General features: G+C 37.3%; 2 protein-coding genes, 2 long non-coding RNA genes and 1 pseudogene across 36 annotated transcripts in view; all 5 read right to left on the bottom strand.

The window, feature by feature from the left end:
* Positions 1-18,099: 18,099 nt before the first annotated feature.
* On the bottom strand, positions 18,100-19,162 carry LOC116404492 (uncharacterized mitochondrial protein AtMg00810-like). The gene is made up of 2 exons (XM_031887006.1): positions 19,124-19,162; positions 18,100-18,990 (listed from the first exon to the last, which is right to left on the bottom strand). Exons 1-2 carry the CDS (start codon positions 19,160-19,162, stop codon positions 18,100-18,102), a joined length of 930 nt encoding a protein of 309 aa, XP_031742866.1.
* Positions 19,163-34,086: 14,924 nt separating this feature from the next.
* On the bottom strand, positions 34,087-38,880 carry LOC116404763. Of its 30 annotated transcripts, XM_031888155.1 has the most exons (9): positions 38,601-38,879; positions 38,051-38,088; positions 37,038-37,146; positions 36,867-36,951; positions 35,514-35,601; positions 35,139-35,222; positions 35,009-35,066; positions 34,314-34,461; positions 34,087-34,230 (listed from the first exon to the last, which is right to left on the bottom strand). In XM_031888155.1, exons 3-8 carry the CDS (start codon positions 37,095-37,097, stop codon positions 34,345-34,347), a joined length of 492 nt encoding a protein of 163 aa, XP_031744015.1. In that variant the 5' UTR covers positions 37,098-37,146; positions 38,051-38,088; positions 38,601-38,879; the 3' UTR covers positions 34,087-34,230; positions 34,314-34,344. The 30 variants fall into 30 exon arrangements, 16 of the variants coding, with proteins under 16 accessions (XP_031744015.1, XP_031744012.1, XP_031744011.1 ...); XR_004217824.1 differs by having other exon boundaries at positions 34,314-34,399; positions 37,038-38,088; positions 38,601-38,876; XM_031888152.1 differs by lacking the exon at positions 36,867-36,951 and adding an exon at positions 35,755-35,839 and having other exon boundaries at positions 37,038-38,088; positions 38,601-38,880.
* A 1,920-nt stretch (positions 38,881-40,800) lies between these two features.
* Positions 40,801-41,773, bottom strand: LOC116404762 (annotated as a pseudogene).
* A 4,637-nt stretch (positions 41,774-46,410) lies between these two features.
* LOC116404692 lies at positions 46,411-48,486 on the bottom strand. The gene is made up of 2 exons (XR_004217700.1): positions 47,664-48,486; positions 46,411-46,802 (listed from the first exon to the last, which is right to left on the bottom strand). It is a non-coding gene; the product is annotated as an uncharacterized LOC116404692 (long non-coding RNA).
* A 19,645-nt stretch (positions 48,487-68,131) lies between these two features.
* LOC105436297 overlaps positions 68,132-72,089 on the bottom strand; it is a 4,304-nt gene continuing 346 nt past the window's right edge. The window contains exons 1-6 of one of the 4 annotated variants that reach the window (XR_004217705.1): positions 72,053-72,089; positions 71,163-71,233; positions 70,921-71,020; positions 70,666-70,719; positions 69,361-70,024; positions 68,132-68,448 (exon numbers count right to left, since the gene is read on the bottom strand). The exon at positions 72,053-72,089 is cut by the window's right edge and continues 343 nt beyond it. This is a non-coding gene — a long non-coding RNA (uncharacterized LOC105436297). Of the gene's footprint in view, positions 68,449-69,113; positions 70,025-70,665; positions 70,720-70,920; positions 71,021-71,162; positions 71,234-72,052 lie in introns of those variants that run through there. The other 3 variants (XR_970177.2, XR_970176.2, XR_970178.2) reach the window with 3 other exon arrangements.

Here is a 72,089-nt window from a genome sequence, read left to right as displayed (position 1 = left end):
TCCGACACCGTTCTAAGTCCGGTCGTCTCTTTTTGGGCACGTTGGCTCTTTCTTCTGCGTTTTCCGACGGAACAAAAAAAGTCAGTCTAGGGCATCGCCATTCGACTTTTCTGGGCCAGAAACTTTAGCATCACTCAAAATATCGTTCTAAGTCTGGTCATCTCTTTCTAGGCATGTTGGCCCTTTCTTCGGCGTTTTGGGACGGAAGCAAAAAACTGAGTCTGGGGCATCACTGTTTTGCTTTTCTAGGAAAGATACTTCAACATCACTCAAAATTGGACCACCCAAGACCCAACTTAGAACGGGGTGCAAAAAAATTTCATGGACGCGTGTACTTCACTTGCATCTCTCAAATGATTCTAACTTCTCTCGCTCGGCTAGTGTAGGAAGCAAGTGGCTGGTGAGTCCTAAGGTCGGCAAGTGGTCTATATTCGGAGGTAATTCGTTTAGTTTCAGTAGATTGAGAGTGGAAATTGATTTCAATCAGTTTCCATTTGAATTTACGATTGGTTTGAGCTATCCCATGGATGAATTTCGTGTTTAGAAATTAGATCTATTGATTATCAGATCTGCGTTTCAAGATCATGTTTAAAATTGAAAGACCCCCATTCGTATTACGTTCGAGTGAAATTTCATCCGATGGAGAGTTGTATTTGATTCCTTTTGTCGCATGGTTCTCCTTGGTTTGGAAATCACCTTCGTTTTGAGTGATTCCCAGATCGTTGACCAAAAATATCATCACGGGTGAGAAGTTGACGTTCAAAGCATGATATGATGAAGAAATTATCCAATGACGCTGAGGAGGTGAAGAAACGTGCGATGTCAGGTCTCCAACGCGTGCACGATTTGGCGGCGAACGACCGGAGGGCGGCGGCTGCAAAAGTTGACCTAATTTATGTGAAGAAGAAACGATCTGACATGGGTGGACTCGTATCGGTTTATGTGAACCGGGAAACTAATGAGAACTGAAAGATTTTTCTTATGGGCAATGAACCATGTGGAGATGGGCCCGTGATGGATGTTGGACCAAAGGAGTGTGGGTCGTATGTTATGAATGAGGACTTGATGAAGCCCATTGATGAAAGGGCTGAAACCAAATGTCGTAGATGCAGTTGTAGGGCTGACTGTTCATGGGTTGCGAGTAGATAGGTCATCGGTGAATGATGGGTCGCCCATTTCATATGAATTTGGGCTTTCACGGAAGGAGTTCTTACCTACTGGTGGATCAAAGATTCATCCGACTGGGCCAAATGCAGCTGCCAAAAAAATGGGCATGGGATGAAGGCTTTTAAAAGGGATTCAAAGATTGGGTCGGCTGATGGGCAGTTGATTGATGGGCCAGCCATAAGAGGGCCGTTTGGAGTTAATTCAAATGGTGGCCTGGTTGTTCCAAATCATGGGCATAATGTGCATAATTCAAAGAAATTAAGAGGTGAAGCCAAAAAAGGAGTAAATTCATGGGCTTCCTTATTTGGTTCAACAAGTGGTTCTTCTATGACCTATACACCTCCGACTACCATGGGAGAGAAAATTGTGGTGACCCCGTTTGAAGAAGTTATTAGTCAAGGAGTTAGAGTGTGGGAGAAATCCCTCATCGGGCAATTAATTGATGCCAAACTGCCGTATCCAGTCATCTATCATCTTATCGAGAAGAGTTGGGGTAGAATTGAAATGCCCACTATCACTCTGATGGAGAATAGGCTTATCTGCTTTCCATTCAAAGGTCCGAATTTGATAGAGTGGATCTTATCCCGTGGCCCATGGTACCTTGGAGGAAAACTTATGCTTCTCCAAAAATGGATTCCAGGTATTGTTCCTGAAACCTTTGTCTTTGATTCAGTACCTGTTTGGATCAAGTTAGGGAGGATCCCTTTGGAGTTATGGACGAATGTTGGTTTGGTTGTTGTAGCGATTGCGATAAGAAAACCTCTATCTTTTGATCTTGCTACCAAAGAAAGACGTCGTCTTTCTTATGCCCGTATTTGTGTGGAATTGTATGTGGACAATACTATGCCTACCGAAATAACTGTAAGTCTTAAAGGAGAGGAATTCATAGTAAACGTCACTTACGAGTGGAAACCAAGAAAATGTAACTTTTGTCGATCATTTGGACACTCAAATGCCACCTGGCTTAGAAAATAGGAAATGAAGTTAGTAAAAAGGAAGCTGTAAGTAAGGTGGATCCTGTTAAAGAGGGAGTTCCTATTAAAGAGGTGGTTCCGGCTTGTAAGGAGTATGGTGATGTTGTGTTGGAATCCTTCCAACACTTGGAAGAAGTGTGTGAAAACCGTGAGAAATTTACCCTAGTTGACAAGAAAAATAGGGGGATGATCTCTGTTTGGGACAAAGGGAAAAGAGCAAAAGTGATTATGACTAACTGCTTTGATAGCCTCATGGAGGTGGATAAAGGGGATAAATGGGCTTTATCTATAGTGGATGGCTCCCCTCCACCCCTACGAGTAGATGACTCGGCTATGGTCCTGTTGAGTACTACACGTGATGGAATTCCTCTGGGAGATGCAGCTCCCATCCGACCTTATGGTAGTTGGTGTTCATGGAATGTGCGGGGTCTTAATAGCCTTGTAAAGTGTAGAGTGGTGAAGGATTTTTTAGCCGTGTCTACGGTGGGTTTCGGTTGCAATCTGGAGACTAGAGTTTGAAAGGAGAATTTTGACTCGATCTCTGGTAGGTTTGGTGATTCGTGGGGGTTCACTAGTAACTACCGCAAAAGTGGAGTTGGTCGGATGTGGGTTATGTGGAAACGTAATAGATTCGTGTTCATGACTTACGAGGTTGCCGATCAGTTTATTTCTGGTTTGGTAACAGATTTAATCTTATGGGAGAGTGTAGAGGTTTTGTGTGTGTATGCCTATAATATTAATATCGAGAGACGTATTTTATGGCGGTGTATGTTTGAGATTTCTATTGGATGGAGAGGGTCGGGTATGGTCTTGGGGGATTTTAATACCATCAGACTCCATTCTGAAGCCTTTGGGGGAGCTCCTAAGTCGGGGGATATGGAGGATTTTGACATGGTTATTCAAGAGGCGGACCTTATTCAACCCTTGATTCAGGGGAGCTGGTTTACCTGGACTAGTAAGATCCATGGGTCTGGTTTGATGAGGAGACTTGATTGTATCCTAGTGAATGATGAGGGTCTCAGTACTTGGTCTAACATGAGGGTTAACGTCCTTCCTTGGGGTATTTCTAATCATTCTCCCATCCTTGTTTATCCTAGCAATCATCGAACTCAACGGGTGGTCTCTTTTTGTTTCTTTAACCATTGGGTTGAAGAATCTTCCTCTATGGATGTTGTTTCCTCTGTTTGGACCAAAGATACTAGAGTTTCTGCAATTGTGAATATTGTGAAGAACTTAAGAAATCTCAAGTCGATTCTTTGTAGCCATTTTGGTAAGCATATCCAGACCATCAGTGAGGATGTTCATCTTGCCAAGGATACCATGGACCGAGCTCAGAGAGAGGTGGAGATTAACCCTCTGTAGGAGGAGTTGAGTAATCACGCGAGCTTTGCCACGATGAACTTTTGGAGAGCGATTAGAGTGGAGGAAGCTGCTATGCGACAAAAGTCACGAATCAGGAGGTTGAAGCTAGGTGACCAAAATACTGCCTTTTTTCATTGGTTTGTTCGATCTAGGCAGATCAGTAATGCTTTGCGATCAGTTATTGATCCGGATGGTAATCGGTTGACAAACCATGATCAGGTGACTCATGTGGTAGTAAATTATTTCAAAAATAGTCTGGGTTCTCAGAATATTGGCTACAGAGAGCTTTCTACTAGTATTGAGGACATTGTTCAGTTTAGTTGGACCGAGGAGTGCTGCCAGGCCCTTCAGACGCCAATTGGCAGGGAGGAGGTGGGACGTGTTCTGTTTTCCATGGATAGTGGAAAGGCTCCTGGCCCTGATGGGTATTCGTTTGGCTTCTTCAAAGGAGCTTGGACGGTGGTTGGAGAGGATTTCTATGATGTCGTCTTACACTTCTTTGAGACCAATTACTTCCCTCAAGGGGTGAACACAACTGCTATTACACTTATTCCTAAAAGGAATGGTGCTGATTGGTTGGAGGACTTTAGGCCTATCTCTTGTTGTAACGTTATTTACAAGTGCATTTCAAGAATATTGGCTGATAGGCTCCGTGTGTGGCTTCCTTCCTTTATAAGTGGAAACCAGTCAGATTTCATCCCTCGGAGGAGCATTATTGACAATATACTTCTTTGTCAGGAGCTTGTAGGGGGTTACCATATGAACACAGGTAAACCTCGATACACTATGAAGGTTGACCTCCAAAAAGCATATGATTCTGTTAATTGGAATTTCCTCTTTGGCCTAATGATTGCTATTGGCATGCCTTTAAGATTTGTGAGTTGGGTTCGAGCTTGTGTCACCTCTCCGACGTTCTCCATTATAATTAATGAATAGTTGGAAGGTTTTTTTCCATGGGAGGAAAGGACTTAGACAAGGTGATCCTTTATCCCCGTTCTTATTTGTGATGGTCATGGAGGTGCTATCTCGCATGTTGAACAGCCCGCCTCAGGATTTTCAATTCCACCAGTTTTGTGAGAAGGTCAGGTTAACTCATCTTACTTTTGCGGATGATCTGATGATCTTTTGTTTTATTGATAATTATTCTATGAGTTTCATAAAGAGACTATTTAGAGGTTTGGTGAGCTATCGGAGCTGTTTGCTAATATTGATAAAAGCTCTATTTTTCTTGTGGGGGATAATACTGTGGAAGCTTCTCAGCTTGCTGCGAACATGGGTTTTACCATTGGTCACCTCCCTATTCGTTATCTTGGTCTTCCTCTTCTCTCAAGAAGGTTACAGAGCTCTGATTGTGGTCCCCTTATTCAGCTAATTACCGGTCATATTCGGTCTTGGTCTGCTAGAGTGTTATCTTTTGCAGGTAGACTTCAGCTTGTTCGCTCAGTCCTAAGGAGTCTTCAAGTTTATAGGGCTAGTGTGTACGTGCTTCCGATGAAATTCCATAGAGACATTGATAAGATTTTGAGGTCTTATCTGTGGAGAAGTAAGGAGGAGGGTAGAGGTGAAGTTAAAGTTGCCTGGGATGAGGTTTGTCTTCCTTTTGATGAGGGAGGTCTTGATATTCGCGATGGATCGTCTTGGAATATAGTGAGCACGTTGAAGATCTTATGGTTGCTGCTAGTTAAATCTAGTAGTTTGTGGGTTGCTTGGGTGGAAGCTTATATCCTTAAAGGGAGATCGTTGTGGGAGATCGATGCTGGGGTGGGACGATCTTGGTGTTTTAGGGCCACCTTGCGTAAGTGAAATATCCTTAAAGATCATGTTGAGATGGAGGTGGGCAATGGCAAGAGGTGTAGAGTGTGGTTGGATCCACAGATTCAGGGTGGTTCAATTATCCAACAGTTATGGAGAGGGTGATCTATGATGCGGGTAGTCTGCAGGATGCGAGGCTTGTGGAGTTCATGGGTCTGGATGGTGAATGGAGGTGGCCGCTTGTTTCTTTGGATTTGATGAACATTTGGGATAGGATTTAGGGAGCGAGGTCGAGTCCGAGTGTTGAGGATAGGTGGGTCTGGGTGCCGGGTAGTAATGATAGTTTTTCGATTGCTAGTGTGTGGGGACTATTCGTCCTCATAGTAGTAGGGTTGGCTGGTCGGGTTTACTGTGGGATGAGCGAAATATTCCTAAGCACTCCTTTTGTGCTTGGTTGGCTATCAGCGATAGGTTGGGTACTAGGGATAGGTTAAGTCGGTGGGATAGGTCGATTTCTTTATCTTGTATTGTTTGTGGGGGGAACTTTGAGTCTCATGATCATTTGTTTTTTTCTTGTCCTTTTGGGTGGGAAATTTGGTCTAGAATCCTTTTGATTATGTCATCTTCCCATAGGATCGGGTATTGGGGGTTTGAGTTATCTTGGATTTGTCATCAAGGGATTGGGAAGGGAGTGAGGAAACAATTGTGGCGTCTTCTCTGGTGTGCTACAATTGATTTCATTTGGCAAGAGCGTGATCATCGTCTTCAAAGAGGTGCAGTTTGTGAGCCTATGGTTATTTTCCAGCTCATTCAGTCGTATATTAGAGCTCGTGCTGCTTCTTGGTTCGATGGAGTTCATTGTGTGATTTAGTGTGCTTTTATTTTGCTTGTCCTCGACCTATGGGGTTTTTTCTTTATTGTCTTTGTTGTCTTTCTCTTTGGTTTGGATTCTTCTTGTCTTTTATATTGTTTGTAACGCAAGTTATTCTCTTGTTGGCTTTTTCTTGTACTTGTCCTCGGGCTATAGGGTTGATTTCTTTCCGGTGGGTTGTTTTTCTATCCTTGTTTTGTGAGTGTTGTTATGCTCTTGTGCCTTGACCTCAGGCTGTGAGGTCCACGTTGTTGTTGTATAAAATTATCATTACCTTTTCAAAAAAAACACCAAACCACCGAGTAGTTAGATGTGAACTTTCAAGGAATCCGACACCGTTCTATGTTCGGTCGTCTCTTTCTAGGCCATTGGCCCTTTCTCCGGAGTTTTGGGACGGAACCAAAAAACAGAGTCTGGGGCATCACCGTTCGACTTTTGTGGGCAAGAAACTTCTATATTACTCAAAATTGGACCACCCAGTAGTTGGATATGAACTTTCAAGGCCTCCGAGCCCGTTCTAAGTCTTGTCGTCTCTTTTTAGGCACATTGGCCCTTTCTTCGGTGTTTTGGGATGGAACCAAAAAATCGAGTATGGGGCATCAACGTTTGGCTTTTGTGGGCAAGAAACTTCAATATCACTCAAAATCGGACCACCCAATAGTTGGATGTGAACTTTCGAGGTCTCCAAGCCCGTTCTAAGTCCGATCGTTTCTTTCTAGGCCATTGGCCCTTTCTTCGGCGTTTAGGGACTGAACCAAAAAATTGAGTCTGGAGCATCACCGTTCGGCTTTTGTGGGCAAGAAACTTCAATATGACTCAAAATCGGACCATCTTGTAGTTAGATGTGAACTTTCGAGGCCTCCAACACCGTTCTAAGTCTGGTCGTCTCTTTCTAGGCCATTGGCCCTTTCATCGGCGTTTTGGGACGAAACCAAAAAACTGAGTCTTGGGCAATACCGTTCGGCTTTTGTGAGCAAGAAACTTCAATATCACTCAAAATTGGAGTACCCACTAGTCAGATGTGAAGTTTTGAGGCCTTCGACACCGTTCTAAGTCCTGTCGTATCTTTCTAGGCCATTGGCCCTTTCTTTGGCATTTTGGGACGGAACTAAAAAATCGAGTCTGGGCATCACCGTTCGTCTTTTGTGGGCAAGAAACTTCAATATCACTCAAAATTGGACTACCCTATAGTTAGATGTGAACTTCTGAGGTGTCTGACACCGTCTTAAGTGTGGTCGTCTCTTTCTAGCTCATTGGGCTTTTCTTTGGCGTTTTAGGAATGAATCAAAAAATTGAGTATGGGGCATCACTGTTTGACTTTTTTTAAAAAGGTAATGATAATATTATACAACAACAAGGTGGACCTCACAGCCTGAGGTCAAGGCACAAGAGCGTAACAATGCTCACAAAACAAGCAACTGGACAAAACAACCAAAAGGATCCAAAAAACCCACCCGAAAGAAAGCAACCCCACAGCTCGGGGACAAGTTCAAAAAACCAACAAAGAAAACAACTAGCGTTACAAACAATATAAAAGACAAGAAGAATTTTCACTTCTTTGAGACCAATTACTTCCCTCAAGGGGTGAATACGACTGCTATTACACTTATTCCTAAAAGGAATGGTGCTGATCGGTTGGAGGATTTTAGGCCTATATCCTGCTGTAACGTTATGTACAAGTGCATTTCAAGAATATTGGCAGATAAGCTTCGTGTGTGGCTTCCTTCTTTTGTGAGTGGAAACCAGTCAGCTTTCATCTATCAGAGGAGTATTATTGACAATATTCTTCTTTGTTAGGAGCTTGTAGGGGGCTACCATTTGCACAGAGGTAAACCTCGGTGCACTATGAAGGTTGACCTCCAAAAAGCTTATGATTCTGTTAATTGGGATTTCCTCTTTGGCCTGCTGATTGCCATAGGTACGCCTTTAAGATTTGTGAGTTGGGTCCGAGCGTGTGTGACCTCACCGATGTTCTCCATTATGATTAATGGATCGTTGGAAGGTTTTTTCCATGAGAGGAAAGGACTTAGACAAGGTGATCCTTTATCCCCGTTCTTATTTGTGATGGTCATGGAGGTGCTATCTCGCATGTTGAACAACCCGCCTCAGAATTTTCAATTCCACCAGTTTTGTGAAAAGGTCAGAACTCTAAATGTTGATAGGGTCTCCTTGATTAGTTTTCATGTTGACTTTCCCATTCGGGAGCATAATCTCTGAGATTCGAAAATGGAGGGTTACACTTACAAAATTACTAAGTTGTTAGTATATTATCGACTGAAATAGCGATAACTAAGTGCTATAGGAATATGAGATATTCAGGAGTTAGCATCTGGTCAAGGTTGTCTTTGTTCAAAGGAGGAATAATTGACTGCCCTTCGGTAGGGGTTATTCTAAACCTTTGGAATATCGTTACAAAACTATAATGATGGGTACATTATCAGTATTTGCTAAATGATTGGCTTCTATAGTGATTATAGTTTCTAAAATGAATATGTCTATTTTTCAACATGAATAGCTCCATAGTTCAACTTTTAGCTTCCGAAAAACTTAATGGCGATAATTATGCGACATGAAAATCAAATCTTAACACAATACTAGTGGTTGACGATTTAAGACTTGTCTTAGCAAAGGAATGTCCTCAAAACCCTGCCTCTAATTCTAACCGAACTGGTCGGGAAGCGTATGATCGATAGGTAAAAGTAAATGAAAAGGCTCGTGTATATATTCTTGTCAGCATGCCTGATGTTTTGGCAAAGAAACATGAATTCTCAACTACAACTAAATAGATTATGGATTCATTAAAGGAATTGTTTAGGCAACCAAAATGGTACTTAAGACACGAGGCAGTCAAATACATTTACACTAAGCGTATGAATGAAGGGACCTCTGTTAGAGAACATGTCATGGACATGATGATCCATTTCAATATCGCCGAAGTAAATTGTGGTCCCATCGAAGAGGTTAATCAAGCTAGCTTTATCTTAGAGTCTCTTCCAAAGAGCATCATTCCATTTCAAACGAATGTGTCTTTAAATAAGATAGAGTTCACTCTGACTACTCTTCTAAATGAGCTCCAACGATTCCAAAACCTTACCATGGGTAAAGGAAAGGAAGTGGAAGCAAATGTTGCTACCACAGAGGAAAAGTTAGTAGGAGGATCGTCCTCTAAAACTAGAGTTGGACCTTCACAAATGAAGAAAAAGGGAAAGGGGAAGACTCCCAAGAAAAACAAGGAAAAGAAAGCTGCAAAAAAAGGTAAGTGTTACCATTGTGGCCAGAACGGATATTGGTTAAGAAATTGTCCGAAATACCTTACTGAGAAGAAAGCAGAGAAAGCAGCACAAGGTAAATATGATTTACTAGTTGTTGAAACATGCTTAGTCGAATATGATTCTTCAACCTGGATACTAGATTCAGGAGCCACTAATCATATTTGTTTTTCATTTCAGGAAACTAGTTCTTGGAAGAGGCTTGCAGAACACGAGATTAGTCTCATGGTTGAAACGGGAGAGGTAGTCTCAGTTGAAACAGTGGGAGACTTGAAGTTGTTTTTGTTGATAGATATATCATACTAATTTTGTACGCTTCTCAAACAGTTGAGAAATTAAGTATCTATCTCTTGTATTTTGGAAAAAATGTATTGAATATATTTTGAAATTATGAAGTGTTCACCTTTTCTAGATAATATATTCAATTTTGTTCTACTTATGAACAACTTATATAAATTAAGACTAACTAAAGCCAAATTTGTCTTTAATACCTAATTGTTTAGTATAAAAGACAATTGGTTTATTTTAACGACTATTTTATGGTATTAAGATTTGATAACATAATTTGCAATGTGATTGGGAGATTAGTTAAGAGTGGACTTCTAAATAAGTTAGAAGATAACTCTCTCAATGCGAATCTTGTCTTAAAGGAAAAATGACCAAAAGATCTTTTATTGGAAAAGGTCTAAGAACACAAGTACCCTTCGAGCTAGCACGTTCAAACCTATGTGGACCAATGAATGTCAAAGCACGGGGAGGACATGAATATTTCATTAGTTTACTTTATGCTTATTCAAGATTTGGTCAAGTCTACCTAATACATCACAAATTTGATTCTCTTGAAAAGTTCAGAGAATATAAGACTAAATTGAGAATCAATTAGGTAAAATTATAAAGACACTTCAATTAGATCGAGGTGAAGAGTCTGTGAACTTAAGATTTTGAGACTATTTGATAGAGCACAAAATCTAGTCACAATTCTCTGCATCTAGTACGCTTAAGCAGAACGATGTATCGGAAAGAAGAAACTGAGCCTTGTTAGCCATAGTTCGCCCTATGATGTGCTTCTCTCTATGATCCTTAAGGAACAAGAAATTTGTATTGACAAATCTCACATTCTTGAGGAAAACCTCATCAGTAATCATCAAACCACGTAGTAAAATAGTATTAAATAGGATTTCTAAAGAGGTTAACAAATATACCTAGTTCATCAACTAAAGTAGTTGATAAAAACTTGAAAATCTGGTCAATCACATCCTTCTCAAGAGTTGACAGAGCCTCAATGTAGTGGGAGGGTTGTTTATTAGCCTGAACATTACTTGGATTTATAGTAAATCAAATCATCATAGTTGATGATGGTTTAGAGGATTCATTGACTTGCAAAAAGGGAGCAATGCATGATGTAGATTATTTATCTGACCTCAAGAAATGGCTACTAAGCAATTTCAAAATTTGGAAATGCGCAGTGTGTTCTCAAAATCCAAATTTTTTGGATCTACAAGAACAGAACACTAGTCATGTCTCAAGTATCTTATAAAGACAAAATTATGTCTAGATATAAGATGCAGAATTCCAAAAAAGGTTTGTTGCCGAACAAACATGAAATTCATTTCTCTGTTTATAGGAAGAATTTCCTAAGACACCTCAAGAAGTTGAGGATATGATAAATATTCCCTATGCTTCCTTTATTAGGAGTTTTGATGAACCCAATGTTATGTACTAGACCTAACATTTGCTACTCAATAGGGATGGTCAGTAGGTATCAGTCCAATTATGGACGTGATCATTGGACAATGCCGTTAAGAATATTCTAAAACAGTTTAGAAAACAAAAGACTACGTGCTTATGTATAGTGCTAAGGATCTAATCCTCACTGGATACATTGATTCTAATTTCTAAAAGATGCTAGAAAGACTACATCAAAATCAAAATTCACTCTAAGTGAAAGAGTAGTCGTGTGAAGAAGCGTAAAGAAAAATGTACTACCTTATCTAGGTGATTGTACATCGTAGTAACGTTGTAGTAACCCCAATACTTGTTGAGCATATTATGACTACTTTGTTTACAAAGTCCTTTACGGCTAAAGTGTATGAAGGTCCCCTAAAAGAGTTTTAGGTCGATGAAGTTTGTAAACTAGGACAAGTGGAAGACTTATTGGGCTTGTGCCCTAGTTTAAAATATTCATATGTTTATTGTACTCATATGTATATTTGTCTCTCATGATTAAATTCAACATTGTTTGATCTCACTAGAAGTTTTAGTTCAAGTGGGAGTTTGTTGGAATTTATGTCCTAAAACTCGTAGTTTGTAATCATATTCTATTTAGTAAGTCGTTACTAATATTATAATCTTAAAACCAATAAATTAAGGTCCCAAGGCTATTGTAATGTAAACTTGAACTTTATGTAGAGACATAAACGTGAATCAAGTTCGAGTAAATAGCCTAAATAGTCTATAGTATACGAATACGGTTGGGTGCTTATTCGGGAGATACTATTGATGCGACCTACTCTGTAGTTAGTATAAACGAAGTGATCCTAAATCGTTCATGTAGAAACATGGAAGTGGGGACATCCTATATAAAGAGTTTACATAAGACTGGAACCATGAGATAGTCGCTTTTACGTTATAACACCGTTAACTTTGTAAAACTGACTATTTCGTTTATAGATATCCAATGTAACTTAATCTTAATCATGAGCTAACTATGAACTTCTGTTCACACGAAATTATCCATAGATTTGCATAGGTGAGGGTAGCTCAATGGCGCTGACCCAATAAGCCTTCCATTTCAAGGGTAATATCGAGTGGATAGCTAGGGACATAGGGTGCAAGACAAAATTCACTGCTACCCACTCTAGGGTTAGTAGATAGGTTGTTCCCTTAAGGACTAAATTCGGGTCTTAACCAAGAGGCCCCACCCTCTCATTGGCCCGAGAGGGATTCAATTTAAAGGTTGGACCTTAAACCAATTGTTCAATAGTGGATCAGTGGGACTTAAGGAGAAAAGATATAATCTCAGGGATAAAACGGTACTTTGACCCAGTCGAGATTATGAACAACTTGTGAAGGATTAACTTACTTATCATGGTCATATCACATGGACACAAATATATCTATAGCGAAGGGAGTGCAACTATGAGACTCTAGTGGAATGACCCGTTAGTTAACAAAGGTTGATTAACTCGGTCTAAAAGAGTTTAGCCAGTTAATCTCAGATCGTTGGAACCCATGATCTATAAGTCCATTAGGTTCCCCCGCTAGCTCATAAGGAATCAACTTAGAACATAATGATGAAATAATTTGAATTGTTCAAAATAAGTAAAGCGAGAGAAACCGATAAATATATATTTGATATAGTCATCAAATATAACTTACGTAGACCTTTGTAGGCAAAAAACTTTACTATTAATCAGAATGAGGCCACCAAGCAGTTAGATGCAAACTTTAAAGAATTTTGAGTTTGTTCTAAATTGGATAGTTTCTTTCGAGGCCGTGACATTGGCCCTTGTTTCGACGTTTTGGGATGGAACTAAAAAATTATGTCTTAGGCATCACCGTCAAGTTTTTGTGGGCAAAAAATTTAATATTACTTAGAATGACACCACCCAGTAGTTAGATGCGAACTCTCGAGAAGCTTGACATTGTTCTAAGTTGGGTAGTTTCTTTTGTGGTTGTGGCGTTGGCCTTTTTTATAATGTTTTTGGATGGAACTACAAAACTGAGTATGGGGCATTATCGTCCAACTTTTGTTGGCAAAAAACTTTAATATTACTCATAATGAGACCACTGAGTAGTTAGACGCAAACTTTTGAGACTTTTGACATTGTTCTAGGTGGGGTAGTTCTTTCGGGGTCGTGGCATTGACCCTTTCTACGATGTTTTGGGATGAAACAAAAAAACTGAGTCTAGGGCATCACCGTCCTACTTTTGTTGGCAAAAAACTTTAATATTACTCCGAATGAGACCACCCAGCAGTTAAATGCGAACTCTCGATACTTTTGACATTGTTCTAAGTTGGGTAGTTTCTTTCGAGGCTGTGACATTGGCCATTTTTTTGACATTTTAAGATGGAACTAAAAAATAGAGTCTAGGACATCACTGTCTGGCTTTTGTGGACAAAAGCTTTAATAGTACTCAGAATGAGACCACCCATCAGTTACTTGCGAACTCTCGAGACTTTTGAGATTGTTCTAAGTTGGGTAGTTTCTTTCAAGGCCGTGGCATTGGTTCTTTTTTCAACGTTTTGGAACGAAACTAAAAATCTGAGTCTGGGCATCACCGTCCCTTTTATGGGCAAAAACTTTTAATATTACTCAGAATCAGACCACATGGCAGTTAGATGAAAACTCTTGTGACCTTTGACATTATTCTAAGTTGGGTAGTCTTTTTCGAGGCCGTGACATTGGCCCTTTTTTTGACATTTTGGGACAGAACTAAAAAACTGAGTTAGGGTATCATCGTTCGGCTTTTGTGGGCAAAAAACTTTAATATTACTCAGATTGCAACCACCCAGCTGTTAGACGTGAATTTTCAAGACCTTCGACATTGTTCTAAGTTGGGTAGTCTCTTTCGAGGCCGTGGCATTTGCCCTTTTTTCAACGTTTTGGGTTCGAACTAAAAAACTGAGTATGGGACATCACCGTCCGACTTTTGTGGGCAAAAAACTTTAATATTACTCAGAATGAGACTGCCCAACAGTTAGACTTGAAATTTTGAGATTTTCGAAATTGTTCTGAGTTGGGTAGTCTCTTTCGAGGCCGTGGCGTTGGCCCTTTTTTCAATGTTTTGGGACGAAATTAAAAAAGTGAGTCTAGGCATCACCTTCCAGTTTTTGTGGGCAAAAAACTTTAATATTAGTCAGAATAAGACCATCCAGTAGTTAGATTTAAACTTTCGAGAGATTCAACATTGTTATACGTTGGGTAGTTTATTTCGAGGTCGTGGCAATGGTTTTATTTTTTACGTTTTTGGACAGAACTAAAAAATTGAGTCTGGGCATCACCGTCCAGTTTTTGTGGGCAAAAAACTTTCATATTACTCAAAATGAGACCACCCAGTGGTTAGATGCGAGCTTTCGAGACCTTTGACACCATTCTAAGTTGGGTCGTTTCTTTCTAGGCCATAGCATTGGCCCCTTTTTCGACGTTTTGAGACGAAACCAAAAAACTGAGTCTGGGGCATCACCGTTCGGCTTTTGGAGGCAAAAAACTTTCATATTACTCAAAATAAGACCACCCAGTGGTTAGATACGAGCTTTCGAGACTTTTGACATTGTTTTAGGTTGGTTAGTCTTTTTTGAGGCCGTGGCATTGGCCCTTTTTTCGACGTTTTAAAACGGAACTAAAAAATGAGTTTGGGGCATCACCATCCGGCTTTTGTGTGCAAAAATATTTAATACTACTCAGAATGACACCACCCAGTAGTTAGATGCGAACTCTCAAGACCTTTGACATTGTTCTAAGTTGGGTAGTTTCTTTCGTGGTTGTGGCGTTGGCCATTTTTTCAATGTTTTTGGACGGAACTACAAAACTGAGTCTGGGGCATCACCTTCTGGTTTTTGTGGGCAAAAAACTTTAATATTACATAAATGAGACCACCCAGCAGTTAGACGTGAACTTTCGAGGCCTTCAACTTTGTTCTAAGTTGGGTAGTCTCTTTCGAGGATGTGGCATTAGCCCTTTTTTTTACCTTTGGGACGAAACTAAAAAACTGAGTCTATGTCATCACCGTCCGACTTTTATGGGCAAAAAACTTTAATATCACTCAGAATAAGACCACCAAGGAGTTAGACGTGAACTTTTGAGACCTTCAACATTGTTCTGAGTTGGGTTGTCTCTTTCGAGGCCGTGACATTGGCCATTTTTTGACGTTTTGGGACGAAACTGAAAAATTGAGTTTGGGGCAGCACCGTCCGACTTTTGTAGGCAAAAGTCACTAATATTACTCAGAATGAGACCACCCAGCAGTTAGATGTGAATTTTTGAGACCTTCGACTTTGTTTTAAGTTGGGTAGTCTCTTTCGAGACCGTGACATTGACCCTTTTTTCAACGTTTTGGGACGGAACTAAAAAACTGAGTCAAGGGCATCACTTTCCGGCTTTTGTAGGCAAAAAACTTTAATATTACTTAGAATGAGATCACCCAATAGTTAGATGTGAACTTTCTAGACCTTTGACATTGTTATAAGTTGAGTAGCCTTTTTCGAGGCCGTGACATTGATCCTTTTTTCAACATTTTGGGACAAAATTAAAAAACTAAGTCTAGGCATCATCGTCCAGCTTTTGTGGACAAAAAACTTTAATATTACTGAGAATGAGACCACCTAACAGTTAGATGTAAACTTTCGAGACCTTTGACATTGTTATAAGTTTGGTAGTTTCTTTCTTGGCCGTGACATTAGCCATTTTTCAACGTTTTGGGACGAAACTAAAAAACTGAGTCTTAGGCATCATCGTTCGGCTTTTGTGGACAAAAAACTTTAATACTCAACACATTCCACTTGATCTAATTAACCGATTTGTCTTTCAATTCTTTTATGAGCTTTTTCTTATGCATATTGCTTATGTTTTTCTTATAACTCTTGATTGTGTCACGTTTTATGTTTTGCATTTGCAAGCCTTTCTTTTCTTTCTTTCGTATGCAATGTGGTAACTAGGCTTTACTAGAACTGGTGGACTAACATTTTTGTGGTTCTACACTTAGTTTCTAAGTTTGACTACTCCCTTCGAAATGACAACAAGGCTCGTTTTTTCCCTACCGTGGATCGAGGAGGATTCCACCTATTTTGAAAACCCTCAATCAAACTTGATGTTGAGTTTGACTGCTCCCTTCGAAGTGACAACAAACCTTATTTTTCCCCTACTGTGGATCTGGGAGGATTCCTCCAATTTTCAAAGCCCTCAATCAAACTTGATGTTTTGTTTAGAACACTAAGAGTAGGTGGTCTAGTTTTGCTTAGGTCAAAAGTGAAGTTTTCCTCCCAAAAGCTCTGATAGCTAGGGAATTCAACACATTCTACTTGACTAAATTAACTGACTTGACTCTCAATTTTTTTATGAACTTTTCTTATGCATATTGCATATGTTTTTCTTTTTCGTTTTTATAGCTCTTCATTGTCTCACTTTTATATGTTTTCATTTGTAGGCCTCTCTTTTCTTTCTTTGGATTGCAATGTGGTAACTAGGCCTTGCTAGAACAAGTAGACTAACCTTTCTATGGTTCTACGCTCATTTTCTAAGTTTGAATGCTTTCTTTGGAATCACGACAAGCTTTGTTAATGCCCACCCTTTTCTAAAGAGACCTAGTTCATTGTGGCTACACAAGAGGATCCTACCTCATGTTTGACAAGACAAAAGTGTTAAAACTATCTCAACTTCTAAAGAGTAACTTCTATCCTTTCTTAAATAAAACCATAATGCAATGCAACTTTGTCAGTAAAACTGTTTGATTGAAACAAATGTGTTTACAACCAAATTACCAGAAACCTACAAAAGCTTTCTAAATTTTATAAATGCCCCTATCATGTCAGGATTTGGTTTAACAAGAGGATCAATAAATAAAAGACAGCAGATATTAGTTCAATATGATCAAGAGAGGAAAGAGTTCTTACCCATCCATCTGCTATTGGCAAGTGGTGTAAGTAATAAACTGCACATAAACAATTTAATTCATTGAGAGAAAGGTCAATTTCTCCATAACTTCTTGGTGAAACCCAAAAACCCCATTTCAACCAAGCTGCATGAATGTTGCATAATTCAAAAAATTGAAAATCAAACTCTCTCTATGATGCTTTAATATCATACTGCGGGAGAAATGAAACGTACGTAGTTTTAAATAATGAAATCGTAATCTAACAAAGACCTTAGTTATTAAGAAAACTTATGATGTCAGATGATAAAGCCACCAAATAACAAGGCAAATAATATTACAAAATTGCCTACTGTAAAGGAAGCACCATTGCTTTGGAAGATTGAAGCTAAGCTATCATTCTAAACAGGGACAATGCTGATAAATGCACCCCAAACAGAATAATAAATTAGAACTTATAACCAAAAATTAAAAAAGAAAAAAGAAAAGAAGTTCTAAGCGTTTAATCCAAATTATGGCATTTTGAGAATGGTTACAAAACTAAAGAGTTCATGAAAACTAACCTGATAGGTTGAGGGGTGAAGCCAATGACGTAGTAAGTAAGAGAAGTCCAAACTAAGGATTCGACGAGGGAAAGAGGAATCTTGATCAAGCTGTAATAGCATAGCATAGGCCCAAGCCGGGTAGAAATAGAATTGTTTTTGTTTATAGAAAACTTCAACTCTTTGAATAGCCATAACCAATTCTGGAAACCCATCAACAAGAAGTAAAACGAGAGCAAAAAAAAGGGCTACCATGAAGTAATTGTCATCTTCAACATCAATTTCCATTCTAGTTAATCAAAACAAGAATCAACCATGTGAAAGGTATTTTCTATTGATGAAAAATCTGTCTTTTACAATAATATCAAATGATGTATAAATAGCTAATCCAACATAATTAAGGAATGTCATATAATTAGCCTAATGTAATGTAATTAGCCTAATTTACAGTATTTACATTAATACCCTCCCTCAAACTCAAGGTGGTAGAGTGGCGACCAACTTGAGTTTGGTAAGCAATTGACAGAATCGATTAGATGGTAAGGCTTTGGTGAAGAATATCCGCGGGTTGTTCAATAGTAGAAACAGAACGTAAGAGGAGGGTGTTGCTTTAAGAGGTGGTGACGAACAAAGTGACAGTCATTTTCAATGTGTTTTGTACGTTCATGAAACACATCATTGTGAGCAATCTGAATGGCACTACGATTGTCACAATGGAGGAGGGTAGGACCCTGTTGAGGGACACCCATATCGGCAAGGAGCCACCGAAGCCATATAAGTTCAGCTGTAGCATCAGCCAGAGCACGATATTCAGATTCCGTACTGGAACGAGATATAACACTTTGTTTCTTACTACGCCATGAGATGAGAGAATCACCTAAGTAAAAACAGTATCCTGTAGTGGATCGTCGATCAGTAGGATCCCCCGCCCAATCAGCATCAGAATATCCCGACAACACAAGGGAAGACTGAGATGAGAATTGAAGACCATGTCCCAAGGTGCCTTTGACATAGCGAAGTATGCGTAGAACAGCAGTGAAATGAATTGTTCGAGGAGCAGCCATAAATTGACTGACAATATGAACAGCATATGCAATATCTGGGCGAGTTACTGTTAGGTATATAAGACTGCCAACAAGTTGCCGATACAAGCTTGCATCGTCAAGAGGAACACCATCAAACGGAGTTAGATGGACATGAGGATCTAACGGTGTTGAAGATGTGGTGGAGTCTGTAATTCCTGAGCGCGCTATTAGATCAGATGCATATTTCGCTTGAGATAACAGATAACCATCTGAACGGTGAGAGACTTCAAGACCGAGAAAGTAATTGAGAGATCCAAGGTCTTTCATCTCAAAATGTTGACCAAGATATTGTTGTAGGTCGGATATGGCCTGTTGATCATTACCAGTAATAATCATATCATCAACATAAAGAAGGAGAAGAACAATACCATGAGTTGTCTGTCGTGTAAAAAGGGCATTGTCGTGAGAGCTGGAGGTAAATCCAAGTTGAGTAATGGTGGAGCTAAACGTGGCAAACCAAGCTCGTGGAGCCTGTTTTAGACCGTATAGAGCGCGACGAAAGGAGACACACCTTGTTGGGAGGAGGAGAAGTTCCCTGAGGTGGCTTCATATACACTTCTTCAGATAGGTTTCCGTTAAGAAAATGCATTTTTGACATCCATCTGAAGAAGAGGCCACTGTTTGGCAGCAGCAACAGCTAACAAGCTGCGAACAGATGTCATCCGGGCAACAGGGGCAAATGTTTCTTCATAGTCAATCCCATATTCTTGTGAGTATCCTTTTGCAACAAGCCGAGCTTTATAACGTTCAATAGTTCCATCAGAGTGAGTTTTGATTTTGTAAATCCATTTGCAACCAATGGGTCTTTTACCGGGAGGTAAATCAACATAGTCCCAAGTGTGCGTCTTTTCAAGAGCCTGTAATTCTTCATCCATTGCTTTCTGCCATACTGGGTTAGTACTGGCCTCTTGATAAGAGGTGGGTTCAACAAGGGAAACAATGGTAGAAAAACAATGGTAATCAGTGAGATGAGTGGGAGGTTCTCTTACCCTAGAGCGACGAAGAGGAGTAGCAGGTGGCGATTCAGGAACATCATCGGAGACAGACGGTGGATCCAGATTTGCAGTAGCAGGTGAAGATTGTGCAAGCTCAGTATCCAAGGTGGGTTCAGAGAGAGGAAAAAGGTCAACAGATGTGTTTGTAAAGAAAGATTGAGGACTAGAGAAAGAGGTGTGGAAGGAGGACAAACGAGAGAACATAGTGTGTTCCCAAAAAGTGACATGCCGAGATATCCGGAGTCGGTTGGAAAGAGGGTCCCAACAACGAAATCCTTTGTGTTCGGTGCCATAGCCAAGGAAACAACAGAGACGGGCACGTGGTTCAAGTTTATTGTGTTCATGAGGATGTAACAGAACGAAGCAGGCACTACCAAAAACTTTGAGTTTAGAATAGTCGGGAGAAATACCATATAGTTTTTCGAACGGAGAGGTATTTTGAAGGACAGAGGAAGGGAGACGATTGATTGTATATACTGATGTAAGGGCAGCTTCACCCCAGAATTTTTCTGGACAAGAGGCAGAAAGAAGGAGGGCACGTACTGAGTCAAGAATGTGACGATGTTTGCGCTCAGCACGTCCATTTTGTTGAGAGGTATGAGGGCAAGAGCGCTGAACAATAGTGCCCTGTTGGGAAAGAAAAGAAAGAAGGATGGAATCTTTATATTCCAAAGCATTATCAGTGCGAAGAATTTTGATGGGAGAGGAAAATTGAGTGCGAATCATGTTAGCAAACTCAATATATGTGCGAGATAATTCAGAACGATGTTTTAGAAAGTAAATCCATGTAAATCGAGAGTAGTCATCAATGAATAAAACATAGTAGCGATAACCATGAACAGTAGTAATTGGGGCAGGACCCCAAATATCAGAATGCACTAAATCAAAAGGTTTATCACAATTAGAGATGGATTGAGAAAAAGATAAGGCAGGTTGTTTAGCAAGTTTGCAATTCAAACAATTAAAAGGAACAAATTTAGTAAGATTAGTCAAATTGTTAACAGAAATTAAATGACGAAGTTTTTCAGAGGAAGCATGACCAAGACGAAGATGCCACTGATATGTGTCAGAATCAGTGACCGAAGCAGAGATGGAAGAAGGAGATGAAACCCGAAGTGATGTGAGCTCAAACAATCTTCCCACTTTGCGACCCGTTCCAATCGTCTGTCCCGTCTGCGGATCCTGAACCTGACAACCATTGGGAGAAAATGAAACATTTAAGCCAAGATCACATAATTGACCAACAGACACTAGATTAAAGGTCAGGTTAGGAACACAGTAAGTATGGGGAAGATGTAAACTGGGAGTATCAATGGTACCAGTATGAGAGATGTTCATACAATTACCATCAGCAGCATAAATAGGAGGTAAAGATTTTGTAGGGCTAGAAGTAGACATAAGAGAAGAGTCAGAGGTCATATGATTACAACAGGCAGAATCAAGAAGCCATCGATTACCTGATGAAACAGCAAGGGCAGAGGATGATGAAATTAGTTGATTCAATAAGCTCTGAAGATCACTTATCTGAATGAGGGATGAATCATCCGAGGTCGCAGCAACAACAGATGAGGAACCATGTTTGGTAAAAATTTTCTCTTTTGTGGAAGTGCCAGGAGGTCGGGGTGGTCTGGTAGGGCAGTTATCCAGAATGTGGCCATGTTTATGGCAGTACCTGCACTCTATTTTAGGACAGTTAATAAATTTGTGACCAGAGAGCTTACAATTCTTACAAAACATATTTGAGGCTCTGTTGGGAGTGTATGTGCTGGCAAGGACAACATCAGATTGTTTAGTAGAATTGATGCCAAAACGCTTTTCTTCAAACAAAATTTCTTGAATAGCTGCATCTAAAGAGGGTAAGGGATTCCGGTGTAGTAAAGCAGCTCTAACAGATTCATATTCTGGGCGTAATCCCATAAGAACTTTAATAAGGCGAAGATGTTCTTTGCTGATGCTCGCTTGGTCAAGCTGAGTCCAAATGGGTTGAAGAACTGCCAAATATTCATTGACATACTGACCAATATCTTGATTGAGATTTACAAGTGTATTGTGCAGTTGATAATAATGAGCTAAACCAATAGACTTGAAGCGTGTAGACAAAAAATCCCATAAGTTTTTAGCATCATCAAAGGCATCAAACTGTGCATGTATAGCGGGAATAGAGGTGTTACCAAGCCAGGTGATAATTTGATGATTTTTACTGTCCCAATCTTCGAGGCGTTCAATGAATTTATTATCCCCTTCCTTGTCCTTGTCTTGTGCAGTTGGTTTGGTTATGTCGCCAGTTACAATGCGCCATAGTTTTCTTCCAATAAGAAAACTTTTCATTTGATTTGCCCATGTGATATAATTTGTACCATCAAGAATTGTACCTATGGGTCTAAAAATATGGTCCCTCTCCATTTGGATTCGCTGTTAACAATGAGAATTTCCGGCTGAATTTGTCTAAAATTTTCTATTGATTCGTGATTGGATTCGTCAGATTCTGGATTTTGCAATTGGGATTGTTGATTGGTTTGTAAGGCTGGGAGTCGTGATAGGTGAGCGTCTTCTTGTCTAGGTCGCGGCTGAGTTGCGACGGCGAGGACACGACTGGATTCGCGACGGTCAGGATTTGTCTTCGCGGCGGTCAGGATTTGTCTTCGCGGCTGGGTTGCAACAATGGACAGAGGGTCACGGCTTACGGACAGAGGGGTTACGGCTGTGAGCGGAGACAAACGAATGAGGACAGTCGGCTAGAAGGTTCGTCGGATCTGGTGGGCCGTGGCGTCTTGGATTCACGACTGGAAGAGGAGTCGCGTGCGGCTTGGGAAGACAGAGGAGTCGCGTGCGGCTTGGGAAGACAGAGGAGTTGCGTGCGGCTCGGAACGGCAGAGATTGTTGCAACTCGGCAACGACTGGTGCTTCAGATCGGAGAGGACGACGCGACGATTTGAACGCCGCGACGCCGAGGCTGCGACTGGACGGAGTGGCGCGACACCTAGGTTGTGACGGAGCGATTGTTGCTGCTGAACTTTTCGGCTAGCAGTGGAAGAAAAACGCTAGCACGGGACGGAGATCTACTTTTCGGCTAGCAGTGCTTCTTGGAGTTAACGCAGACGCGGCGGTTCTCGGGAGGCGGCGGCGGCGGCGGCGGCGACGGCAGTGATTAAAGTAGATCTAGGGTTGGCTCTGATACCATGTGAAAGGTATTTTCTATTGATGAAAAATCTGTCTTTTACAATAATATCAAATGATGTATAAATAGCTAATCCAACATAATTAAGGAATGTCATATAATTAGCCTAATGTAATGTAATTAGCCTAATTTACAGTATTTACATTAATAAACCAGCTGATTTCATTGGAGAGAACATCAACTTCAAGATTTGCATCGTCGGTTTAAATACATTTCCTTCATTTGATGTGTTTAAATGGGTAAAACAACTAGAACATTCACACGATAATCAAAACAAATTACTTCCAGTGTCTAACCATAAGGAAATCTAACGACGACATTCCAACCCAAACATTAGCGTAATATAAACTGAAAACCCCCAAATGGAAGGGAACAAGATAGAACAATTTAATCAAAGATAATCGACAAAGAGAAAAGAATACTATGTACCTTTTTCTTCGAGATCGAAACCGTGCGGAGTCTTCCACGGAGCCTTCCACTACGTACCTTTCATCAAAATCAAAAGGTTGAACATTAAGGTCTTCGCCCTTTAGGCAGTTCGTCCAGCACAGCAGTCGCAGCTCTTTCTCTTTCAAGAAGTTTGAGACTGAGATTCTGAACGAGTAGGATGAAATAGAAGGGGAGAGGTAGTGGGTTGCCGCTGGTTGTCATCAGTTGTCGTTGGTTGCCGTAGGAGTGGGTTGAGAACTTGGGATTTGTCGTCGTTTAAAGAGAGGGTTAGGGATTTTGTGTTTATTTTTATCGTGGAAGAGGAAGAGAAATTGGGGGTTATAAAAAAATTATATATTTTATTATTATTATTATTTTATAGAACTTTGACGTTTTTAAAACGTCAAGAAAAACATCTCACTTGACGTTTAAAAGATGTCAAGAAATTAAAAAACTTACCTCTATTATGTCTTTTCATAAAAATCTTGACGTTTTAAAAACGTTAAGAATTTAATAGATATTACTTGACATTTTTAAAACGTCAAGAAAAAATAAATATTACTTGACGTTTAAAAAACGTCAAGAAAGTTAAAGATTTGACCATCTCCGTCTTTTCATAAAAATTCTTGACGTTTTTTCTCTGAAATGTAACGCCCCAAACTCGAACGTATTTTATTTTAAGAAATTTTTCGATTCGTTCAAGACTTATTTTTAAAAAAAAATATGTTGAAGGGGGAGAAAGAAGATTTGAAAATGTAATAATATAACTATATATATTTATTTATTTTATAATTTTTATTATTAAATTAAATAAAAGAAAAGAAAAGAAAATTTTTCTTCTTCTTCCTCCCGCGCGTATTTTCTTCTTCTCCTTCCTGTACCCCGCACGCCGCACGCCTCCCTCTCTTCTCCTTCCGTTCGCAGCCCAACAACCACCAGCGTCACCACGTCCCAGATCGCGCGCTTCTACTCCCTTCCCCAGCCGTTGGCGCGTTTCGCCTCCCTTAGCGGACGCCGACCGCCTAAACCCTCTACACTCCGACCGCGTCTGTCTTCACATCCGTGAAGCCGTCGACGCATACATCTCGTGAAGTCATACACGGATCCAAGCCGATCTCTTCCTAAATTGCGTGTCCCCTATCAAGTCGACGTTCTTCTGCTCGTTGTAAGACGGAGTTACGATTTGAAGTCGATTTTCTTTTCCGGTTGAGTCGCATTCAGTGTTGCTCTATTTACAGCCGTTTGATTCGTTTCTTGATTGTCATTTTTGCCTTGCCGTGAACCATTGGGCTCATATTTCGGTAAGAACAAGTTATGGGTTTTGTTGTTTTCTTGGCTTTTGTTGAATGCTACCATTGGATTTAATTGTTGGCGAAATGCTTAATTCTTGAAGGTATATCTTGATTCAGTGAGCGAATCCTTGATTTTCCAAAAAGTTGAGGTGGAATTGATTTTCCACTTCTTGGGTAAGTTGTGGAATTTACATATGGGGTAATTTGAATGGTTGAAACTATTTAGAAAGATGTTGATTTTATGTTTGATTATTAGTAGGATTTGATTTATTGGATTTAGTTAGATTGAAGAACTTGCATAAAAGTGAGGTAAGGGATTTTCTACTGGACTCAATAACAAAAATTAAGATGTATTGACTAATTAAGATGTATTGACTGTATGGACCGTAATATTATATGTGAACTGAGTAGGGATGACAGTTACGATGTATGTTTGGATATTGACTTAAAGTTTAATGTTTACTGCGTTTGACTGGGTGAAATTTATCCATACAATCAACCACAAAAAAAAAAAGAAAAAGAAAAAAAAGGTATTGTATTATAATGTGACTTGATCATGACTCGCTACTAAGCAATAACAAGGAAAAAATCTAATTGTAGACCACAAACTCTCAAATTATGCATTCACGTGCATCTTCTTACTCAACTTATTTCCATTTTATTTTCTTTTAACTCAATATCCGGCTGAATAGATTCAATACACAAAATTTTTAGTCGAACATATACCTCTTGGTGACCTCATGATTTTTCTTCTTGTCGGTAAAACTATAAATCTTTGAATTTTAAAAGTGTTTAATAGGTCCTTAACCTTTTAATCTTGTGTTTAGTATGTCTATAAATTTTTTAAGTACATATTAAAAATTCATTAAAACCCTATTTCGATAATGTATATATATATATATAGAAAGCGTTTCCCAAAACTTACAATTTAATTATAATGTCTTAAAAACTCACTATTACAGTTATCATTATTAATTATTATAACATGACTTGAGATAAGAAAAGAAACTTTGCAATAGATCAATAAACGTTTACAAACATCTATTAGCATCTATGGCTAAATTAGTATATGTGTATCTAAGTCTTTTGTAATCTAGCACAAATGAAAAATATGGTTTTGTTATATTTAAAAAAAAAAATCCTTCAAATTAATGCATCCAATACTTTTAATAAATAAATGATTAATTAAAAAAAAAAACTCAATATGTTGAACAAAAATCAAATTTTAGATCAATTAAAATGGATTAATGCACAAAATTGACTCTTAAAAAACTCTACCGACGCTTATAAATCGATTGACTTGGGAAAATGAAACATACCTTAGACTGTAAATAACAATAATATTTATTTGAGTTTAAGGTGCAATATGATAAATTAAAAGTTTATGAAAAATCAATATAACTTATCAAGCCAAAATTGATGATATTAAAACGAGCTTAATTCTATTAATACCTAATGTATAATAACAACTAAAAATTTTGTAGCTAAAATCTCTTCATCTCTTATTGGTTGTCAAAATGCTTACTTATTGCAGTACCTTCAAGTGCCATTTCTCTTCTAATAGCCCCAGCAAGAACTTTCTCAACTGCTTGCAGAAGAACAAAAATTATTAGCAACATGTACACTAAGCAGCTGGAAAAACATAGAATTTCAACTTGTATACTTTAGGAACTTGTATCCTTTATTTCTCAGCAGAGGCTGTAGTGTACCATCCGCAGGTATTAATTGAAGATTTGATATGCCATCCTCCTCTCTAACCTCCATCTAATTTCTAATTTTGCAACTAGTGCACATATTATGGTTTTCACAGCAGCCTCGTCATTGCAAAATGTTTGCACGCCAACATCAATTTTGTTAATTGGCACATTAGCCTTCTCTACATGTTTATATGAAAATATGAATGAGGGCCTTCTTAATTTAGTCATATTCACAAATCACAACTCAAAAAGTGCAAACATTATATGAAAAATTGCTAAATAATAAAAACAAAAAGTGTACCATGAGCTGTCGTATCACTTCATGCAAGTGATTCACGTCATGTTGCGTAACTTCAATAACAACAATTTTGTTCTTTATAGCTTTGGGCATGGTGGGCAAACCACAAAGGTGCTAAAGCTTTCATTCTTGCCGCTGCAGAAACAATCGAAATAAATTTTCATTTCAAGAAAAAAACAATCTTCGAGGTAAGTGGAGCCCAATGTTATATTAACCTTGTGATGGAGAAATGGCACAAACCATCGCTAATTTTGCATTTCCCTCGAGAGATTCTTGCAATAAAAAAAAAGTGAGCTTAGAGTCTGTACGGGATGTGCCTTTGTTTTCCGGTTTGAGAAATCTCGGCAAGAATATTAATAAGATTCCTGTACGAAAATCGTTTTCTCAATAAGATAGGAAAACAAAACTCTCTTCAAGGAACCTCCTAAGTGGACATGTAAACTCGTGTATGTAAAAACATTTTTCTTTATCTATCTAAAACTTGTATGCACTATCTAAAATTTCTGAAAGCCATGTTGTTTCTAACATTTACTTTAGCAATAAAACATGCACTCATATCAACAAGCATTCTAATAAATAATCAAGAAAAAACTAAAACCAAAACCCCAAAATTAAGACAAAAATGAACCAAAACCTAGGGTGGAAACGGGCTATTCAACTTAGCCGACGAGTGTTTGAAATCGAGAACCACAGAGTTAGGATCTGACGATAGAGCTTTTTCTTTGAAAGACAACTTGAGTTTTCGAGGGGCTCTTTCGCCCTTGATTCTGGCACTATTAGAGCTAGGAGAAAATAATGACTGTGGATTGGCGAGATGGGTATCTTGTAAGATAGGGTTTCTGAAGTGTTGATTATTAGCTTTTGTTTCTCAAATTTATATTTATTGGAGAATTGACAAAAATAGGCCAAAAATGGGGTAGATAAAGACTTTTAGGATTGATTGTAAAAAAGTTGACATATAGGACAAATTGGAGGTGAAATGACGAAAATACCCTCATTTAATTTCAATTCACATTTGCTCTTCTCTTCTTTTCCAACCTCTCTTTCTCTCTTCAATGTCATTCACCTGAAGGAAAAAAACAGAATTTCGAAGGCAGCCTTCTTCTCCTCTCCTCATAGATTACGTAAAGGGAAAAAAAAAATCCTTCTGTTGCAGTCTCATAGATTATGTAAAGAAAAAAGAAAAACTCATTTGTTGCATTTCTCCTTCTCATAGATTATGTAAAGGAAAAAGAAAAAAGAAAAACCCATTTGCAATTCTTCTCCTCTCTCAAAAGTTTGTCAACTTTCGGCTTTACTCCGGTGTCGTTCATCATCTACTCCGACAAACATCTCACACATTGTGGTTTGTTTTAATTTTTTTTAAATCCGAATTTGAATTGTGTTGTGTTATATGTATATATATTTGCATCTTAAATGTATAAATCAAATATTATTTTTTATTGTTTCAAGTTGATTTATGGTTAATTTAAGGTTGTTTTAGAGATGTTTCAAAGGATGTTAGCAATTTATTATTATTATTATTTTATCTCGCAAACATCTGGTAGAAATCTCGCAAACATCTCGCAAACATCTCGCAGACATCTCGCAGGTTCTTAAATTGAAATGTTTAATCTGAAATGAATTGATTTAGGGTGACTTTTAACTGTTGTTTTTTGTATCTCGCAATATCCTAAACATTTTGTAGCTGTCAATATCGTAAACATGTAGGGTGTGACTATGCACATTTTATTTAGTATTTACCTACTGTTTTTTAATAAACTTTGTTTATGTGATATGTCAAATTCTAACTTCAAATCATTTTTTGCAGCAATTGAAAAGTATAAGGTGGTTTAAGGATGTCACATGTTCCCATGTTAGTGCGTTACGGTGGTACGTGGGATGAGAGGCGAAGAAAATACGAAGGAGGCATGTTAAAAGGCATCGTTGTCAGTAAAGAAATAACACATAAAGATTTACAGGCAGAATTATATGACCTTGCAGAAGTTGACCCTTCAAAGTTCGACGTAATGATAAGATGCACATATGAGATAAAAGTGGAACACGAAGCTCCTCCATTTGAGTTAAGCAATGGCCGTGATTTGAAGTTTTATCTTCTTAGTGAAAATCCATTAGAGGTCCCTTTATACGTCTCATTTGAGCCTAAAAGTAATCAAAGCAAAAAAGTGTTAAGCAAAGATTACAATTCAGTATCTGGCAGCAACCAAGCTCATAACTTAAACCCTCATCCTCCAATTGTAATGGATACATTAAATGAGAATGAAGTTCATGTTCGTGAAGTTGAAGTTGGCTTGTGTGATAACGTGATAGGGACCACTTCGGCTATATGGGAATCATATGAGTCATATGATTCGAAAGATGAGACTTTTACATGGGAGCCAGTAGAGATGAATAGTGAATCATTTGACATCCCAACAACATAAAGATGGTCCTACAAAAGATTGCAAAGGAAAATCTAAAGTTCGTTACAGCTCTTCTAGCCAAAAGTTGAAGACAGACAGGAATGATTGGTCCGAAGAAAGCTCTACAAGTGAGGAGTTTGATGTAGGACAAATATTTTTTTCCAAAAAAGATTTGTCAATGAGATTAAGTGTCTTGGCGATGAAAAAAAAATTTCAGTTTGTAGTAAAAAAGTCTACAAAAGAGGTTCTCTTTGTTAGATGCATTGACAACAAGTGTGGTTGGAGACTGCGAGCGATGGGATTGAAGGAGTCAAATATATTTAAGATTAAAAAGTATGTCAAAGTTCATTCGTGTTCTCTTGACGTTTTGAATCGTGACCATAGGCACGCAAAATCTTGGGTTGTTGGAGAATTAATAAAGTCAAAGTTCAAGGGAGTCGGTCGTCTATACAAACCACATGATATCATAGAAGACATGAGGCAAGACTATGACATAAATATGAGTTATGAAAAAGCATGGCGCGCTAGAGAAAATGCATATGAACGAGTGCGCGGGTGTCCTGAAGAGTCATATAATCTATTGCTTAGATATGGTGAAGCTCTCAAACTTGCAAATGTAGGTACAATATTTCACATGGAACTTGAAGATGATCGTTTCTTCAAATATCTTTTTATGGTTGTTGGTCCATGTGTTCGAGGATTCTTAAACTGCATTAGACCGGTTATAGTCATGGATGGAACATTCCTTAAGAACAAATATCGGGGTCAGTTGATAGTTGTTATTTGCTTGGATGGTAACAATCAAATTTATCCTCTTGCCTTTGGAGTGGTGGACAGAGAAACAGATGCTTCAATACAGTGGTTCTTAGAGAAATTGAAAGGTGCAACAGGAGAGGTGCCTAATCTAGGCTTCGTGACAGATCAAAAAACATGTTTTTCTAAGTGTATTGCATTGGTTTTTCCCTCCGCATTCCATGGACTTTGTGTCTAACACTTGACTCAAAATTTGAATGATAAATACAAGAATGACACTATAGCTACTTTGTTTTACAATGCATCTAGAACATATCGTGAATCAACGTTCTCAGAAGCGTGGAGAAGTATTCTTGCATTTCCTAATGATTCAGGAAAATATTTAAACGATGTTGGAATAACACGTTGGTCTCGTGTTTCACTGTCCAGGAAGACGATATAATATGATGACAACAAATATAGCAGAGTCCATGAATTCTATACTGAAAGAACCTAGAGATTTGCCTATTGCTTCATTCCTTGAACATGTTCGAGCTTTGCTACAACGTTGGTTTTGGGAGCATCGAGAAGAAGGCATTAAAGTGACGTCTACATTGACTGAATGGGCAGAGTTAGTTCTACAAAAGAAACAAGAACGAGCTTTGACAATGAAAGTCAACCCAATTGATTGTTACCAATTCCATGTTAAGGATTTAGATAAAGAGGAGGTCGTAAATCTTCATACTCAAGAGTGCACTTGTAAGGAGTTTCAAGCTGAGCAACTACCATGCGCACATGCCATTGCTGTAGCACGAGATCGCAATATAAATGTTTATAGCTTATGTGCTAACTATTACACTAATGAATGTTTGTTGGCAGCATATTCGGAGGTCGTCTACCTAGTTGGGAATCAGTCGGAATGGAAGACAACTGAAGAATATGTACATATGACTGTCTTACCTCCGAAAGTAGTGAAAAGAGTTGGTCGACCGAAGAAAAATAGGATTCCAAGTGTCGGTGAAGCACCAAAATTGCATAAATGTGGTCGATGTAAAGAAACAGGCCACAATAGATTAACGTGTACCAATCCAATTTCATACATTCAGAAGTCGAGCATACAAGATTAGTACCCGTCTTGGTACGTAGTAATAGTTTTATACTTGCTTGGTTTGTGCTTGAGTTGTTTGCATGATCACGATGTAAAAAAGGTTCATTGTTTTAATGCAGGTGGAAGATGCTTATAAAATTGTGTCCTGTGTTGTTCGCAGGATCACTAAAGTCATCTCACTGACAATTCTAAGTTGAAGAATTTTCTTCTGCAACTTCAAGACTTTCCTTCTCTTTTTATTTATCCTATTGTGAACTGTTTATAGACTATTTACTCATTGTATTTTTTTTTTACAATGTTTGTGTGTGTAACAACCATTTTATATGGTATTTGGTTTTTAACAGAAATGCTCTCCTTTGGCATCTGTTCTATAAATTTCTGTTGACTGCAAACTTGTGCAGAATATGAATTTCTAAGTGTATATTTTGTTCTATGCCCTTATTTGATCTGAATCTGTTCTATAAATTGTACAACTGTGTCACAAGTTTCTGTACAGCCGTGCTCTTGAGTTTAAGGAATATTTTTCACTTTAATCTCATCTTTCTGTAAAGTTTGAATAAGGTAGAACTTCATAGCTAAAGCAGGTGGTCGTTTTTAACAGAAATGCTCTCTTTTGGCATTTCAAGCTTTTTGAGAAAGACTTGAAATCCTATTATGACCTAACACTAAACTCAATAAATGCTCTCCGTTTGCTACTGCAGTAGTAATGATGCAAATCTTGCTTATTACTTTTATAGTTTTTACATTCATTCTTGACAACAATGTCAATAAAGTTACAAGGTTCAGCCTTTTCAAGCATATGAACCACCATTTGCATGGAGGGCCTTGTAGATGGAATCTTAGTCATGCAGCGAAGTGCGATCCTTACCACTTTGACTGCATTCTCCACCTGAGCCTATGATATGATGGGATCTACCATCTCTTTCAAATTACCTTTTAGATTTCTCATTCTGCTTTCCTGTTGTTTTCCTGGCAGGTGTCTTAGAAAATGGGCTTCTTTTCTGTTGGTACTTCCATTAGAACAACTCCAAAGCTGTAAAGAATAATGTTTGAACCATCCGTGAGAAGTAAATAATATTGTGTGCTTTAGAACTCAATAACTGCTCTCCTTTTGCTACTGCAGTAGTAATAATTCAAATCTTGCTGATTACTTTTAGTTTTCACATTCTTTCTTGACAACTATGTCAATAAAGTTACAAGGTTCAGCCTCTTCAAGCATATGAACCACCTCTTCAAGCATAGTAATCTCAATGGAAAAAACAATAATTAATAACACTCAAAGGATCAGAGTGACAGTTAATGTCGATGAGTTGACTATGAAAGTTCAGCTAGTAGCAAGACTGAGCTAATGATAAGTAATGTATAAAGCTGGCTGGTTAACAACAAAGGTACAGAACAAGACATAGATCAAAATGATGCTATTGGTAATGAGGATCAATTGTTCCTACATAAGAGGTTTTTATAATGAAAACCTTCTACGTGAGGCTATATACAAATCCATTTTTCACGAGGAGCTAACTAAAACTATTTCCATGGCCATTGAATACCAAGCATATAATTCTCTAGAGCACTCTTGTATCATGGTAAACTTACATCCCCCACATTTTATCATATCATAACCTGTTAATGTATGCAACGACCAAGTCCAATACTTTACCACCGTTATATAGAGGAGGCTCTTGCTGAGATAACAAGAACATACCAAACGTGATCAATTTTAAATGAAAGGCTCAAATAAATGGACAGATACCAATTCTCAGAAGGATGAAATGTTAATGCACAGAGCTATCAGCAACCTTGGTCGTACCACTACTTTTTGGTGGTTCAATAACACGAAGTGGAGATACATTCTCTCCCAAAATATCCCTAACAGGTCGTTTAATTGATTTTGGAAGTTTAATTGATTTTGCACAGAGATATCAGCAACCTTCTGGAAGTTTAATTGATTTTGATGCAGAACCTGAACCCATTACTTCTGCAGTTCCGCAGCCACCACAAAGTTCTGCTCCACCACCGGTAACACATCAAGAATGCCTATATTCATACATCAGAAATCCAAAAATGTTTATAAGACACCTGCCAAAAACAATTAGCATTCAAAGAGGTGAAATTTTCATACAGTGTGGGATAAATTGGCCTTCCTAATTCTAAGAGCATGAGAATGTTGCTCTCACCTGCATTGTTGTACATTATATAAAAGTTCTGCACACTTTACAATTTTCCAAGAGAATGAAATAAAAATTTCATACCATAAAATAAAAATGGTATTCATTCCATTATATAAAACTATTTATGTACATAGTTTGGAACATATACAATTCCTTCAAAAGTTGGAACTAAAAGTCAATACATGAGATTGTTGGTCCATAATTGAAATGCCAATTGTTTTCTAAAATATGACATGTTTTCTTGACATAATGTAGCTACATCTAAACCAGAAGCTTCATATTCGAAATACTTAATTGTAAATACACCACAATCACTATTGTTGCGTTGAAATGGAATGGAGTCGACAATGACAAGTGGCCAAGGTTCCTTATGTGTTGATGATCCACCTCTCCTAACAAAGAATCCAGTAGTATCGAGCAAATTTGGCACCATCTCTCGAATTGGCACTAATATGCTTCTCACACTAGTAGAAAAGTGGTCTACGACGACAGTTATTTACTGTCGCAAACGAAATTCACGACAGTTATTTTTCAGTCATAGAAGCGGGAGTCATGGAAAGTCATTCGATGATAGTTTTTAAAAACTGTCGCAATAAGTTATTTTATGACATGAAATAAATGTCGTTAATCAGAATTCAATGACGTCAAATAACTGTCATATTTTATTTTATGACAACAAATAACTATCATCATTTGTGTATTAACGACGGTTAAATAAATGTCGCAAATTCATTTATTGTGACATTTTTTAATTGTCATGAATATGTTAATCACGACAGTTTTTTTGTATAAAAATGTCATTGTTTTGCTATTGACGACATTTTTTTCCTGTCACATATAGGGCAATTGTGACAATTTATTTTATTAAACAACTATCATCATTTTCAGATTGACAACAATTAATAACTGTCACAAATTCATTTATTACGTCATTTATTTTCTGTTGCAAATTTCTCAATTTACTACAGTTTTTTCCTGTTCTCCTTGCCGCTCCACCATTACACAAACCATTTGAATGACAATAATGTAGCTGAGAATGACAATTTTGAATTTATAATATTGACACCCATATAGAAAAAAGTAGCCAACACTTTAATATATATACGATATAATACAATTTATAATATTCGTACATTTCCAATCAAGTGTCAACAATTTACAAGTACGAAATCTCAACCCTTAATCAAAAAATATTTTAAATAGCATTAGAATACATCTAACAAGATTTTCTGCAGAAGCATAAACGACCAACCGAGAATGTTCATCTCTGAAAATGTTCTTTGAAAGTAAACTTATGAAGTTGTCGACTTCAGTTGAACCTACAAAGACAACATGAATATAAGCATCCATCATAGGACAAGAGAGTACAACTCTTATAGAAACTTTCAACATTGAGCATTACCTATCACTACATGCGTCAATAAGAGAAACAACTACATAGCAGAGCACAAATGTATAATAACAGCATCACCGTAACATCCACTTGGTCTACAATATTGAAACTTTTCACAAATTACAACTCTTGTATCATTGCTCTTTAGAAAATTTACCTGGATATAAATAAGTAATCTACAAGGAAATTATTGAATAAGTAATCATAAGTAATAATCGAGATGAATGAAACTTAAGAATCCATTAGTAGTTCACTGTCAATAAGGTTAGAAGAAACGTTATCCGACAAGAACCGAAAAGTTTCCATCTTAAGGAGTCAAACACTTTCAAATCTACAAATATCAGAAATAAGACAGTTTTCATGTGTAATCCACTTCAGTTAACGAAGCCAAGAAATATTAAGGTACTAGGAAAATGAAACTAGAACAACTTGTATCATTTATGGCTTAACAGAAATTAAAGGTCTCCTAGTTTCTTATCCAAAAAAAGCTCTACCAATGAGTACGACATAAAATCCATGACAATTTACACAAGCAGCAATTTAGCAATAGCAATAAGTACAGACATAACACTCATGCCAATTTACACAAGTAGCAATAGCCAACCAGTACAAGCATACTATCCATGATAAAAAAGAAAGGTATCTATTACTCTTAATCCTATAATATGAACGACATTAACTAAGAGTGGGCCATTAACATGTACCTGATGTTCTAATTCCATGGAGATCGAAGTCCCGAATGAGCTTCCATAAGTTAACATCCTACAATACAATACATTTTAATCAAATCATATAGCAACTCATTAAACATATAGAGAAGGACTTCCAACTGAAATTTGGAAAAGAGTTGGGTTGATCAATTTTTGTGGCATGGGGAGCAATGTTATCTTGAGCAAATTGTTTAACACTTTCTTTGAACTGCAATCAATTAATCAAGAATTTTGATATATATATTGACATTATAAATGAAACTACATACAAATCATTGTTGTAATAAACTAATTTGAACCATTTACTATCATTTAAATAAAGCGAGAGAGAAAAGAGGAAGCCTTAAAAGCAAGATTCTTAATATATCCTCATAAAAAAAAACTTGTTCAAGTGTCAAAGTCGACAAAAAAAAAAAAAAAAAACTGCAACTGACAAAAACGAAAGAACTATGATTATTTGATGATGTTTAGTTCAATAAGTAGGAATGTAGCTTGGAACCTTTTCTCATTTTCTCCAACTGCCAGAACATTTAGTACATTTTTTAAAGATTCACAGCACTCTATCACTTCACATTTCATGTACTCATCTGCATAAATGTGCTTCCACAGGTCAGAATCTTCGGATCGAAATTCAACAGCCATATCCAATGCTATTGGAATATGTAGCAGTAGAAAAATTGTTAACAGTTGCTATAAGTATGCCTAAAAATTAAAAGAAAACATAAAGGGGCTATATTGACCTTGCTGGCTAGTAAAAAGGGAGGCATTTGGATTATTTTTAGGTTGGGATCTGAGGAATAAGGAACTAGCATGAGATCCATCTCCCTGTTTCATTTGAAAATTTAGTTTAGTTTTAAAATTATAATTAGAAGGATGCTTGGAATGAAGAATTCTAATTTTTAGGCAAGAGTTCTAATAAACTCTATGGGTGTGTCTCCTAATCCTCCGTTTCTAACTTTATTGTCTTCCCCAAGAGATTTGACAACATACTTTTATCTGATATTGAAGAAATTTCACCAATTGTGGGCTGCAAATAGTTCAAATAGAACTAGTATTGGAATATATAGAATATACAAAATACCCTAGCCCATACGAAACAAAAGAACTCCAAGACATAGAAGAAGCAAAAGTCATTAAAAGAAATGGATGAAGTGCAAACATACACAAGACAACTAGCAGTAACTACCACAATATGCTTATGAACCAACAACTGAAGTAACCTAACTAATAACAAAGTCAACCTATCACAAAAGCACAAGTTTTCATTTTTCAACCAATAGAGGCATGCTGCAAATAACCATCATCTTTTGTAGACTTTAGAAAGATGTCTGACAAAGCAGACAATAACTTAGGAGAAGAGGACTTAAGTATAGTCCGGAAAATATGAGACTACATTTTTCAACTAAAAGGCTAATTCCTTAGACATCATGTAAATCAAGTCCCTTTGGATTGCATAAACATGGCACCAACTCCATTGCTGAATGAATAAAGCATAAACTACCTTAATAAAGCATAAATTTACCCAAATGCAATATCGTGAATTATTGCAACATCTTTAGTGAACATAAAGGGGCTATATTGACCTTGGGAAAGACAATTTGAATGAATAAATCATAAACTACCTTAATAAGTTCATCAGATGCAACGTATCCTATCGCTTCTTCAAGACTCATCTCAGCATTTAAGTTTAGAATTAGATGTTAGTGTGAGTAATCATACTTGGGAAAAGATAATAAAGCTTTTCAGCCTACTCGTGTCCTGACGTTCTAGAACTGAATTCTACATCTTGGATACTGGATTCACAATAACACTAAAATATATACAATTGGAACTCAATGTAGAAATAACATACAAGTCGAGGTGGAGATAGCTTCAGTTTTCATCTTTGCAAGCAGAACAGATATTGGTAAGTTTTCTTTAGTTCTTACAAGATTAACCTAGAAAAAAGAAAATTGCTTACCATGTAAATCAAGTAGAAATTACAACTTCGATCCAAAGTCTAAACATAAAGTTCTCAACTTACATCTAGATCTGATTCCCTAGAATGTTCTCCAATAATCATTCCATCATAAGTCTGGAACATAAATTATCAGGAAAACTGAGCAGAACATTTTCGAGGACCCATATATTATCTACAATGAAAAGATAGTGGATCCTCAGTCTAATGGAGACAACAAAATATACATTTAGACCAACTCATAGCATAAAAGATATTAGGTCTATGAATCAAATGATTTCAGGGTATCAAAAATAGCTCATAAACAAACGTATATATAATTGAACATCCACGCTTCCTGCCTATGAAAACAGGGAAACAATTAATTCACGAGATTGAACATTTTGAGCAACTTCTATCCAAAAGGAGGAAAGAGGGGTGAAAAGTGTACACTAAAAAACCATTATGCACCATATAGATGAATTGACATGACTTGGCTACAAATACTTGTGCAAACTGCAAAATGACAGCAACTAGCACAATAAAAACAAATCAAACAATTTTCTAAATGGTGAATTGCCAATTGCCAAACTAAACTTCATTACAACAAGTCTAATATATTAAGTTAAAAATAGGTTTCAGTGTGTGTAACAATCAGATCATAAAACACACTCGCACAATGCAAAAGAAAAAGAAAAAAACTTTTAAAGCTTCAGACACATATCGTCAAACACCTTACAAGCACAAACTAATATCATATTTTCTCATAATCTCACAAAAAAAAATCTTGTTTAAGTTTCAAGATAGAATTGATTGATGATGTTCTTTTTTAGAAGATTTCAAGAAATAAATAAGAGAATACTTCAACTTTTCTGCATGATTCCAAAATCCTATCAATCAAGAAATCTTGTTGTAATCCCAACAAGGAAAACTTATGTTCTTCCTCCGTCCACAGTACAACAAGATAAAACCTAACGAAAATCCTAAATGTATTAAGTGAAAATCCCCACAAATTATCAGTCATTTACACAACTACTCCAAATCATATCTTAAAATCACTAGGTAAGCACCAATTCAAAGAAAAATGGAGAAAATCAAACCTTGCTAGCATGTAGACGTTTTTGTTAAATATTGAATCCTGAAAAACCATTCTCGCACACTAAGAAACATTCATAGAAACATAAGATGTGACAATCAAGACCAAGGGCAGAGTTGGAGTTCATAAAAATTTAATAGTTTTTTTTTTTAGGAATTTCATCAAACACATGGTGGGTAAATTCAAAGTTGTTAAGGCCATAAGAACATCCCAATAGCAAATGCTCTTTTCCCTTAAGGGTACCATCAAAACAGAGTCCATATTGTTTTAGAAGCAAATTCAACTTACCTTACTCCATTTTCTCATAATCCCTCTTCGTGTACTTAGGATAATGAAGCGACATTTGAACACACACTTTCAAAATTCAAACTTCCACCATGAAAAAAAAAAAAAAAACTTGCCCCTCCTTCACTTTTCTTCTTCTGACTTGGGTAAGAAGAAGAGGGGTAGTTGAAACTCATGTATAAAGACATTGGATTGTTGGAATGTTTATGAAAGGGAAATACACAATATTCACAAAGAGCTAGACAAAGAGAGAAGGAATAGAAGCTTACCGGCAGAGAAGGTGACGGCGGGCACGAATGGCAGCGCCGGAGAAGACGAAAACGATGGACACATCGGAGCGAATAGATGGCCACGCCAGAGTGAATAGACGGCCAGGAGTAGGGGCGAATGGTGACGAGGCCGGAAGATGGTCGGATTGGAGATGGAAGATGATCAGATTGGAGATGGAGATTTCGCGGAAGAATTGGAGAAAATAATAAGGGTTTATGATTTGGGGAAATATTTTCTAAATTTCTAATCTTTATTTATTATTTTTTAATAAAAAAATATTATTTTATGTTTTTTTCTATGACATCAAATAACTGTCGCAGAATGTATTATCTGAAAAATTCCGTCTTTTCCTACCAAAAACGCGAAATTTTACATTTTGTGACAGTTTTTTTTTCTCTCTCTCATTTTCTGATATCCATAACTGTCATAGTAGACAGTTTTTCTTCTAGTGTCATATCTTCGGCAATCGTAAGCGACGGAAGTGAATCTCATACCTTAACTTGACAACGTACCATCCAAGCATAATAGAATCCAATGATTGCCATGGATATTGAATGGAGAGTAAATGTAATCAACATTCACCCAAGGATCTTGAAAGTCTTGTTTTGATCCGACAACATAGTCAACCAACCGATACTCCTCCTTCCAGTGAAATGGTCGATTCTCTTTAATACATTCTTGGTATTCAGGTCACTTCGCAACTAATAGTCGCTGGAAGGAAAAAAAACACACATGCATGTATATCAAATACAATAAGACAATAAGACAAATATCAAAAGCAAATTCAGTACATAAAGTATGGTTGCGAGTGCAAACCATGAAGAGTGTGTCTACAGTTGTGAAGTTTTGAGCAGAAGGTATCATGGCTGACTTAATGTTGAAGCGAATGAGAAGAAAGAGTGCATCCAAATGCTAATAGAAACAAAATAAAACATTTAATTCGGTTACGCGATCAAACCAACTTCTTGAAGGTACTATTTTTAGTTAACAAACATGGTTTTACTAAGTGCTCTAAAACGGTAAATAAGAAATAATAAGAAAAGTCCTTACCTCATCAGCCAACCACCGACGACACATGAACAAGTCTCTGAAAAATTCCTTCGATTTTTTCCCGTGAAAGTTTCACGCACCTCATCTTTCGTACGCTTGTCTGTGATCCAAGCTTTGAGTCGATCTAAATGGGCGTAAGGTATTTTGTGCATAGGATCATAGACGGATGGTTGAGACTGAGAGGTGGTGGTGGTTGATTTTGTAGACCGTTTAACTAAAGCTGTGAAGGGGGTTGACAAGTATACACTTGCACGCTTGCTACGTGAGGGCCGGTGTGGTCGTTTAGTGGATAATGGTTCTATTTCCATGACGTCTGAATCAAAATAAGTAAGACTTTTTACTCCAATTTCCTCGTTGAAATCGTCAACGACGTCTATTGGCTCCTCCAAATCAATATGAACCTTCTTATCTAACTCGTCCATTTTGTCATCCTTCGTGCGGTTTGCTTCGACACCCTATGGAAGGTCAAAATGCATTACTAAGGATAAAGCATTAGTAAGGATGATTTTCACCCACTACACAAACTTTGATTCCTAACCTTTTTTGAAGTTCAACGTGTTTCACCCCATCACTTGTGTCATCCTCCTTGGCATCCTCAACCAAGAAGGTGTACCGGGTGTGTCAACATCTTCGGTCTAGGCATCATGACCTTCAACTCCCGTGCAGTCTCCTTCTTCACCCTTTGGAAATGTCAAAATGTATTGGTAAGGAACACTTTGAAAATGTACCACAAACTTTGAAAATTTTAAACAAACTTTGATTCCTAACCTTTTTTTGAACTTCAAGGTGTTTCAATATAGTCGACAGCATTGATTTTAGGCTTCACGTTCATTCTCGAGAACCGCTACTCGATATTTGAGTTTTCGAACAACTTCTTTCATCTTAGACTTCCACTTCTTCTTTTTCTTACTCTTTTTGCAGTCATTGTCATCATTACTAGCTTCTCCTGGTCGTTTTGAATCACCATTCTTCTCAGAAACGGTGTTAAATGGATGGGATTTCTCAACAAGTTTCCCTGAAGACATTCTTAGATGCTCCTCCTCTTCAGGCATCATCTCAATTACCACGTTAATTATGAACTACAAAGTGGAAATGTAGTTAGTTAGTCAAAACATAAAGGAACAAAGTCATGCATTCGGTAAGTTACTGTTTGTTGATACTTACCATTGGCGAGTCAAACACCTGGCTCTATAGGACATGAGACTTCGACGATAGTTCGCACACCCACCTCAGCATTCGTGGTATTGCATCGTTGCTTACTTTATGTACACCACATTCAGTGATGGTTGGTATAGACTCATATGCCCAAACCTATTCCATGTTCGACAAAACAAGTTTCGCAAGTGTCCCAAGATATATGTATATATAAATATGTGCATAAAAAGTAAAGTAACATACCTGTAACGCCTGCGGAAATCCCATGACAGTATATTTTGTCTTAGTTGATTTATTCTTTCCCTTGGCATGTTGCATGTCCAAGGCTCGTTTTAAGGCAGAAAGTGTACGTCCAAAAACCAACCCTCCCCAATCGTAATTGTTAAATGTGGTCCAATCATCTACAATCCTAAATAAAGTTCGGTCCACTTTCGTCCGCCTATCTTTTTCTAACAATGACAGCTCTATAAAGTGCACTAGAGCTAATTTAACTATGTCATCGTCATCGTCATCCCTCTCGTATTCCACAAATGTGTCTAAGTCACTTATATAAATACTTTTTTTTTTGTTCGAAGAACTTCTCCAACAACCTACTATTCCCAACCAATTCAATAGGCTCTGGTTGAGAACTCCATAGACCCGTCATCATATTAAACTCTCTCCTACCAAAACTGCACACAACTTCCCCTATCTTGAAACTGATATGATCAACCCTTTCATCTTCCACCTCCCTTAACAATAAGTAGTGGATGAGCGGCCCATTAAAGACTATATTAAGATCCAAAAAGTGGCCGAACTTTGTATTTCTAAATAAGGTTAATTGATCCGGTTTCAATTTAGCCTTTATTTTACGCGTATTGTTTTCTAAATGAGATAAACTGCTTACTATAGACTGAAAATGATGAGCAGGGTCAATCTTGTACATGAGACCGTTAGTTGATGTTGAAGCCATACTGAAATCTGCATAAAAAAAAAAAAAACTAATTCAATATAATTGCATAAGAAACTTACTAAACATGGATGCACTAGCATCTTCAGACTTCTACTAAAATTTTGGAAGGTGCGAGATAGGTGCTGATAGGTGCGAGATGATGGAAAAATTGAAGGCAAAGTTGCTAAGTCTAATAAAATTGCTAACCCTAAAGCCTTAACACCTAGTAGACTAGCTAAACATGAATTCTAAACGGTTTAGGAAGGTTAACACTCTCATCTTGGGACTTCTACTCAAAATTTTGGAAGGTGCGACATAGGTGCTGATAGGTGCGAGATGATGGAAAAATTGAAGGCAAAGTTGCTAAGTCTAATAAAATTGCTAACCTTAAAGCCTTAACACCTAGTAGACTAGCTAAACATGCATTCTAAACGGTTTAGGAAGGTTAACACTCTCATCTTGGGACTTCTACTCAAAATTTTGAAAGGTGCGACATAGGTGCTGATAGGTGCGAGATGATGGAAAAATTGAAGGCAAAGTTGCTAAGTCTAATAAAATTGCTAACCCTAAAGCCTTAACACCTAGTAGACTAGCTAAACATGCATTCTAAACGGTTTAGGAAGGTTAACACTCTCATCTTGGGACTTTTACTCAAAATTTTGGAAGGTGCGAGATGATGGAAAAATTGAAGGCAAAGTTGCTAAGTCTAATAAAATTGCTAACCCTAAAGCCTTAACACCTAGTAGACTAGCTAAACATGCATTCTAAATGGTTTAGGAAGGTTAACACTCTCATCTTGGGACTTCTACTTAAAATTTTGGAAGATGCGAGATAGGTGCTGATAGTTGCGAGATGATGGAAAAATTCAAGGCAAAGTTGCTAAATCTAAAAAAATTGCTAACCCTAAAGCCTTAACACCTAGTAGACTAGCTAAACATGCATTCTAAACGGTTTAGGAAGGTTAACACTCTCATCTTGGGACTTATACTCAAATTTTGGAAGGTGTCAGATAGGTGCTGATAGGTGCGAGATGATGGAAACATTCAAGGCTATTACTTGCTAAGTCTAATAAAGATGGAAAAATTGAAGGCATTACTTGCTAAGTCTAATAAAATTGCTAACCCTAATGCCTTAACTCCTAGTAAACTAGCTAAACATGCATTCTAAACGGTTTAGGAAGGTTAACACTCTCATCTTGGGACTTCTACTCAAATTTTGGAAGGTGCGAGAAAGGTGCTGATAGGTGCGAGATGATGGAAAAATTCAAGGCAAAGTTGCTAAGTCTAATAAAATTGCTAACCCTAAAGCCTTAACACCCAGTAAACTAGCTAAACATGCATTCTAAACGGTTTAGGAAGGTTAACACTCTCATCTTGGGACTTCTACTCAAATTTTGGAAGGTGCGAGATAGGTGCTGATAGGTGCGAGATGGAAAAATTCAAGACTATTACTTGCTAAGTCTAATAAAATTGCTAACCCTAAACCCTTAAAACCTAGTAAACTAGTTAAACATGCATTCTAAATGATTTAGGAAGGGTAACACTCTCATCTTGGGACTTCTACTCAAGTTTTGGTCAAGTAAAGGCCAATAAACCAAATTAGATTACTAAACCAAATTGCTTGCACTGCTAAACGTATATTGTAACACTTTAACTAAAATGATTAATAGTAGGAGGAAAGCCTACATGTATGTTTAGGAACAAAACTAATTGAATCATTTGTCTTCAAATTTTCTCTAACATATGAATCTTAAATAAATTGGTTTGAATAGGACGAATTAATATGGGGAGCTTCTTGGTTATACAAGGCAACAAAGATTGTATTATATTGGAACTACATCACTAAAAACATTAACAAAGTAGAAAACAACAATGCAGCTTATGATAATGTCTTTCAACATTGTTGTACTGGTAGCTTTGCAGAGTTTAGATGGGATACCAAATATGTTGGAATTCATGTTCTAAACTCCAAGGTATGTATATATACATATATTTGTAGCATGCACATATATAATACATTCTTAACCCAATTATCTATTATTACAGTACATTGCAAAGGAAATGGTTTTTCTTCCTAAAAACAGAATGGCTCCCATGGTTCTCTACAAATTTAATGATGTATCTAAAATGTGCCCAAAACAAAAAACCCACATCTCAACAGACAACTTAAACAAACAAGATGGATACTGTAATAATAGATAAACATATCTTCAACAGACTAACTTTAAAAAAAAAACTGAGATTTTATTACTCACTTGACTTCAAAGATGATGGATACGACACTGCCAATGTAGAGGAGTGGATAAGAAATGGAGAGGTCCGGTGAAAACAAAGCTGAAATCGAAATGGATAGAAGTGGAGAAGCGTTCACCGGAGTTGAAGTCGAAACTAAAACAGAGACCCGTGCAGAAGAAATGGAGACGTTCGGTGAAAAAGTTGAAATCAGAAAATATAGTGGAGAGTCGTGGAGAAGAAATGGACGGAAGAGAAAAACGTTCACCGGAGGCGGGAGAGAGTTGAAGGGGGTAACTGCAGAGGCAGGAGAGTTCAAATGCGGGAGGTTTACGTTTTTTTTCTTTTGAACAACCTTCTCTGTCTTTGGGTTGAAGAAAAGGAAAAAGAAGAAAAGAGGAAGGAAATTAAATGAGGGTATTTTCGTCATTTTACCTCCAATTTGTCCTAAATGTCAACTTTTTTACAATCAATCCTACAAGCCTTTATGTACCCCATTTTGGCCTATTTTTGTCAATTTCCCATATTTATTTATGGTTCCACAGCTTAAAAAAACATTTGAATTATATGTCATAAGTTTAAAACACAAATCAAATTTTACTGCAACAAAAGGGAAACTAAGGTAAAAATATTGTCGAACAAACACAAATAAGAACCATTAATTAAAAGAATAACTCGTAAAACAACAAAATTTTCCGTAATGATCAAACAAAAAAAATATTTTTGTTTTCAAATAATTATAATCCAAAATTTTCAAGAATTGTGAAACTTCATTTAATAAGACAAGAAATTGTGAACATTAGTTTTCAATTTTTGCAATGGATGAAAGTATTAGAAACTGGAAATAATGGTTGAACACCGCAACTTAGCCGTCACCACAAATCAATCCAATTTTTCATTAAAAAATTTTGAATTTATAATTAATGGTTCTAGAAACATTCATACAATTTTTTAATTCAACTTATTTAATTTGAGTTTTCTTTCAATTAATCTGATATTATATGAGAAATTATCTTAAATGATATAATTGTTGAAGATATTTACAAATACAACAAAGTTTTACAGTCTGTTAGTGATAGACATCAATAGACATCTATTAGTGTTTATCAAACATCTATTAGTGGTCTATCAATTATCCTCTCTAATTTTTAAGTTAAGTGGTTATTTATCAAGCTCTTAATAAATTCAATAGCGATTTAATAAATGTAATGTAAAGAAATATTTCAAGAATTACCTTGGAATATCATTTGAATTTTCAAATCGACCTAACAATTTTAAAATGTAAGTACATAACTCATAACCTACCAAAAAGCACGAACATAAATCTAATTCTAATAGATCATGTTGTAAATATAGGTCTATCACTAATAGATCATAAGAGTCTATAAATACTTATGAACTTTGTGATATTTTTAATTTTTTTAATATGTTGTTACATACATACTTATTAGTTACAATAAAACAAAACTACTATTTAAACCTTGAAATATAAAATAGGAGAAAAAATGAAAAGAAAGGAAATAAAATTTCAAATATAAAATAGGAGAAAAAATGAAAAGAAAGGAAATAAAATTTCAAATGTGTAAATTTTAGATATTAAATAAAAGAATATGTAATTTGAATTTTAATTAGTAAAATAGGTGGATATTTATATAAAATAACTTTTTTAAAGTTGATTTGATAATAATTTAATTTCTTTAAATTTAACTCATAAAATGATTTGAATTCGAATTAATCACATTACAAATATTCTTCAAATTTCTAGTAAAGTTTGAGAACTAAAATTATTTATAGAAGTTTTCTATAAAAAATGGATCAAAATTGTTATTACATTATTAAATATTGTCTGTTAAAAAAAAAGAATCTTAATAAAAATTCTAAAGGTTAATTTATATAAATATAAAGCAAAATATTTACGGTATGTATAACAAAATGAAAAGGCGCTGACCATTTTTTTAAAATGTTTCAGGTTTGTCATTTTTTTTCATCGATTTTTTTTCTTTTCAATGTCTTCTTCTGCAATTTTTTATTTATTTTTTCAAACTGTTATTTGGTTCAAGATCGTGTATCAAATATAAAATATCTATTTGTAAATTTTTTTGTTCAAATTGTTATTTGGTTGTTCTAAATACTAAAGATCGTTATATTGGATAGCCAAATCTGAACAAAAATAGTCAAATATCTACATGATCGATTGAGTACAACAAATCTTAAAAAATTGTTCAGATTTGAGTAGCTGAATTTAAACGATCAAATCTAAATGATCATGAAATGATTGTATACAAAGGAACTCAACGCATTTTACTTGACCTAAACGACTTATCTCTCTTTTTTTTCTTTTTATAGGCTATCGTGCTAGGCGAAGAACTCTAAGAACTAGGCAAGTATGGTTTTGCTTAGGCTAAAAGTGAAGATTTTCCTATGCAAGTACTGATACCGAAGAAACTCAATGCAACATATGTAAGATATTTAAATAACAAACACAATCACAAACCCGAGCTTCATGCTCAAGGGTTAGGTAGACATGCTTTTCTATGCTCAAAGTCAAAGTAGACATGGTCTTTATTCTAAGAATAGAGCATTTCAAAAGTTTTTAAATTTGGACATTTTTTGCTAAATTGGAAAAATGAAAATTTTCCAAAGGACATGAAACATACAAGGCTACCAACCCACCCCACTTAAAAATTTTCTTTGTCCTCAAAGCATTTTAAGCAAGATTCTGAGGATGGAAAAAAGAGAAGGAGAACAGAAAACCTCCCATTGTAATCTAGTTTCTTTATGGAAGCTTGCTTGCAAAGATCCCAACTTTGGATATATTTCATTTCCCTTTATTCCTACAAAAAGAGAACAAGAATTTCTATCAAATTTTATTCAAGAGGTTAAACTAAAAATTTTAGAAAAATGTGCAGAATTTAAAAGAAAGCAGTAAAATTTTGCATTGTTTAAGGTCAGTCGCATTGTCCAAGTATCACCTGAATTATCAAAACAACCTAACAAATATTCAATATAAGTTTGTAACTGATAACCTACCAAAACGTTCAAAAAAGTTGAAAAAAGCACTTCAAAACTCAAAATGTGTGCAACAAACTTAGTTTTATACAAATCTAACAAGTATTTAAAACGCATCTAAGCTGTCAAACGATCTAATAACGCAAGTGTAAGTTCGTAGCTCATAACTTACCAAAAATTTCAAAAAGTGTGACAAAAAGTCTTTCAAGATCCAAAATGGCAATCATGTGGTGCAACAAACTTAGTTTCTAACAACCCAAAAGGTGTTTAAAACAAGTCTAAGTATCACTCGAACTTTAAAAACGACCTAACAATTCTTAAGTGTTATTTTGTAACTCATAACCTACCAAAAGTTCAGAAATGTAGAAAAAACACTCCAAGATCCAAAATGGTAACAAACTTAATCTCAAATCCCACCTAAAAGGAGTTCAAAACGTGCTAAAAATTACTTGAACTTTCAAAGGACCTAAATCGTGCGATGTGAATTAACAGTAGGAACTAGAAAAGTTTGGTTTTCCTTATGACGAAAGTGAAGAGTTCGCTAAGCAAGTTCTTAATGGCAACAATAGACATACACAGTGGAATTAGGATCAAATTTTTACTCTAATTGCAACTAAATAAGTTTAGTGATTAACATGCATAAAAAAATTCTAAAATAACATAGATAGGGTTAAAAGGAAACTTACCTTTGAAGTTTTTCTTCTCTTGTATTCTCTTCACGAATTTGAAGTCCGTACAACCACTAGAGCTTACCTGTTATTCTCTGGACTTGGAACCGAGTTGTGGGATTGAAAAATGGTGGAGGAAATAAAGAGAGACTAACCTTTTGGTTTTTGTTTTTGTTTTTTTTTTTTTTTTATGTTGAGAGTCTCAAATGAAAAGAGTTCTTGGTTTTATTTTGTAATTCTCAATTACAAAATTAATTTTCAATTTCAAATCCAAAAGTCATTTCACCTTTGCATAAAACTTGTCTACAAGCAAACTACATGCAAGAGCTTCCCTATCTCACCACTTGGAATTCTTAGTAGGGTAGGTGTCTTGCATGCAATAAGCCATTGCATATCACATGCAAGTGATAAGCTTGTCAAATCTCAACAAGTGTTATTATTTAAATTAGTCTAAGGGCAATATGGTAATTCAAATTTTAAATCAAATTCAAAGTTTGACTTTTTCAAGTCTAAAGTCAACATTTTGACTTTTAACCATCCGTATTGACTGATTTCAACCTCTCAGCATAAATCCGTATTCATTTCTCCAAAATAAATTACATTTGAATATAAAGTCCGTCAAAGTTTGATTTTTCAAGGTCGAAAGTCAACGTTTTGACTTTTTACATCTTTGACCTTTTTCATCAATTTCGAGCTTCCAAATATGAATTCATATTCATATCTAAATCACATTTAAACATGAAGCTCTATCTTAAGTTATAACCGATGACTATATCAAATATATTAGTCAGTTTCTCTCTCTTTACCTAATTCGAACAATTCAAATTATTGCATCATAATGTTCTAAGTTGATTCCTTGTGAGCTAACGAGGGAACCTAATGGACCTATAGATCATAGGCTCCAACGATATGAGATTAACTAGCTAAACTCTTTAGACCGAGTTAATCAACCTCCGTTAACTAACGGGTCATTCCACTAAAGTCTCATAGTTGCACTCCCCCCACTATAGATATATTTGTGTCCATGTGATATGACCATGATAAGTAAGTTAATCCTTCACAGGTTGTTCAAAATCTCTGTTGGGTCAAAGTACCGTTTTACCCCCGAGATTATATATTTTCTCCTTAAGTCCCACTGATTCACTATTGAACAATTGGTTTAAGGTCCAACCTTTAGATTGAATCCCTTCGGGCCAATGAGAGGGTGTGGCCCCTTGTTCAAGACCTGGATTCAGTCTTTAAGGGAACAACCTATCTACTAACCCTAGAACGAGTAGGAGTGAATTCCATCTTTCACCCTATGTCCTTAGCTATCCATCTGGTCTTACCCCTAAAATGGAAGGCTTATTGGGCCAGCACCATTGAGCTGCCCTCAGCTATGCAGATCTAAGGATAATTTCGTGTGAACAGAAGTTCATAGTTTGCACAGGATTAAGATTAAGTTACATTTGATATCTATGAACAAAATAGTCAGTTTTACAAAGTTAATGGTGTTATAACTTAAAGGTGACTATTTCATGGTTCTAGTCTTATGTACATAGGATGCCTCCACTTCCATGTCTCTACATGAACGATTTAGGATCACATCGTTTGTACTAACTACAAAGCGGGCCGAATCCATAGTGTCTCCAGAGTAAGGTGTCCAACCGTATTCGTATACTATAGACTATTTAGACTATTTACTCGAACTTGATCCACGTTTATGTCTCTACATAAAGTTTAAGTTTACTTAATAATAGTTTTGGGACTTTAGTTTATTGGCTTTAAGATTATAGTATAATAACTTATTGAATAGAATATGATTACAAACCACGAGTTTTAGGACATAAATTCCAACAAACTCCCACTTGGACTAAAACTCCTAGTGAGATAGAACAACGTTGAATTTAATCATGAGAGACCAATATACGTACGAGTACAATAAACACATGAATATTATAAACTAAGGCACATGCCCAATAAGTCTCCCACTTGTCCTAGTTTACACACATCGTAGACCTAAACTTTGTAGGTAACCCTCAAACACTTTAGTCGTGAAGGACTTTGTAAACCAAAATAGCCATAATATGCTCAACAAGTATGAGAGTCACTACAACATTACTACGATGCCAAAAGCGAAGAGTTCACTATGCAAGTTCTGAAATCAAAGGAACTCGATACATTTTACTTGGTATAAATGACTTAACTCCTATTTGTTTCTTTTTACGGACTGTCATGCGAGGTTAAGACCGGTAGGAACTAAGCAAGTCTTGTTTTGCTTAGGACAAAAGCGAAGTGTTCGCTATGCAAGTTCTGATACTGAAGGAACTCGACACATTTAACGTGGCCTAAATGACTTAACCCTCTTTTGTTTCTTTTTTCGGGTTGTCGTTCAAGGTGACAAACGGTAGGAACTAGGTAAGTAGGATTTTGCTTATGCCAAAAGTGAAGAGTTCGTTACGCAAGTTCTGGAAACGAAGGAACTTGACGCACCTTACTTAGCCTAAACGATCTAACTCTCTTTTGTTTCTTTTTACGGAATGTCATGTGATGTGAACTAATGGTAAGCACTGGGAAAGTTTGGTATGGTTAGGCCAAAAGCGAAGAGTTCACTACGCAAATTCTGATATCGAAGGGACTTGATGGATTTTACTTATCCTAAATGGCTTAACTCCCTTTCGTTTCTTTTTACGAAGTGTCGTGCAAGGTGAAGAACGGTAGGAACTAGGCAAGTCTAGTTTTTCTTAGGCCAAAAGCGAAGAGTTTGCTACGTAACTTCTGATACAGAAATTACTATAACCTTTTTACTTGGCCTAAATGGCTTAACTCCCTTTTTTTACGTGTTGTCGTGCGAGGTCACAATCAGTACGAACTAGGCAAGTTTGGTTTTGCTTAGGCCAAAAGCGAAGAGTTCACTACACAACTTCTGATACGGAAGAAACTCGATGGATTTTATTTGGCCTAGATGACTTAAATCTCTTTTGTGTCTTTTTACGGGCTATCGTGCGATGTGAATTAATGGTAGGAACTAGGCAAGTCTTCTTTTTCTTAGGCTATAAGCGAAGAGTTCGTTACGCAAGTTCTGATACCGAATAAACTTGACGAATTTGACTTGGCCTAAACAACTTAATTTGTTTCTTTTTATAGGCTGTTGTGCGAGGTGAAGAACAGTAGGAACGTTGCAAGTCTTGTTTCGTTTCGGCCAAAAGCAAAGAGTTCAGTACAAAAGTTCTGATACCGAAGGAATTCGATGCATTTTACTTGGCCTAAACGACTTAACTCCCTTTTGTTTCCTTTCACGGGCTGTCGTGCGAGGTGACGAACGGTAGGAACAAGGCAAGTCTGGTTTTCTTAGGCCATGAGCGAAAAGTTTGCTACGCAAATTTTGATATCGAAGGAACTAGATGCATTTTACTTGGCCTAAACGGCTTAACTCCCTTTTGTTTCTTTTTGTGAGCTATCGTGAGAGGTGAAGAATGCTAGGAAATAAGAAAGTCTAGTTTTGCTTAGGCCAAAAGCGAAGAGTACCTTACACAAGTTTTGATACCAAAGGATTTCAACGTATTTTACTTGAACTCGACTTAACTCTCTTTTTTTCTTTTCATGACTGTCGTCCAACGTGAAGAACGCTATGAACTAGGAAAGTCTCGTTTTTCTTAGGCCAAAAGTGACGAGTTCCCTACGCAAGTTCTGATACGGAAGGAAGTCGAATTATTTTACTTGGCCTAAACAGTGGAACTATCTTTTGTTTCGTTTTACGGGCTGTCGTACGAGGTGGCAAACAATAGGAACTAGGCAAGTCTGGTTTTACTTAACATAAAAGCGACGAGTTCGCTACACAAGTTTTGATACTGGCGGAACTCGACTCATTTCACTAGGCCTAAACAACTCTACTCCCTTTTATTTCGTTTTATGGACTGTCATGTTAGGTGAAGAATGGTAGGAACTAGGCAAGTCTGGTTTTGCTTAGCCCACAACTAAAGAGTTCACTACACAAGTTCTTATACAAAATGACTCGATGCATTTTACTTTTCCTAAACGATTTTTAGCTCCCTTTCGTTTCCTTTTACAGAGTGTCATGTGTGGGGAAGAATGATAGGAACTAGGCAAGTCATGTTTTACAAATGCCAAAAGCGAAGAGTTCGCTGTGCAACTTTTGACATCGAACGAACTCGACGTTTTTACTTGGCGTAAACGAATTAACTCCCTTTTGTTTATTTTCAAGTGTTGTCGTGCGAGGTGGCAAACGATAGGAACTAGCAAGTCTGGTTTTGCTTAGGCCAAAAGCGAAGAGTTCGCTACTCAGCTTCTGATATCGAAGGAACTCGATACATTTTACTTCGACTAAACGACATACTTCTCTTTTGTTTCTTTTGACGAGCTGTCGTGTGATGTGAATTAATGCTAGGAACTAGGAAAGTTCAATTTTGCTTAAGCTAAAAGCAAAGTGTTCGCTACGCAAGTTCTAATACCGAAGGAACTCGACGCATTTAACTTGGCCTAAATAACCTTAACTCCCTTTTGTTTTCTTTTTATGGGATATCGTGTGAGGTGAAGAACAGTAGAAACTTGGAATGTCTTGTTTTGCTTAGGCCAAAAGAAAAGAGTTTGTTACGCAAGTTCTTATACCGAAGGAACTCAAAGAATTTTACTTGGCCTACACGACTTAACTCCATTCTGTTTCTTTTTACTAGCTATGGTGCGAGGTTAAGAACGGTAGGAACTAGTCAACTCGTATTTTTTTAAGCCAAAAGCGAAAAGTTTGCTAAGCAAGTTATGATGCTGAAGGAACTCGACGCATTTTACTTGGCGTAAATGACTTAACTCCCTTTCATTTCTTCTATGAGTTGTTCTGCGAGGTAAAGAACGGTAGAAACTTGGCAAGTCTGGAATTACTGAGCCTAAAAGGGAAGAGTTTGCTACGTAGGTTCTGATACACAAGGAACTCGATGCATTTTACTTCGCCTAAATGACATAACTCCCTTTCGTTTTTCTATGGGTTGTCATGCGAGGTGACGAACGATAGCAACTAGGCACGTATGGTTTTACTTAGCCCAAAAGCGAAGAGTTGCTACGCAAGTTCTGATACCAAAGGAACTTGATGCATTTTACATGGCTTAAACAGTTTAACTCACTTTTGTGTCTTTTTACGGGCTGTCGTGGGAGGTGACGAATGGCAGGAACTAGGTAAGTCTGGTTTTACTTAGCATAAAATCGAAGAGTTCGCTACACAAGTTCTGATACCGATGGAACTCGACGGATTTCACTTGGCCTAAACGACTTAACTCACTTTTATTTCTTTTTACGTGTTGTCATGTGAGGTAAAGAACAGTAGAACTAGGCAAGTTTGGTTTTGCTTAGCCCAAAAGTAAAGAGTTTGCTGCGCAAGTTGTGATATGAAGGGACTCGATGCATTTTACTTTTCCTAAATGATTAATTCCATTTCGTTTCTTTTTACGAAGTGTCATGCGAGGGGAAGAACAGTAGGAACTAGGCAAGTCTGGTTTTACTTAGGCCAAAAGTGAAGAGTTCGCTACGCAACTTCTGACATCAAGCAAACTCGACGCTTTTTACTTTGCCTAAATAGATTAACTCCCCTTTTGTTTATTTTTAAGTGTAGTCGTGCGAGGTGACAAATGGTAGGAACTAGGCAAGTCTAGTTTTTCTTAGGCCAAAAGTGAAGAGTTCGCTACGCAAATTCTGCTACCAAAGAAACTTAACGCATTTTACTTGGGCTAAACGACTTACTTCTCTTTTGTTTCTTTTGATGGGTTGTCCTGTGATGTGAATTAACGGTAGGAGCTAGGAAAGTTTGGTTTTGCTTAGGCTAAAAGCAAAGAGTCCTCTACACAAATTCTAATACCGAAGGAACTCGATGCATTTGACTTAGCCTAAACGTCTTAACTCCCTTTTGTTTCTTTTTACGGGCTATTCTGCGAGGTGAAGAACGGTAGGAACTTGGCAAGTCTGGTTTCACTTAGGTCAAAAGTAAAGAGTTCGGTACACAAGTTTTGATATCAAAAGAACTCGACGCATTTTACTTGTCCTAAACAACTTAACTCCCTTTGGTTTCTTTTTACTAGTTGTCGTGCAAGGTGAAGAACAGTAGGAACTAGGCAACTCGTGTTTTTTTAAGCCAAAAGCGAAGAGTTCGCTACGTAAGTTCTGATGCTAAAGGAACTAGACGTATTTTACTTGGTTAACTCCTTTTCATTTCTTCAATAGGTTGTTATGCGAGGTGAAGAACGGTAGAAACTTGGTAAGTCTAGATTTACTGAGGCCAAAAACGATGAGTTCGCTAAGCAGGTTCTGATACACAAGGAACTCGATGCATTTTACTTGGCCTAAATGGCATAACTCCCTTTCATTTTTTTACGGGTTGTCGTGCGAGGTGACGAACGATAGCAACTAGGCAAATCTGGTTTGACTTATCCCAAAAGCGAAGAGTTCGCTATGCAAGTTCCTATACCGAAAGAACTCGAAGAATTATACTTGGCCTAAACGACTTAACTCCCTTTTGTTTCTTTTTACGGGCTGTCGTGAGAGGTGAACAACTATAGGAACTAGGCAAATCTTGTTTTTCTTAGCCCAAAAGACGGAACTCGACGCATTTTATACTTGGCATAAACGATTGAACTCACTTTTGCTTCTCTTTATGGGCTATCATGCGAGGTGACAAACGGTAGGAAGTACGCAAGTCTGGATTTGCTTAGGCCAACAACAATGAGATCGCTATGCAAGTTCTGAAATCGAAGGAACTCGACACATTTTCCTTGACCTAAACGACTTAACTTCTTTTTGTTTCTTTTATAAGGCTGTCGTGCGAAGTGAAGAACTATAGGAATTAAGCAAGTCTGGTTTTGCTTAGCCTAAAAGAAAAGAGTTCGCTACGCAAATTCTTATATAGAGGGAATTCGACGCATTTTACTTGGCCTAAATGGCTTAACTACGCTTTGTTTCTTTTTACAGGGTGTCGTGAGAGGTGAGGAACTATATGAACTAGGCATGTTTGGTTTTGCTTAGACCAAAAGCGAAGAGTTTGCTATACAAGTTCTATTATCGAACGAACTTGACACATTTTACTTGACCTAAATGACTTAACTCCCTTTTGTTTCATTTTACAGGCTGTCGTGAGAGGTGACATACTATAGGAACTAGGCAAGTTTGGTTTTCCTTAGACCAAAAGCAAAGAGTTTGCTATGCAAGTTCTATTACCAAACGAACTCGACACATTTTACTTGACCTAAATGGCTTAACTCCCTTTTATTTTTTTACGGCTCGTCGTGCAAGGTGACAAACGATAGAAACTATGAAAGTTTTTTTTGCTTAGGCCAAGCGAAGAGTTTGCTATGCAAGTTCTGATATCGATGGAACTCGATGCATTTTACTAGGCCTAAACGACTTAGCAAGTTCTGAATTGTTGTGTGAGTTGAAGAACGGTAGGAACTAGGCAAGTCTGGTTTTATTGAGGCCAAAAGTGAAGAGTTCGCTACACAAGTTCTGATACAGAAGGAATTAGATGCATTTTACTTGGCCTAAACGACTTAACTCCCTTTTGTTTCTATTTATGGGCAGTGGTGCGAGGTGAAGAGCGGTAGGAACTAGGAAAGTCTAGTTTTACATAGGCCAAAAGCAAAAAGTTCACTACGCAAGTTCTGATATCAAAGGAACTCGATGCATTTTACTTGGCCTAAACGACTTAACTCCCTTTTGTTTCTTTTTACGAGTTGTCGTGCAAGGTGACTAACGGTAGGAACTAGGCAAGTCTGGTTTTGCTTAGAACAAAATCGAAAAATTCGCTATGCAAGTTCTATTACCACAGGAACTCGATGCATTTTACTTGGCTTAAACAACTTAACTCCCTTTCGTTCTTATATGGGTTATCGTGCGAGGTGACGAATGGTAGGAACTAGGAAAGTGTGGTTTTGGTTAGGCTAAAAGCGAAAACTTCACTATGCAAGATTTGACATTGAAGGAACTTGATGCATTTTACTTGGCCTAAACGGCTTAACCCCCTCTTTGTTTCTTTTTGTAGGCTATCGTGCGAAGCGATGTATGATAGGAACTAGGCAAGTGTGATTTTGCTTAGGCTAAAAGCGAAGAGTTCGCTACACAAGTTTTGATATCGAATGGACACGATGCATTTTCCTTGGCCTAAACGACTTAACTCCCTTTCATTTTTTTTTTCGGGATATCGTGTGACGTGACGAAGGGTAGGAACTAGGAAGGTCTTGTTTTGCTTAGACCAAAAGCGAACAGTTCGCTATGCAAGTTCTGATATTGAAGGAACTCGATGTATTTTAGTTGAACCTAAACGACTAAACTCCCTTTCGTTTCTTTTTACGGGCTGTTGTGCAATGTGACGAACTGTAGGTACTAGGCAAGTCTGGTTTTCCTTAGCCCAAAAGCAAAATATTTTGGTACACAAGTTCTAATACGGAGGGAACTTGATGCATTTTACTTGCCTAAACGGCTAAACTCTATTTTTTTCTATTTACGGGTTGTCGTCCAAGGTAACGAACGGTAAGAAGTACACAATTCTAGTTTTGATTAGGCCGAAAGCGAAGAGTTCGCTACGCAAGTTCTGATACCGAAGGGATTCGATGCATTTTACTTATCCTTAACGGCTTAACTCCCTTTCATTTCTTTTTATAGAGTGTCATGCAAGGTGACAAATGGTAGGAACTAGGCAAGTCTAGTTTTGCTTAGGCCAAAAGCGAAGAGTTCGGTACACAACTTCTGATCCCAAAGGAACTCGACATATTTTACTTGAGCTAACCGACTTAACTCACTTTTGTTTCTTTTGACGGGCTATCGTGACTCGTGCGATGTGAATTAATGGTAGGAACTATGAAAGTTTGGTTTTGATTAGGCTAAAAGCGAAGAGTTCGCTACGCAAGTTCTAAAACCGAAGGACCTCGACACATTTGACTTGGGCTAAACGGCTTAACTCCCTTTTGTTTCTTTTTACGGGCTATCGTGCGAGGTGAAGAATGGTAGAAACTTGGCAAGTCTAGTTTCGCTTAGGCAAAAACCAAAGAGTTCGGTATGCAAGTTCTGATACCGAAGGAACTCGATGTATTTTACTTGGCCTAAATGACTTAGCTCCTTTTTGTTTCTTTTTATGGGTCGTCGTTCGAGGTGAAGAATGGTAGGAACTAGGCAAGTCTGGATTTTTCTTAGCCCAAAAGTAAAGAGTTCGCTACACAAGTTTTGAAATCGAAGGGGCTCGATGCATTTTACTTGTCCTAAATGGCCTAACTCCTTTTCGTTTCTTTTTACGGAGTGTTATACAAGGGGAAGAATGGTAGGAACTAGCCAAGTATGGTTTTACGTAGGCCAAAAGCAAAGAGTTTTGCTATGCAACTTATGACACTGAAGGAATTCGACACTTTTTACTTGGCCTAAATGGATTAACTCTCTTTTGTTTATTTTTAAATGATATCGTGCAAGGTGACAAACGGTAGGAACTAGGCAAGTCTGGTTTTGCTTAGGCAAAAAGCGAAGAGTTTACTACGCAACTTCTGATACTGAAGGAGCTCGATGCATTTTACTTTAGCTAAAATGACTTAACTCTCTTTTGTTCTTTTTGACGGGTTGTTGTGCGATATGAATTAACGATAGCAACTACAAAAGTTTAGTTTTTTTTAGGCTCAAAGCAAAGAGTTTTCTATGCAAGTTCTAATACCGAAGGACCTAGACACATTTGACTTGGCCTAAACGGCTTAACTCCCTTTTGTTTCTTTTTATGGGCTGTCGTGCGAGGTGAAGAACGGTAGGAACTAGGAAAGTCTGGTTTTGCTTAGCCCAAAAGAAAAGAGTTTTCTACGCAAGTTCTTATACCGAGGGAACTCAATGCTTTTTACTTGGTCTAAACGGCCAAACTCTCTTTTGTTTCTATTTACAGGCTGTCGAGCGAGGTGACTAATGGTAGGAAGTACGCAAGTCTGGTTTTGCTTAGGCCAAAAGCGAAGAGTTCGCTACACAACTTCTGATATCGAAGGAACTCAAAGCATTTTACTTGGCCTAAACAGCTTAACTCTGTTTTGTTTCTTTTTACAGGATGTCGTGCGAGGTGAAAAAGGGTACGAACTAGGAAAGTTTGCTTTTGCTTAGCGCAAAAGCAAAGAGTTCATTACACAAGTTCTAATACCGAAGGAAGTCGACACATTTTACTTGCCCTAAATGGCTTAGCTCCCTTTTGTTTCTTTTTACAGGCAATCGTGAGAGGTGACGAACTGTAGGAACTAAGCATGTTTGGTTTTTCTTAGACAAAAAGTGAAGAGTTTGTTGTGCAAGCTCTATTATCGAAGGACCTCAAAACATTTTACTTGACCTAAACGGCTTAACTCCCTTTTGTTTTTTTTACGAGTTATGGTACGAGGTGACGAACGGTAGGAACTAGGCAAGTCTAGTCTTGCTTAGGCCAAATACGAAGAGTTCGCTACGAAAGTTCTGATACCGAAGGAACTCGACGCATTTTACTTGGTCTAAACGACTTAACTCTTTTATGTTTCTTTTTACGAACTGTCATGCGAGGTGAATTAACGGTAGTAACTAGGCAAGTTTGGTTGTGCTTAGGCCAAAAGTGAATAGTTCGCTACACAAGTTCTGATACTGAAAGAACTCGATGCATTTTTCTTGGCCTAAAGAGCCTTACTCCATTTGGTTTCTTTTTACGGGATGTCGTGTGAGGTGATGAACGGTAGGAACTAGGTAAGTATGGTTATGCTTATGCCAAAATATAATAGTTCGATACGCAAGTTTTGATACCAAAGGAACTCGATGCATTTTACTTGGTTAAAACACCTTAACTTCCTTTTGTTTCTATTTACGGGATGTTGTGTGAGGTGAAGTATGGTTGGAACTTGGCAAGTATGGTTTTTCTTAGGCCAAAAGTGAAGAGTTCGCTACACACAAGTTCTGATACCAAAGGAACTCGACGCATTTCACTTGGCCTAAACGACTTCACTCCGTTTCGTTTCTTTTTGCGAGTTGTTGTGTGAGGTGAAGAACGGTAGGAACTAGGCAACTCGTATTTTTTAAGCAAAAGTGAACAATTTGATATGCAAGTTCTGATGCCGAAGGAACTCGATGCATTTTACTTGGCCTAAATGGCTGAACTGTGTTTTATTTCTTTATACAGGCTATCATGCAAGGTAACGAACGGTACAAACTAGGCAAGTCTGGTTTTGTTTAAGCCAAAAGCGAAGAATTCGATACGCAAGTTCTGATACTGAAGGGACTCAAAAAAATTTACTTGGCCTAAACGACTTAACTCTTTTATGCTTGTTTTTACGAACTGTCGTGCGAGGTGAATGAACGGTAGGAACTAGGCAATTATGGTTTTTCTTAGGCCAAAAGTTAAAAGTTTGCGACGAAAGTTATAATACCGAAAGAACTCGACGCATTTTTCTTGGCCTAAAGGGTTTAACTCCCTTTGGTTTCTTTTTACAGGATGTCGTGCGAGGTGATGAATGGTAGGAACTAGGTAAGTATGGTTTTGCTTATGCCAAAAGTGAAGAGTTCCCTACACAAGTTCTGATACTGAAGGAAATCGGCGCATTTTACTTGGTCTAAACGGCTTCACTTCCTTTTGTTTCTTTTTACGGGCTATCTTACGAGATGAAGACCGGTAGGAACGAGGCAAGTCTGGTTTTGCTTAGGCCAAAAGCGGAAAGTTCGCTACGGAAGTTATAATAACAATGGAACTCGACACATTTTACTAGGCCTAAATGACTTAAATGCCTTTCGTTTCTTTTTGTGCGCTCTAGTGCGATCTGAATTAACGGTAAGAACTAGGAAAGTTTGGTTTTGCTTAGGCCAAAAGTGAACAGTTCGATACGCAAGCTCTAATATCAAAGGAACTCGGTGTATTTTACTTGGCGTAAACGGCTTAACTCTCTTTTGTTTCTTTTTATGGGCTGTCGTGCGAGGTAATGAACGGTAGAAACTAGGCAAGTATGGTCTTGCCTATGCCAAAAGCGAAGAATTCGCTACAAAAGTTTTGATAACTAAGGAACTCGATGCATTTTACTTGGCCTAAACGGCTTAACTTCCTTTTGTTTCTTCTTGCGGACTATCGTTTAATGTGAAGAATTGTAGGAACTAGGCAAGTTTGGTTGTGGTTAGGCCAAAAGCAAAAAGTTCGCAACGCAAGTTCTGATACTGAGGGGACGCGACGCATTTTACTTAGCCTAAACGGCTTAACTCCCTTTCATTTCTTTTTTTGGCATGTCATGCAAGGTGACGAATTGTAGGAACTAAGAAGGCCTTGTTTGGCTAATATCAAGAGCGAAGAGTTCGAAATGCAAGTTTTGATATCGAATGAAGTCGACAAATTTTACTTGGCCTAAACGACTTAACTTCCTTTTTATTTTCTTGGATGTCATGCCAGGTGACGAACAGTAGGAACTAGGGTGGTCTAATTTTCTATAGACCAAAAGCGAAGAGTTCGCTATGCAAGTTCTGATATCGAAGGAACTTTACGCATTTTACTTGGCCTAACCGGCTTACCTCTCTTTCCTTTTCTTTTATGGGATGTTGTGCGAGGTGACGAGCAGTAGGAACTAGGCAAGTCTAGTTTTGCTTAGACCATAAGCGAAGATTTTCCTATGCAAGTTCTTATGTCGTCGGAATTCGACGCATTGGCCAAAATGGCTGACTCCCTTTTCTTTCTTTTTACGAGCTGTCGTGTTAGGTGACGAGCGATAGGAATTAGGCAAGTCTAGGTTTGCTTAAACCAAAAGCAAAGAGTTCGTTATGCAAGTTCTGATAACGAAGCAACTCGACGCATTTTAAATGGCCCAAACAACTAAACTCCTTTCGTTTCATTTTCTAGGATGTCGTGCGAGATGATGAACGGTAGGAACTAGGCAAGTCTTGTTTTGCTTAGGCCAAAAGCGAACAGTTTGATAGCAAGTTCTAAAATCGAAGGAATTCGATGCATTTTACATGGCCTAAACGGCTTAACTCTCTTTTGTTTCTTTTTACCGATTGTCAAGCAAGAGGACGAACGGTAGGAACTAAGGAAGTATGGTTTTGTTTATACTAAAAGCGAAAAGTTCGGTACGCAAGTTCTGATACAGAAGGAACTCGATATATTTCACTTGGCCTAAATGGCATAACTCCCTTTTGTTTATTTTTAAGGGTTGTCGTTCGAGGTGACGAACAGTAGGAACTTACCAGTCTGGTTTTACTTAGGCTAAAAGCAAAGAGTTCGCTATGCAAGTTGCGATACTGAAGGAACTAGATGCATTTTACTTGGCCTAAACAACTTAACTCACTTTCGTTTTTTTTTGCGGGCTAGTGCGAGGTGAAGAATGATAAGAACTAGGCAAGTTTTTTTTTTGCTTAGGCCAAAACCGAAGAGTTTGCTACGCAAGTTCTGATATCGAAGGAACTTGAGGAATTTTACTGGGCCTAAACAGCTTAACTACCTTTCGTTTCTTTTTGTGGGCTGTCGTGTGAGGTGAAGAAGGATAGGAACTAGGCAAGTCTTGTTTTGCTTAGGCCAAAAGTAAAGAGTTTGCTACGCAAGTTTTGATACCGAAGGAACTAGACACATTTTACTTGGCCTAAATAACTGAACTCTGTTTTGTTTCTTTATACGTGTTATCGTGTGAGGTGACGAGCGGTAGGAACTAGACAAGTCTGGTTTTGCTTAGGCCAAAAACAAATAGTTCGCTATGCAAGTTCTGAAACTGAAGGAACTTGACACATTTTACTAGGCCTAAACCAATAAGTAAGGAACTCTCTTTTGTTTCTTTTGATGGGCTGTCGTGCGAGGTGAATTAACGATAGGAACTAGGTAAGTATGGTTTTGCTTATGCCAAAAGCGAAAAGTTCGCAACACAAGTTCTGATACCGAAGGAACTCGATGCATTTTACTTGGTCTAAACGGCTGAACTTTTTTTTGTTTCTTTTTACAGGCTGTCGTGCGAGGTGAAGAACAGTAGAAACGAGGTATGTCTATTTTTGCTTACGCCAAAAGCACAAAGTTTGCTATGCAAGTTCTAATACAAAAGGAACTCGACGCATTTTACTTGGCCTAAACTACTTAATTGCTATTCGTTTCTTTTTAGGGGGGTCGTCCGATGTGAATGAATGGCAGGAACTAGGAAAGTTTTAGTTTGCTTAATACAAAAGCGAAGAATTCACTACGCAAGTTCTGATATTGAACGAACTCGATGCATTTTCCTTAATTTAAACAACTTAACTCTCTTTTGTTTCTTTTTACAGGTTGTCGTATGAGGTGAATTAATAGTAGGAATTGGGAAAGTTTGGCTTTACTTAGGCCAAATGCAAAGAGTTCACTATTGACATTCTGATAACGAAGGAACTTAACGCATTTTACTTGGCCTAAACAACTTAACTCTCTTTCATATCTTTTTACAATATATCATGGAAGGAGAAGAATGGTAAGAACTAAGTAACTCTGGTTTTACTTACGCCAAAGGCAGAGAGTTCGTTATGCAAGTTCTGTTACTAAAGGAACTCGATACATTTTACTTGGCCTAAATGACTTAACTCCCTTTTGGTTATTTTTACGAGTTGTCGTTCGAGGTGACGAAACCGTAGGAACTAGGCAATTCTGGTTTTCCTTGGGCCGAAAGCGAAGAGTTTGCTATGCAAGTTTTGATACCGAAGGAACTCGACGCATTTTACTTGGGCTAAATGACTTAACTTTTTTTTGTTTTTTTATAGACCGTTGTGCGAGATGAATTAATGGTAGGAAGTAGGCAAGTTATGTTTTTCTTAGGCTAAAAGTGAAGAGTTCACTACCCAAGTTTGGATACCGAAGGAACTCGACGCATTTTACTTGCCTAAACAGCTTAACTCCCTTTTATTTATTTTTACGAGATGTCGTGCTAGGTGATGAATGTTAGGAAGTACGCAAGTATGGTTTTGCTTATGCGAAAAGCGAAGAGTTCGCTATGCAAGTTTTAATACCGAAGGAACTCGATGCATTTTACTTGGTCTAAATGGCTTAACTTCCTTTTGTTTATTTTTATGGGCTGTTGTGTGAGTGGAAGATCGATAGGAACTTGTCAAGTCTAGTTTTGCTTAGGCCAAAAGCGAAGAGTTCGCTATGCAAGTTTTGATACCGAAGGAACTCGACGCATTTTACTTGGCCTAAACAACTTAACCTTATAATTGTTTCTTTTTACGAGCTGTCTTGCGAGGGGGCAAACGGTAGCAATTAGGCAAGTCTTATTTTGTTTAGGCCAAAAGCGAAAAGTTTGCTATGCAAGATCTGATACCAAAGGAACTGGACGTAAATTACATGGACTAAACAGCTTAACTGCCTTTCGTTTCTTTTTGCGGGCTATCGTGCAATGTGAATTAACGGTAGGAACTACGAAAGTTTGGTTTTGTTTAGGCCAAAAGTGAAGAGTTCACTACTCAAGTTCTGATATCAAAGGAACTCGATGCATTTTACTTGGCCTAAACTGCTTAACTCCCTTTTGTTTCTTTCTTTTGGGATGTCGTGCAAGGTGACAAACAGTAGGAACTAGAAAGGTCTGGTTTTGCTTAGACCAAAAGCAAAGAGGTCGCTATGCAAGTTCTGATATTGAAAGAACTCAATGCATTTTACTTGGCTTAAACAGCTTAACTCCCTTTTGTTTCCTTTTACGAGATGTCGTATGAGGTGACGAACGGTAGGAACTAGGAGAGCCTGGTTTTGCATAGGCCAAAACCATAGAGTTCACTATGCAAGTTCTAATATCGAAGGAACTCGACGCATTTTACATGATCTAAACAGTTGAACTCCTTTCATTTCTTTTTTCAAGTTGTCGTGCGAGGTGAGGAACTGTAGGAACTAGGCAAGTTTGGTTTTGCTTAGCCAAAAGCGAAGAGTTCGCTATGCAAGTTCTGATAACTAAGGGACTCGATGCATTTTATTGGGCCTAAACGGCTTAACTCCATTATAATTATTTTGATGGGGTGTCGTGCGAGCTAACGAACGAAAGGAACTAGGCAAGTTTGGTTTTACTTAGGCCAAAAGCGAAGAGTTCGCTACAAGAGTTTGAATACCAAAGGAACTCAACGCATTTTATTTGGCGTAAAAGGCTTAACTCCCTTTTGTTTTTTTACGGGTTATCGTGTGAGGTGACGAACAGTAGGAACTAGGCAAGTCTGGTTTTGCTTAGGGCAAAAGCGAAGAGTTAGCTACGTAAGTTTTGATACCGAAGAAACTCAATGAATTTTACTTGACCTAAACGGCTTAACTCCCTTTTGTTTCTTTTTACGGAATGTCGTGTAAGGTGACAAACATTAGAAACTAGGCAAGCCTAGTTTTGCTTCGGCCAAGAGCGAAACATTTGCTACGCAAGTTCTAATACCAAAGGAACTCGACACATTTTACTTGGCCTAAACCACTTAACTCTCTATTGTTTATTTTTATAGGCTATCGTGCGATGGGAATTAACTGTAGGATCTAGGAAAGTTTAATTTTGCTTATGATAAAACCAAAGAGTTTGCTACACAAGTTTTGATATGAAATGAACTCAACCCATTTTACATGGCCTAAATGAATTAACTCCATTTCATTTCTTTTTACAGGCTGTCATGTGAGGGGAAGAATGGTAGGAACTAGGCAAGTATGGTTTTGTTTATGCCAAAAGCAAAGAGTTCGCTATGCATCTTTTGATACCGAAGAAACTCGATGAATTTTACTTGGACTAACGACTAAACTCCCTTTTGGTTCTTTTTACGGGCTGTCGTACGAGGTGGAGAACGGTAAGAACTTGGAAAGTCTAGTTTTGTCGATGCCAAAAGCGAAGAGTTTACCATGCAAGTTTTGATATCGAAGGAACTCGCACATTTTACATGGCCTAAATGGCTTAAATTTTTTTTCTTTCTTTTTACGGGCTGTCATGTGAGGTAAATTAACGGTAGAAACTATACAAGTTTGGTTTTGCTTAGGCCAAAAGCGAAGAGTTCGCTACGCAAGTATTGATACTGAAGGAACTCGATGCATTTTATTTGGCCTAAACGGTTGAACTCTCTTTTGTTTCTTTTTACGGGCTGTCGTGCGATGTGACAAACGATAGGAACTATGCAAATCTAGTTTTCTTAGGACAAAAGCAAAGAGTTTGCTACACAAGTTCTGGTACCGACGAAACTTGACGCCTTTTACTTGGCCTAAATGGCTTAACTCCCATTCATCTCGTTTTATGGGTTCTAAGGCGATGTGACGAACAGTAGGAACTAGGAAACTTTGGTTCTGATTGTGAAGGAACTCGATGCATTTTACTTGGCATAAACGGATTAACTCCCTTTTGTTTCTTTTTACAGGTTGTCGTGCGAGGTGATGAACGGTAGGAACTAAGGAAGTATGGTTTTGTTTATGCCAAAAGCGAAGAGCTTGCTACGCAACTTCTGATACTGAAGAAACTCAACACATTTTACTTCACTTAAACGGCTTAGCACCCTTCATTTCTTTCAATGAACTGTCGTGCAAGATGAAGAATGATTGGAATTAAGCAAGTCCGATTTTGCTTAGGCTAAAAGTGAAGAGTTCGCTACACAAGTTCTGATACCGAAGGGACTCGAGGCATTTTACTTGCCCTAAACGGTTTAACTCCCTTTCATTTCTTTTTTCAGGATGTCGTGCGAGGTGGGGAACGATGGGAACTAGGAATGTTTGGTTGTGCTTAGACCAAAACTGAAGAGTTTGCTATGCAAGTTCTGATATGAACCAAACTCGACTGATTTTACATGGCCTAAATAGCTTAACTCACTTTGGTTTTTTTTTACGGAGCAAGTTGGATTTTATTAGGCCAAAAGAGAAGAGTTCGCTACGCAACTTTTGATACCGAAGGAACTTGATGCATTTTACTTGGCCTACACGGCTGAACTCCCTTTTGTTTCTTTTTACTAGCTGTCATGCTAGGTGAGTAACCGTAGGAACTAGAAAGGTTTGGTTTTGCTTAGACCAAAAGCGAGAGTTTGCTATGCAAGTTTTTATATCGAAGAAACTTGATACATTTTAATTCACTTAAACGGCTTAACTCCCTTTCGTTTCTTTTCGCAGATTGTTGTGCGAGGTGAAGAATGGTTCGAATTAGGTAAGTGTGGTTTTGCTTAGGCCAAAAGGAAGAGTTCACTAGGCAAATTCTGATACGAAAGGTCCTCAATGCATTTTACATGGCCTAAACGGCTTAACTACCTTTCGTTTCTTTTGATGGGCTATCATGCAAGGGGAAGAACGATAGAAACTAGGTAAATTTGGTTTTACTTGGGCCAAAAGGGAAGAGTTTGCTACGCAACTTCTGATACCGAAGGATCTCGATGCATTTTACTTGGCCTAAACGGCTTAACTTCCTTTTGTTTCTTTTTATGAGCTATCATGCGAGGGAAAAACTGTAGGAACTAGGCAAGTTTGGTTTTACTTAGGCCAAAAGCGTAAAGTTCGCTACACAACTTCTGATAGCGCGCGAATGAACTTGATGCATTTTACTTGCCCTAAACGGCTTAACTCCCTTTTGTCTCTTTTTACAGGTTGTCATGCAAGGTGACAAATGGTAGGAACTAGGCAAGGCTGGTTTTCTAAGGTCAAAAGCAAAGAGTCAACTACGCAAGTTCTGATACCGAAGGAACTCGACACATTTTACTTTGCCTAAATGACTTAACTCTCTTTTGTTTCCTTTTACGGGTTGTCTTGTGAGGTGAATTAACGGTTTTGCTTAGGCCAAAAGTGCAGAGTTCATTCTGCAAGTTCTAATACCGAAGGAACTGAATGAACTTTATTTGGCCTACACTACTTAACTCTCTATTTTTTTTGTTTTTTTACGGGTTGTGGTGCAAGGTGATGAACAGTAGGAACTAGGCAAGTCTGGTTTTGCTTGGGCCAAAAGCAAAGAGTTTGCTATGCAAGTTTTCATACTGAAGTAACTTGATGCATTTCACTTGGCCTAAACGGCTTAACTCTCTTGTGTTTCTTTTTATGGGTTATCTTGCGAGGTGACCAACCGTAGGAACTAGGCAAGTCTAGTTTTCCTTAGGCCAAAAGCAAATAGTTCGCTACGCAAGTTCTGATACTGAAGGAATTCGAAGCACTTTACTTGGCTTGAACGGCTTAACTCTCTTTTATTTCTTTTTATTGCCTGTCGTGCGAGGTGACGAACGGTAGGAACTAGGCAAGTACGGTTTTGCTTATGTTAAAAGCGAATAGTTTGCTACGCAAGATCTGATATCGAAGAACATAATGCATTTTACTTGGGTTAAACGACTTAACTTTCTTTTGTTTCTTTTCACGGGATGTCGAGTGAATTGATGTAATCAGCAAGTTACCACCCTTTGGTTATGTCAAAGCATTTAGAAGATTTTGAGCCATGCTGGATTTTATAGAAGGTTCATTAAAGGGTTTTCTTGGATCGCCAAACCACTTAGCAAACTACTTTGTATAGATCAACCCTTTATTTTTATGGCAGGTGCAATTACGCATTTCAAGCGGTTAAGGACGCATTGACTTCAGCATCTATCGTCATCACCCCAAGTTGGGATCAACCGTTTGAAATCATGTGTGATGCAAGTGATGTCGCAGTACGAGCAATACTAGGTCAAAAGAAAAACAAGGTAATCCATCAAATTTACTATGCCAGTAGAACTCTCAACGAAGCATAAGAGAATTACACCACCACTAAAAAACAGTTGTTAGCAGTAGTCTTTGCGATTGAGAAATTCAGAAGTTACATCATTGGTTCAAAAAACACATTGCATTCGGATCACTCTACGATTAGATACCTTATGGTGAACAAAGATGCAAAACCGTAGTTAATATGATAGATTTTGTTATTTCAGGAATTTAACGTTGAGATAATTAACTGCAAAGGCACATAGAACCAAGTATATGATCACTTATAACGACTTAAGAATGATAAACTTCAGCCCGAGGCCAAGGAGATTTAAGAAAGATTCCCAAATGAGCAGCTTTTCCACGTTGAAATAAAAGAAGCATGGTACGTCGACAATAAATTATCTTGTTTGTAAGGAATGGCTGCAAGATTTCAACAGTCAAGCAACGAAGAAGTTATTTCATGAATGTCGCTTTTATAGGTAGGATGAGCCTTTTCTGTACAAACTAAGTCAACTCCCATAATAAGGCAGTGTGTGCCTGAGTACGAAACAACTGACATACTAGCCAAATGCCACGAAGCACCTTATGATGGACATTGTGGTGGCCAAAGGACTGCTGCAAAAGTATTACAGAGTGGCTATTTCTGGCCAACTCTCTTTCATGATGTGAAGGACTTTGTGATAAAATGTGGCAGGTGTCAGAGGATAGGGAATTTAACCCATCGCGATGAACTACTCTAACAACCTATCTTAGAGTTAAACCCTTCGATATGTGGGGGATAGACTGCATGGGCCCCTTTCCATAGTCTGGAACTCATGTGTACATATTATTGGTTGTTGACTATATCTCGAAGTGAGTTGACGTGATCTCATGCGTTAAGAATGATGCAGCTACACTCAGTGTTCAAGGGTTGATAGTCATATTTTTTATGCAAGATCTAAGTAAGCTAAGAAGCTATATTGCTCATTATTGTAAGGAAATTTTTTTTGAATTTTTTCTTAATTTGGGCAAAATTTGAAATCCCCCAAGTTTAGACTAAACATTCAAGCTAAGCAAGCTATTACCCACTCCCACTTAAAAACTTGCTTTGTCCTCAAAGCTTTTGAAAATCAAAGTAAAGGGAGAAAAATAAGGGGGAACAGTGGACTCCCCTCGAAGGATTGACATCCTTGACTTTGGTTTGAAGCTTGCATGGATAAACCTCTTCATTCCTTTTTCATTGCTTATTCATCTTTGTTCCTAAAAATCAAAGAAAATTCTCTTAATTTTATTTATTACTGAAATAAGGCTACATATAAGTCTTAACTAGTCTTATAGCACCCTTCATTCATCGTCTCCTACACTGGCTATGGTATCAAAATGTTCAATTAAGTAATACGTCTACTAACGAACTTGAAAACAAAACACACCATACCCAAAAACACAAACATCACTTGAACCCAATTGGATTAGTTTCATACAATCGTTTTAAGGATTTGTGCTGAGAGCACTCGCTCCACGGGGTCGTCTCTTATCACAACAGAAGCAGCTCTTTTTACCCTCACACTCAGTATCACATTACTATCATGTTTGTCAACTATCAAAAACTAACTCTTTTAAGTTATTTAGTGTGACTACAAAGTTATGAACACCATAATCTTAATTAAAACCTTTTAATAAACAAATGCCAAGTTACTACTCAACAATGGCAAGGATTCAAAGAAAAAAAAATTATATAAACTCATTTTGAAAACAACTAACGAAAACTACAACCATCAACCATTGTGAACAAAATGATATAACAAAAAAATCAATGATACTAATCACAAAGAATGTAGTCAATTCATCCAATCATATGTTATTTTGATAAAACGTACGATGCTGAAATGCTTAAAATTCAAGATAATATATATTTGCTCTCAAACTAAAAGAATAAATTTTCCTTTATGTAAAGAGAAGAAAAAATGCATTGACAGAAGGAAAGGGAACAAAAAGTCTTCCCTAAGATTATAATCGCATAGGATGGAGGTATTGACATGCTTCTCTAAAGAACTTTTCAAAAAGATCAAACTTTACCTACAACAGAAAACAAAACCAAGCAAAACTATGAAAAACAAACAACCAAAACTAAATAGTTATTGAATACGACCTAAGAGATTTGATTTTAACAACCTTCACGTTGCACTGGGGATACACTCTGGCTTTGTGCTGGAAAATTCGTTTGGAGCTTATCATGAGCTATCGGCTGATATTTTGTAACCTTTAGGTACTCTTTAAAGCTATAAACTTTGCTTGATGATGAAGAATCATCTGTTGTTAAAATACATAGGAAATTCTCTTTCATAAACCCCATATCATAGTAACTATCATAACATTTGTAGACATAATGCACGACAGCTATCCAATTCTATTTCATGTTCTCGAATGGCTTGGTTTGATAATCATGTTAATTTTTGTTTACTATTTTCAAAAACTAACACTGCTTACTAATCTTTTTTTTCCCATTTGGTAGTCTACTTTTTCTATGTAGCTTTCTTTCTCTAGATAGAAGTACGGATAGGAAACAATATGGATGATAAAAAACTTAATCGCTCACTTGGTTAAGTCATTGAAAGCTCTTCTACTTTAGGAATAGAAGGTGAGTCTAACACAAATTCTCTTCTGCTTTAGAAACAGAAGGTGGGTTTGAGTAGGTGGATTTGATCGCATTGTAGGAGCTGTTAACTGAACTTTGAACTTCACAGTCTTCAACCTTCAACCTTCAACGATTGCTTAGCTTTCACCCAATCTCTTAGCTTCCAACTTGATATGACTTCAATCACTCTACAAACAATATCTAAACAAACCATTAATATGTACCAAATATGACAGCCTGCCTTCTGAAAAATGACAAACCACATCTTGTTTGACTGTTCTTTATACTAGCTTCCCTAGTCCAAAATTCAACCATGCAACTTAAGGAGCGTTAAAAATGTGCATTCCATCCATCTCAATCCCACTATTTCAATAATTAATGTACTTAAAATTCTATTTTCCATTTTCATATAGTCATGTTTTTCATCAATAAGGTGTTGCCATCTTCAGAATACAAAGAATCAACATAAAAGTATTTTCCAAAAAGGAATTGACTAAGAGAAGAATTATGGAGAAAGAACAAAGCAACAAATATACATTCAAGAATTATTTCTTAATTTTCAATGCCAGACTGGCAAAAAATAAACTAAAAACTATAAATATTCATTAGCTATCTGCTATAGCATTAATATTTTCAAGCTTATCATAAAGTTATTCAAAGTTGTCAATTGTCATCTTTGAATTTAAATGTTCCTCGGTTTAACTGTAAGACAATATCATAAAAGTAAATGAAAATATTTAAATAACAATAATTTATGGAATTTCTACAGCACATACATTCTACAATGTTATCCACATTATCTCAATTAATATCTCAAGTGCACTAGAACACGTGAAATTTACCTTGACGGACTCATGGGTGCATAGGTGTACTCATGCCATCATGAATGGGTGTTGCTACAAAAACAGATAGTAAAATATGAATAACTCTCATAGTCCTATTAGAAATTTAGAATAAAAACAAGGCAACATGGGAAAGAGAACTAACTTCCAATATCTCTCATTGGCAGCATAGTAAGTTAATGAAGATTTAGCCACAGAGTAATCCTAAAAAAACTCGCAATAACTATAAAACTAATTTTAAAGAAAGTATCTAACCTTCAACACCAACTCTTGCTTTCTCTAGACAAGCTGGCTTCCTTGATCACATTCCTAATATATATCATTACAGAATATATATGTGTGTGTGCTATCAACACTACAATATAATAACATTAAATGTAGAGTGTTATTTTTCTTCACTTAAATCATCATTGATGAAAAGATTGCATGAGTAAACGCATTACTTGATCTTTACTATATATGAACATCACAAGGAAACACATTACTTCCTTCATTACCTGTTCCATAAGCAAGCATTGCTGATAAGAAGTAACCAATCTGAAGGCTCTTATTTGTCAACTAGTCATACCTGTAAGGTTCTCCAAAGTATTAGTTATATAGGAAGAGGTTTTTTATAACAATTTGAAGTATGAAGATGGGCTGATAACGTTTGAAAAAATCGTCACAAAATGTTTGGAAAAAGAAACTTATCTTTAAGAAATTTAAGAGAATGCTTATATTTTATGTTTTCATGAGTTACAATGGCTTTTCATCTCTAAATTTAAAGCAACGTGAGTATTTAGTCTCAAAACTAAAAACATTTTAGTTATCTATCCCATTGTGACCAACTTTGGTGATAGTTCAACCTACATATAGATAGATATAATGTTCATAGTTTAACTTTTGTAATTTAACTTCTAATATCAAGCTATAGAAAAGGGATTATATATCACATCAGTGAGTAGAGATCATGATTTTTTGGGCAAAAGACAAAACATAGGCCAATTAACTTTGAGACGTCAATTTGACTTTTAATACAAATTAACCAATTAAGATCAGCATGTTTCAGATACATAAACATAGAACCAAGATTTAAAAATTCTAACTTAAGATTCGGTATGTGAACTATTGGACGAACTGTAATTATCAATGCAATTCCCTTGTTTACAAAACATTAAAACAAGAAGTTAGCTTCTTACATTAAGCAGTAATATTCTAAACTTCAAAATTTTCATGTAATTGAAAATAGATTCTGGCTCACACCATTTTCTTACAAGTACGTCTTGACCAAACAACAGCAAATGCTATGCAGAATGGAGAAACAGCAACTGTGAGGTAAAACAGTTCCAAACACCATAATTAAGACAAAAATAAATCAAACCCCCCACACATCACACCATGTAAGTACCTTCGCACCAGAATATGACAACCCAAGGATGGAATTC

Source organism: Cucumis sativus, chromosome 6, assembly GCF_000004075.3.
Source record: "Cucumis sativus cultivar 9930 chromosome 6, Cucumber_9930_V3, whole genome shotgun sequence".
In the NCBI taxonomy this organism is placed as follows: domain Eukaryota; kingdom Viridiplantae; phylum Streptophyta; class Magnoliopsida; order Cucurbitales; family Cucurbitaceae; genus Cucumis; species Cucumis sativus.
This window is presented reverse-complemented; position numbering and strand designations above follow the sequence as displayed.

Coding starts and splice junctions, on each gene's coding strand:
- LOC116404492 (XM_031887006.1), bottom strand. CDS start 19,162: ATGAAGCCACCTCAGGGAACTTCTCCTCCTCCCAACAAG. Junction 18,991..19,123: donor CTTCTCCTCCTCCCAACAAG/GTGTGTCTCCTT, acceptor TTTACACGACAG/ACAACTCATGGTATTGTTCT.
- LOC116404763 (XM_031888152.1), bottom strand. CDS start 37,097: ATGTTCCAGACTTATGATGGAATGATTATTGGAGAACATTCTAGGGAA. Junction 35,840..37,037: donor CTAGGGAATCAGATCTAGAT/GTAAGTTGAGAA, acceptor CAAATGAAACAG/GGAGATGGATCTCATGCTAG. Junction 34,462..35,008: donor CCATGGAATTAGAACATCAG/GTACATGTTAAT, acceptor ATTTATATCCAG/GTAAATTTTCTAAAGAGCAA.